Source organism: Arachis hypogaea, chromosome 10, assembly GCF_003086295.3.
Source record: "Arachis hypogaea cultivar Tifrunner chromosome 10, arahy.Tifrunner.gnm2.J5K5, whole genome shotgun sequence".
NCBI lineage: Eukaryota > Viridiplantae > Streptophyta > Magnoliopsida > Fabales > Fabaceae > Arachis > Arachis hypogaea.
In genome coordinates, this window is record NC_092045.1 from 74,431,664 (window position 1) to 74,503,752 (window position 72,089).

A 72,089-nucleotide genomic window follows, 5' to 3' on the forward strand; every position below is an offset into this window, starting at 1 on the left:
TTAGGTTTCTCACTATAGCAGAAGATGAAGCTCTAAGCAGTCCACTCCCCTTCACGATCCTACTCAAGGTGCCACAGACAAGGCAGATCTTCTGGATCAGAAAGTGCTACTTCTCTGACTCTAGCCTTAACGCCATAGAGACCTCACACACCTATAGTCAACGGGATTATATGTCACATATTCAGAGTTTCTCAAATGCTCTATTGGAATCCGCAATACAATCTCTAGCTTTAGTTCAATGCTATCCGGGTTAGGAATTGCACGGAACCTATGTAGAACAAGGGTGATTGTCACGGGTCACTCTCAATTCATAAGATGAAGAACGAGGTGGCATAAGAGAATAGAATCAGACATATTGAATAAAAACAGTAATATTATTGATTTATGAAACTCAGCAGAGCTCCTAACCTTAACCTTAGGAGGTTAGTGACTCATACTGTACAGAAAAGTAGTAATGTTTGAATAGGGGAGGAAGAAGATGAGGTAGATCCCCCCAAACAAGGGTGATCTTCTCCTATATATACTAATCTGCTAACTAAGGATTACAGAAATAAGATAAACTAGTCTTGTAGTGCGAAATCTACTTCTAGGGCCAACTTGGTGAGTGTTTAGGCTGAGCTTGAGTGTTTTCCACGAGCTAGTACCCCTTAGTGGGGTTGAACGCTGGCTTGGGACCCCCTAAAGGGCATTGGATGCTAGCTACCACCTTATGGGCGTTGGACACCAGGACTGGGGCTGGTGGCTGGCGTTGAACGCCAGTTTTGGGCCTTCATTTCCAAAGCAAAGTATAGACTATTATATATTTTTGGAAAGCCCTGGATTTTAGTGTTCCATAGCCGTTGAGAGCGTGGAGGTCAGATCCTGATAGCATCTACAGTCCTTTCTCTGCTTCTGAATCAGACTTTTGCTCAAGCTCCTAAATTTCAGCCAGAAAATACCTAAAATTACCATAAGACACACAAACTCAAAGTAGAATAAAAAATGTGAATTTTGCACTAAAACCTATGAAAATTTAATAAAATTTAAACAAAACATAGTGAAAACTATATGAAAATAATACCAAAAAGTGTATAAAATATTCGCTCATCAGTATGCACTTTTGGATTCAGCCTGATTTTTAATTGATTTGGTTTTGAAACCTATTAAAGAGGGTTGTGGAATGGTTTGGTTGGGACCAGAAAGGGTGGCAAAGTCCAAGTTTTAGGGTAGCTGTTGCCAAAATTCCTATAAAATTCGAGGTTTTATTGAAATGTTATTTGGAAAATTATGAGTTTAAGACTTTTACTAATTTACTTGAATTATCAAGAAAGTGATGAACCATATTTTGAAATAAATTATTGAAATAAAAATTATACTTTAGTCTTATTTTCTTGAGAAAAATATTATATCTCTTTTGGAAGAAGTCAGAGAATTGGTTTTAAAAGTAAACTTGAAGGTAGTATTGATTTGAATGGGCTAGCTTTGTTCTAAGTGATTCGGCTTTGAAAATTGTTTAGGACTTCTGATTTATGTGATTTGATTTTGATTCAAATTAAGAGAACAATGATTTTTAAGGATCTTTAATGAATTTAAGAAATTAAAATTTGGTAGATTCTCCCTCAAAATCTTGAGACTTTGTGATGGTAATTAATTAATAATTCCTAATTTAAAGTGATTAAGCGGATGGTTTAAGAATGAAATGATTTTGAGGTTGGTTTGGGAAAATTAGATGGTGTGAAAAAGAATGCTATAAAGGGAAAGGACTTTTGGTTTCAAGGTAAAGTGATTTGAGGAGAAAGTGATATATGGCATAAATGGCATAAATGAATGTACGTTTGAGATACCTGGGTAGTAGCAAGGATGGCGGTTCGTCCTGGTTGCTCCAGGTCAATGTTTGAGATACCTGGGTAGTAGCAAGGATGGTGGTTCATCCCGCTTGCTTTAGGTTAGTGATTGTGACGCCTGGATAGTAGCAATGGTTGTGGTTCGTCCCACTTGCTCCAAGTTGAGCTTTTAAACACCCGCCTGGGTAGTAGTGAAAGAGGGTTATCGTCGGTTAGGAATTTCACACAAATAATTTCATTGCAAGTATAGTTTACAACCAACAAATAACCTTCAATCAAAGTTTTAATATGGTTTCCACAAGTACAAACCCCAATAAAAATAAATCGAAGTATTTAAATCTCGGGTTGTCTCACAAGGAATTACAATGAAGTGATCAATTATTGGCGATGAAGGAACAAAGGGGTTTGATTTGGTGATTGGCAAGAAAAGTAAATAACAAGAAAGTAAATAACAATTAACTAATAAAGGAAAGGAAAAGAACTCTTTGCTAAGGCATGGAAATTGAAATCACCATCCTCGTCTAACAACCATATATTGACAATTATGAGGGACCAACCCATTAAGTCTACTTCTATACTTGAAGTAAGTCAAATAGGCTTGACCAACATCAACCATAAGTCCCAAGCTAGCTACTAATTGACTTAGTAGTAGGCTAGTGTTAATGGGTATCAAATTGACCACTAAGAGTTCTCAAATCACCAATTCAATGAGACCCAATGACTCAAGCTCACCCAATTTCCTTAGCCTAGGCCAAGAGTAGAGAAAACTACTCTAATACTAGTGAAAATATTTTATCAAACACCTAAAGTGCAATAAAAGTAAACATCATAAATTGTAAGAATTAATAAAAACTATAACTAACCCAAGCAAGAAATCAACAATAGCAACTAAAGCAAACATCAAAAGACATGAAAACATGGAATTGCATTAAAAGAGGAATGAAATTAACAAGAGTGTTCATAAACTAAAATTGGCAACATAAAAGAATTAACAAGAAAAACTAAGAGGATTAAGACAATAGAACAAGAAATAGTGAAGGAAACTAAATCAAAACAACAATGAAAACCTAAATCTAAGAAAATTTGACCAAAACTACCCTAAATTCTAGAGAGAAGGGAGAGCTCCCTTCTCTCTCTAGAATTCTAACCTAAAACATGATGAAAACTATACTATGACTACTTCCATCCCCCCCATTCCCTTCCAATTCCTGGGTTCAAAAGTATTAGAATTGAGTTGGATTTGGGCCTCCTTGAACTCAGAAATCACCCCAGCATGTTGCCTTTAATGAGGTCACGTGCCGCTTGTCACGCGTACGCATGGGTCACGCGTATGCGTCACTGGTAACTTTCCTTATCACGTGTAGGCGTGGGCCACGTACACGCGTCGCTGGCAGATTACCAAAATCTCATTTCTTCATGAATTCTCCATTTTTGTATGCTTTTTCTTCATTTCTTCTACCCAATCTTTGCCTTCTAAACCTGAAATCACTTACAAATATACCAAGGCATCAAATGAAATTAAAGTGAATTAAATTTAGCAATTTTAAAGCCTAAAAAGCATGTTTTCACACTTAAGCACCAGTTAGGAGAAATTCACAAAACCATGCTATTTCATTGAATAAATGTGGGATAAGTTGATAAAATCCTCTAAATTCAACACAAGATAAACTACAAAATTGGGATTTATCAAGTTGCCACAGTAGTAGTTATTCCACTGGCTTTGGGTTAAGCGGGTAGTAGTAAGGGGGTTGTAGCACAAACCTACTTGCTCCTCAAGGGTGTTTCAGTCCATGGTTAGCTACCAGGACGTTTTGGGTTGGCTATATAACCGATAGATGACATCATCAGCCATAGGACAGGCATTCATCATACGCATCTATGTGACATTGTTTGGGTATGCATATTGTAATTGGTTTGCATATGTGATTATTTATGTTTAATTGCTAATTGCTCTACTTGATGTAACTATTTGATTATGTTTGAACCTTCTTACTTGTGCTTATGACTGAAAATTGGTTGGATTGTGGTGAATTGGTTGTTGATTGAGTTGCTTGGGCCTAGGGCCGTGGTTGATTATGAGATGGGCCGAAGGCCGTGTGGTTTGTGTTTTTGGTTTAGAAAAGTATGAAAAGCTAAACCAGTTCAGCATAGACTTAATAAACCTATATTTGGAACAGCTTGGTCATTCACACTGTTTAGGAAAATTTTTTAAAAGGGTTTAGGATTTTTGAAGAATTAACAACTTCCTCTTTTAAAAAGAATTTTGGATTTTGAATATTAAATCTTTGGTTTTGAAAATATACATAAGGCGGCTATTAATCACGGTACATCAGAAACAACTTTATTTTCACGTATCCTGTTATAATATTTCTCTAATCCCATAGTGAGAACTAGTGAGGACGATGTTCTCACTCTCCTACAGGTCTTTTCTTTTTCAGGTCATGGACAATGAAGTTTGGAAGAGCTTATTACTTTTCTGTTTATCCTATATTTTGTATTATTTTAGTATTTATGTTTTTCTCGCTTTTAATTTTACAAGTTTTTATAAGAGGGATAGGATTTTGATTATGTAATGCTTGAAAATTAATAATATATATATATGTATGTATGTATGTATTCTTTGTAAGTATTGTAAGTTGTGTTGTATGTATGGATGTATGTTATCTATCAAAAAATATTTTGGGGCGGTAATACGGTTTAAAGTTTTAACAGGCTTATATTTTAGTATTAAATATATTAAGGATCGTCGTAATACTCGAGCTATTAGTATGGCGCAGTTGGAAGCATGACACTTTGATAGTTAGGATGTTACATAGTTTACCTTTTTAAAACATTAACTAATTAAATAAATCTCTTTTTGTTATTTAAAATTAGATAAGTTAAAATCATAATCCATTTTCACAAATCGAAATCATAAGATATATTTCTCATTTAAACCAAATGTCCAAAACTCTTTAAATTTTTACAAAAATTTCAGGAGAACCTTCCCTAAAAACCGGAGATTTTCACCCTTCACGGGTTCCCTCTATTCAACCTCAACCCAACAAAATCACTATTTCAAATTATCATTTCCAAGTCCATCATTAAAAAACAATCAGTACCAATTTTAATAAAAGTTCAAAATTATCATATTCAACAACAAAATCAGCCACAACTTCAATCTAACAGAAATCATTTAAATCAAAAACCATTCATTTGCATTAATTCACTAAACTCATCAGTTATTCAAGCCGAAAATATTTTTTATTTTTAAACAATCTCCTACCTTGATAGTCGAAACCCAGTTAACGCATCAAGAGTCCCTTTTTAGTCTTAACTTGCGGCAACACCTGGTTGATTTCCAGGCTATTCTCAATAGCGACAATCAAGGTTCACAACAACGACTTATCTGACATAAATTGGGATTAACGCAGAATGGATATTAAACAAAATTTGAACATAATTGTTAATAGAGTATTACGGTAAACAAGAATAGAACCAAATAGTCTCACCACGAGAAACAAAACAGCAGCGACCTCTAAACCGATTAGGCGGCAACTCCAGTAGCAGTCAGAAGCTCCAGTGGTTCAGCAGTAACCTTAATTTAGACATGCAATCATCAAAACTCAACCCTACGGTACCAACAGCTCAGAATCTCTAACAACTTATAACAGAATACTAATTTTAAATGTTCTAGAAACAAAAATACTTACCAAGAAGATAGAGGCTTTAGCGGCAATTTCTGACAACCACAGCTGTGGCGGTGCAACTTCCAACAACAGTGGCAGCGATGGCGAAGCACAAATGGCAACGACACTCCTCTTCTCCCCTCAGGTCGTGCGTTTCTCTCTTTTTCTTCGCTGTCAGTGGCGTCAACGGATCCGGCGGTGATGGAGGCACGAACGGCGAGGGCAACAGGCTTCCTCTTAGCGATAGAGGCAGGTTCAATGGTGATGTGGCTCCAACGGTAGCGACAGCATGGATGGATCCTCGATAGCCTTGGTTGCTTTGCGCGAAGCTGTCGGTGACAGGAGGCGCAAACAGTGGCGATGGAGGCACAGTGGCGCTCCTTCCTCGTACAGCTCTTCCTCTCGCTCAACATCTCCCCCTCCTAATGGCGACACGACGGCGAGGTGGCAGTGATGCCCGCTGGCCGTCCTCCCTCTTCTCTTCTCCTTCTTTTCCCGATTCTCTCTCTTTCCCTCTTTCCCCTTCACGTTTTTTTCTTTCTTCCCTGTGTGTGTGTATATATTTGGGAAGGGGATGGCGATGGAGTAAAAAGGTTAGGATTAGGGTTAGGTTTTGGAATATTTAGGTTAATTAGGGTTTGATAATTTTAATAAAATTGGGACATAGAGTATTAATTTAAAATCTAATTTAATCCCTTAAAATTATTTTAAAAATATTATTTATTGTATCAATTTACTATTTGACTTTCAATTAGGTACACTAATTTAATATATAAGATAATATAATTAATTTTTTTCACTCATAAAATTTAAAGTATTAAATTCTAAAATCTTAATTATTTAAATTAAATCATATAAAATTTTTATTCTTTTATAACTACTAAGTTTTATAATTTAAATATAGAAAATTATTCAATAATTATAAGATTAAATAAAATTTTTAATTTAATTATTAAAATTTGATTTAATTATTTTTAATAAAATAATTTTTAAAAATAAAATTTTAATAAATAATTAAATTAAAATTAACTTACAATAAGATTTTTTTGAAAATTCTAGATGTTATAGCTAGGCCTTTTAGGAAGAGGACATGGTAGATGGCGACAACATATTAACTTTAACCACTTTCTTCAATAGTTTTCACTTCGAATAGGTTTTCAGAATCATCATTTTCACTTCACTTGGCCAATTCTTGCCTAAAAATTTAGTATTTTGAAAATAAAATAAATATGTGAAAATAATATTTTCTTTTATGAGAGATGTCTAAATATCACTTCTTTTCTTTTATTAATATACAAAAATCTTATGTGTACATAAAAAATAACTATCATATATTTGTGTATAAATATATATATTATTTAATTTATTTTTAATATATATTTATATTTCAATAAGTATTATATTTTATTTATTTTTAATATTTTACCACATAATATAAAATATTTTAACTTGTTATAAAATATTTAATTTAAATTTTTTATATATTTCATTATTATTAATGTAATATATTTATTTATTATTAGCGTAATAAATAATAATTTTTATGTATTTTTAATATTTTGCTGCAAAATATAAAATATGTCTAAATGTTTTGTAATATTTCATTTATATTAATTAATATATTTTATTTATTATCAAGATAATGAATTTTATTTATTTTTAACATTTTATCAACAATGATAAAATATATAAAATTTTAAACAAAATATTTTTGTAACAAGTTAAAATATTTTATATTATTATTTTAATTAACAAAATATACTTGTCACTATATTATATATAATTATTATTATTATTGAGGAATATTTCGATAAAATCAACTAAAATGTACCTTATTTTTATTTTATAAAAAAATGTATATTTTATAAATAAAAAATCACTTAAACATCTCATAAAAAATAGTGTCATTTTCTTAATAAATATATACAAATATATCAACTATAATATCATTATATTATTCTATAACAAGTAAAATTTTAACGTCAAAAATGCTAATACGTGGTGTATTCTGGTATATATAAATTAGTAATTATAATTAATGATTATAATTAATATATATTAAATTAATTTAGTATTAATTAAAATTTTATTTTTTTATTTTAAAACGAACCAATCTTATCATTATTATTAAATAAATGCATAATTATCATTAACATTATTTTACGTAATCATAATACTATTCATAATTATTATTATTCCTATTATATCACTATTTGCATGAATACATTATTAAAAGGAAATTATTATATATTAATTAGATTACTCATTAATATACATAATTAAAAAGGAAATTATTATATATTAATTAGATTACTCATTATTAAAAGGAAATTATTATATATTAATTAGATAACTCATTAATATACATAATTATTTTATTATACACTTTTAAAATAATAATTAATTAATCTAATTTTTTAATTAAGAATAATTAATTTGCATACAAGTTCATTGTCTTTAGTAGTGATTTATGAAGATTATCGTGATTAACGAAGATTACTGTGACTTATGAAAATTATATGTACGATGATATTAATAATAAGAAAAAAATTATTAAATAATTGTAGGCTCAAAAATAATCATACATATATATGAAAATAATCATAATTAAAAAAATAATTAATATATGAGACTTAAATATATTTCTCTATAATTAATATATATATATATATATACATAAATAAAAAAATAATTTAGAATTATCTAAATAAAATAAATATATTCTTAAAATATAAAAACTATTAATTAAACAATTAATCATTATATTATTTTATAATAGATAGCATTTTGGCGTTAAAAATACTGACGTGGTATATTCTGGTGTCAGTATGTATATATTTTTTAGATTATTTTAGAAAATTATCTTTTTTATAATTATATGAAAATCAACATTTAGTATATAATTATATTAATTACCAATTATTAATATTTTTAATTATTATAATTATATTAATTATCAATTATTTTAATTGTCAATAATTATAATATAATTTTTAATCAAACATAATTAATTATAAATATGATATTAACATTAATAGTTTTGTTAATATTCTCTATCATGCATGTGTGTATTCTATTAGAGCATCTCTAATGAAGTGTTTTTAGAGTATCACTTTTGATACTTTTAAGAAGTGAATTGATTTAGAATTGAAATCTGCATTGGAGTTGATTGATGAAATGAAACCGTACAACTAGAAAATGGATTAATACAAACAGATTTAGTCTTTATTACAGACGAATTTTTGGTTACCGACAGATTTTGTCCCTTTATAAAGTCTCATTGAAAATTATTTACCGACGGATTTTTTTCCGTCAGAAAAATACTGACAAATTTTCACTAGTTACCGACGGATTTTTCGTCAGTAAATTCTCCCATCCATTTTCCTGAAACATCAAATTTTCCGACGAATTTTCCGTCGGTAATTACAGACAGATTTTTTGACGAATTTTCTGTCTGTGATTACAGACGAATTTTCCGTCGGTAATTGGCAATAGATTTTTCGACAGATTTTCCGTCTGTAATTTGAACCTTGAAAAATTATCCCACATTTTGAATACAGACAGAAAATCCGTTTGTAAATCTGTCAGTAAGGTAAAATAGAATTTTTTTTAAATTTTTTCGTTGCAAAATAAATACTTTAGATTTGTTTTCTAAATTTACTCCATCAAACACACTGTAAATTAAAACAAAAAAAGCCAAAAATCACATAGATAAACATAATATTTATATGATACTTATAAAATTGGATGTTATTTTTCTACACTATTATCCAATATCTCACTGTCTCAATAAAAAGATACCCCAAAAAAATAAGATAACCATCCCAATATTACATGGATCTCTTTCATTAACTGATGTCACAAATTACACTTAGCACCTAAAGATGGAATAATCTAAAATATTAATGGATAACCAAGTTGCATTGGCAGCATCAAACTCCACATTGAAAGTTGATCTTGGCATCTTCTGACTGAAATAGAATTAAAACCCGAATTGAAATTGGAATGAATTGGAATGCTTGAATTCATTCATATCAAAGTTAAGATGTCTATTCAAATAGTCATTTTCGAAACTGGGACTTACCAAGACTTTTGATTGTCTCTTTTTCCATTGAGAACTAGTTTGTAAAAAGTGCATGCTTGTTATGTTAGACGAGGAAAGAACTTAATAAAAATATCAGCTTATTATTCCATGTGCATATTAAAGTAACCATACAAGGAAAATTTTGTGTTTCCATGTGCATATTAAAAAAGATGGATGTGTATAACTTGCCACAGCTCACTTACTTTTATGAAAATTGAGTAGAAGATAGTGATAAGAACAATGTGAAAAATATCAAAAGAAACACCTTAAAGTCGTTATTGCAGGCACAGGAAACAAACCTGAATTATTTTTCTGAAATTCCTCGGGACATCCTGGTCCTCAAATGGATATGCTCCAACCAACATGACATAAAGAGTCACTCCACATGACCACACATCAGCCAACTAAAACAACGTTTAGAAGAGAAAACATTGTAGGAATCACAATCATATCCATGGAATTTTAAACTAGGGATGGTCAAAGAGAAAAGAAATAATACTAGGGATGAGTGAATAAGTTACAGAACAAATTCCACCCTCTCAGCCCCTCCATATAAAATATAAGAGCTTAAAGATGGAAATGTGAAGATTCAATCCAATGAGAGGAACCCTAGAGAACTAATTCAATGTGGAGCAAATATATTTACCTTGACATCATACTCTCGCCTAGAAAGAACCTCCGGTGCTATATAAGCTGGTGTTCTAACAGTTGATTTGGGTTGCGAATGCAGCAAAGATGACTATATAATGAAAAATGAACACTCAAAAACTATAATAATAACAATAATAGTAAAATACTTAGTATTATACAAAATCTTTAAGCTTGATGATATAGTTCCAATACCTTGGAATAACCGAAGTCATAAATTTTTAAGCGAGGTGCTGGACTTCCATCTAAAAGGGTATTTTCTAGCTTCAAATCTCTGTGGCATATTTGCAGCAAAGTGAAAAAGAAAATTAAAATCTTTAGCCCTCGCTTTCCAATACGCTAATTTCTAAATAAGGAAAATGCTGCAAGCTCGTGATTTTTGAAATTCCATATTATGACAGAAATGGACACCAGAGATCAGCTGCTGAAAGAAATATCTAACCTAAAACAATCACCAGGAAGAAAGTTAGACATGACAACAAGAATAAGGCAGTAAAATAAAACAGAAAATCATAAGACATAGGGTAACCTCGTCTTCACTGAACCTGCCAGCACTTTTATTTATTCTAAACAAATAGTACTTGTATTTATTCTCTATGCCACCTTGGAACATTAGTATGAATGCGACTTACCAAAAAAACATAACAGGGAGATGGATCCATAGTTCCATACCAAGTATTTTCAGACTAAAGCGCTTATATATAGGACTGGAGTGATCAACCTTGAAGCCCATCTCCTCAAACATTCAAGGGAATCTGCAGGGGGAAAAAGATAACGTCATATAAGATCGAGAAATGTCAATATTTCAATGGTTCCACTTTCAGAAAATAAGCCCGAATTAGAGAAGACACTCATATTTATATAGACATATTCCAATAATAAACAACATACATAGAAAGGTCTATTATATATGTACATTCCAATAATAGTGGCCCTCTCATTTGTATGCATCATGCTATGATAAGAAACACTACTCCAGACCCCACAATTCCCTGCACCAATAATAAATCAATTAATTAAAAAAAAAAGCTAAGTTAAGAGTAATAATACAATATAATGTATGAAGTATCAATATAATTGAGGTTTAAATTCTTGTACTTTCTAATAAGATTAATTTATTGGTTCGTAATTGTAAAAATTGTTGAGACCTTAGATATAATTAACAATTTAACACTGGAGTACAATTTCAAAATTGGAAGATTAGATTCCTATTATCTGAAATTTAGAATTGGAAGATTAGATTCTTATTATCTAAATTGGAAGACCAACTAGTTTGTTATTGATGCACCACTATTTCATGGTACATCTTGTGCTTAATTTCGGTGAATTTTATCCGCTTTTTCCATATTTATTCAATGAAATAGCATGATTTCATGATTTTCTCCTAATTTGTGCTTAAGTGTAAAAATATGCTTTTTAGGTCCTTAATTGGTTGATTTTAATTCACCTTTGATTTCATTGGATGCCTTGATGTGTTTGTTAGTGAATTCAGGTTGAAAAGGCTAAGGATGGATCAAAGGAATGAAGAGAAAAGCATGCAAAGTGGAGAAATCATGGAAAATTAAGGATTTGGAATGCACTCACCAACGCGCACGCGCAGCAGACACGCACGTGTGGATACGAAGTCGCATGGCGATGCATACACGTACATGACGTGTACATGTCGATGCTCGCACGTGACTTCATTAAAGTGAAAACGCTGGGGGCAATTTCTGCTCTTCCCAGGCCCAAATCCAACTCAGTTTCTGAGCCTATTACATGCAGAAATCAAGAGGAGTCAAGGAAAGAGGGACACAATTGAGTTTTCATCATGATTTAGTTAGTTTCTAGAGAGAGAGACTCTCTCTTCTCTCTAGAATTAGGTTAGATGTAGATTAGGATTTCTTAGATCTAGGTTTAATTCATGCTTTGATTTACTTTTCCTCTCTAATTTCTTGTTCTTCTACCTTTGCTTCTCTAGTTTAATGTTTTACTTCTTGTAATTGTTTACTTTGTTGTTGATGCACTCTTGTTCCTCCTATTTTCCTTTTAATGCAATTTATGTTTGATTTCCTTTATTGTTGATTTGAGTTGTTGTTGTTGTTAATTCCTTGCAATTAGTAGTTGTAGATTTACATTTCTTGCAATCTTGTTTTACTTTCCTTCTGTGCCTTACAAGTGTTTGATAAAATACTTGAAAGAATGTTAGAGTAGATTTTTCTCCTCTTGCCTTGGGTTGAGTAAGTGGAGACTCTTGAGTTATCAAACTCTTTTGTTGATTAAGTTGCTATGACTTGAAAGCCACTAAAGCTAGTCTTTCACTATGATTTGACTAGGACTTGTGGACTCAAGTTGATTATTTTCACTTGACTTTCCTTCATAGTTAGAGGTTAACTAAGTGGAGCAATGGATAATTCTTGTTCACATTGGATGATGATAATAAGGATAGGACTTCTAGTTCCCATTCCTTGCCAAGAGCTTTCTTAGTTGCTAGTTTATTTCTTTTGCAATTTACATTTCTTGTTCCTTATTTCAAAACCCCAAAAATATACTTCTCATAACCAATAACAAGAACACTACCCTGTAATTCCTTGAGAGACGACCCGAGGTTTAAATACTTCGATTTATTTTTTTATTAGGGTTTGTTACTTGTGACAACCAAATTTTTCATTGAGGAATTGTTTGTTGGTTTAGAACTATACTTGCAACGAGAATTCATTTGTGAAATTCTTTACCGACACACAATTTCCGCTTGTAACACCCTACCATACAGAGTCTTATGCTTAAGTCATAATTCAGAGATGAAAAGGTATTACGGCCTCTAAAAATTAAAATTTAGTACGTATATTAGTATGAAAGATGATTATAACTAGGAGCCTTTGATGAAAAAGGGGTAAACAAAAATCGTAACTCGAAGCGCAACACTCCGATCGAAAACGTAACAAATAAAGGATAAACTAACACGAGATTATATATATACAAAAGAGTGTCAAAAACAGGAATATCAAAACTCAAAATCTGGTTGCGAAGATAACCGGTTTGAGCATAGCAATATATACATGTAAATAAAATGAGAAACCCCAAAGGAAACCCAAAAGGACATAAATACAGAAAACCTATTCTCCAAAAACCTCCTATAAGAGGAGTCATCACAGTTTGTATTATTTAGTCGAGATAAAAGTATCTAAACAAAATATATAAAACCAAAACAGAGTCCTGAGAACAAAGGATCTTCGCAAATCCAGAAGCCTCCGGCATGGTTCAGCGGGAAGCCTCACGTCCTGCATCTGAAAATCACAAAATCTACATGGGTGAGAACCGGAGGTTCTCAGTATGATAACAGTGCCCACATATCTAACATGTAATGTCCTGGGAAAGCCAAAGGCAATCCTAGAACTTCCACCAGATAAATTCAAAGCTTATAAACAGACTAAACCATAAATGGCAACTAACTAAAGATTCTTCAGTCTATTTATTACTTCCCTTTCCAAATCCTTCAGACCTCCCAACCACCAACAGGAGTATAATATGGCGAACACAGTTATGTCAAACAAGAGATATACAAATAGGAGACAGATAAGGCATTTAGACAATTAGCAAGTAATATACAATCAATTAGGAAATTCCAAACAATTCACATAATATGCATATGATGAATGCCTATTCCTAATGGCTGATGATATCATTTGTCGGTTATATAGCCAACCCGAAAAGTCTTGGTAGCTAACCATTGGACTGTCCCTCTGTCGTGCATCCCCAACTCGAGTTATTCTCGATTATCATCATGATCACAATCATAATCCATATCCAACATCCTTACTGGTGTATTTCATGGGGGTGAGCTCATCCGGAACTTTCACAGTGTCCGGCCATACTTACGACATAGGGTCAGCAGAGTATCAGGTCTCTATCTGGAGCACGTGGTGACTAGCCACTGCTATCATCCAGGGAAACTCGTGTCTGAGATAGTGAAAGTGCAACATTCACATTTCATTCAATAGCATATATGCATTTATACTCAGCCATGATCAATAATGGCTCCGCCATAACTCAGCAATAACTCAGCCATCCGACTCATAGTTCAATCCAAAACCAGCTATTTCATCAACATATACAGCCCTTCGGCTCATGGCACATAACGCACTTCCACCGCGATCCTTCGCATCTCATATAATCATCTTTGATCATTATTGATCATAATTTTTCCCTAGCTTCATTTATAAGTTACCACATTCCCTAACTCATTTCTCATTGCTAGGCATATCATAATGATTTAAGACATAAGGGGTGAGATTAGAGGCTTAGAAGTATGAAATTTGGTTTTTAAAACTCAAAAATCAACTTTGGGATGAAAATAGGGCCACGCATATGCGTCCTCCACGCGCACGCGTGGATGGCCACAAAGTTCATCAACGCGTATGCATTGCCCATGCGCACGCGTGGATGAAAAAACAGCTATATGACGCGTACGCGTCAGCCACGCGTACGGTGGGTGCGTTTGTGCCCCACGCACAAAATTGGCACAATTCTGGCATAACTCTCAGAAAAATGGCTGGGCATTTGGTGCATCGCATCAACGCGCAGGCGTGGGCCATGCACACGTGTGGATGGTGCATTTCTGAAAAACAACGCGTACGTTTCAGGCACGCTTACGCGTGGGGGGTATTCTGCTAAAAAATTTTCTAAGTTAAAAGCTGCAGAATTCACAGATTAAACCCCCAATCTTCCAACGGACATAACTTCCTCATTTTAAATCATTTTTCACCCGTTCTTTAGAAGGCATGAACATCCCGGATCCAAATTTCATTTTTAAACAAGTTTGGCACAAAATGGGGATTCGGAGTCTAAGTTATGCCCCGTCAAAGTATGCCTAAAAACTATATTTTTATACAAAACCACAAGGTGCCATTTTCAAAACAAATCAATTTCATCCCTTTTTAAAATCAACCAAAACATACCAATTTCAACCCTTTTTGAAATCAATCAAAATATACCAAAAATCAACATCAATCCTCCTCAACTCATACATTATCTTTTTCCTCAAAATCACAACCACCATTCCATTATTTTAACTCATCTCAAATCAATGGCTAAATTGCAAACATATTAACATGTCATACATCCTTCCTCATCCCAATTTCCAACAATACCATTTCCAATTAGTCATCATTTCACATAATCAATATCATACTCACCATCAACATGGTTTCACCCATAATTCAACCTCAACCATTCATCAAACATATATCACAACATGCATTTTTCTCATATATCACACCCATAAGGCATCAATATTCTCAATCACATATATGACTACATCATATATCTCAACCATTCAACAACATCAACAATTCAATGCCTATCTTAGGGCCTCTAGCCTAAGTTTTCACACCACATTACATTTTAGATACAGGAAACCGAGACTATACGTTAGCCGATTTCCCAAGCTCAATCGGAGCACTTCTAAATCACTTGTCCACAAGCTTTCAAGGTCTCAACACCTCCAAGAACATATTTTTATCACCAAAGCTCTCTTCTAAGCTTTCCACACTACAACATTTTTTAACTATTGCAACATATACTGCAAATAACACTAAAAAAGTGTTATCTAAACTAACTAAAGACAACACTTAATATTTGTTACATAAAAATAAAGCTGTTGCAACTTTCTTTTAACAACACCCCATAAATGTTCCTTTTTAATCAATTAAAGTACAAGTAAAAAGTGTTACTTTTGTAAATTAAACAGGCAACATTTGTGATATTTATATATTACCCTTTATAAGTGTTGTTTTTAAATTTTTAATAAACTTCTCATTATAACTGTTGCCAAAAATAAATTAAAATTTTTCTTCAAAAATTTTGACCTTCTCTCCAAATATTTTAACAAAAAAGTACTTTTTCCTTCTTTTAACTTAGCACAAAACACATCTTTGTAGTTTATATGTTATTTACTGATTCAAATCTAGAGTTCAAAACAAAATTCCAAGCCCTATTTTCGATTAGAAACCCTAACCCCAACCATTTCAAAATTTTATTGATGCGTGATTTTTCTTTGTTTGTTCGATTTCCTCATAGTTGCTTGTGAAGTTGTGTTCCTCTCTGCTCGTGTCGCCGTCGCGCTTGTCGCTGTTCGCGCGCCGTCGTGCTCGTCGCTACTCGCATCGGCGCATTGCCGTCGTGCTTGTTCGCTGCTCGCATCGTCGTCGTGTTCGTTGCTGCTCTGCATTTCCTCATCGTTGCTTCTGAAGTTGTGTTACTCGCTGCTCACGTTGCCTTCGTGCTCGTCTCTGCTCACGCGCCGTCGTGCTTGTTGCTGCTCGTGCGCCTTCGTGCTCATCGCTCTGCATTTTGAACTTCTGAATTTTGCTCTGCTCGATTCCAATTTGCTCGCCTTCTTCTACTTGCGACGTTTTTCTTAGCCCCTGGCTAGGTGCTGATATGCTTTGCTCCCCCGTGGTGCTCGTGCTCTTTCCATCACAGATAGTCTCCTTGCTTTACTCAGCTTTGTTATGGCTGAAGTTGATGAGAAATTCTAGTAATGATAATTTTTCTTCATTGATGAGAAATGATTGTTTAATTAATTATGATCCTATTAAATCACTGTAATGTTTTATTGTTATTGTGTATTTGCCTGCTTGTGCTTTAATCACTAAATGATGTCAATTTTAGGGCTTGGAATTTAATTATTGTTGGTGGAATCTCAATTTAGGGAACTTAACATTAGATTCACAGTTGTTGTAGGTGTTGGAGTTGGCTGAGAATGCTTCCGGTTCAATCAATTTGCTGCCAGGTTTTTCCCAATGCTTCCAATTATCTTCACTTTTTCTTTTTCGTACATGTCTCTGTCTCTTGTATTTTGAGTCTCTGTCTTTGCTGTCTCTAAGTATTTTGGTTATTTTAAAGAAAACTCATGTTATTTCAATGGATTCAATACATGCTTGTGGAGTTGACATTTGACTTACTTGCATTGCTATTTAATCGAAGTTTTACTTGGAAAATGTTTTTATACTCTGTTGTGGATTTATTTATATACAGAGTCATGATAATTGCTTGGCTGATTTATCTGGAGCATTGCATTGTGATGCTGTTATGAATTTCAAGTTCTCTAGAACTAAGTGTTATCCAGCAGCTGCTGCAAAAAACCGTCACCTATGTGAGGTTGCTTTCATTTTTTATTATTTTTTATATTTATTTGTCGTTTTGGCCTAGTTCTACCTAATTTATATCCATATTTTGTCCAGAGTCTTGCTGACAGTTGCTTTCCCATAAGCCAGGGGCCATCAGCAAGCCGTCTTCATGGTATACTTGTGTTTTTTAAATTTTAGTTCCCCTAGTTTACTCTTGTTATACCATTTTGGTGTTTATTGTAACCCATTTCCCCAAAAATAAATTTGAGATGTGTTTCTTATAGTGCTCTTTTGGTTTGATGGCAGAATTGTTTATACACCAGTTTTGTGATGCTTACACCTGCTCAGGGAAACAGAAGCCTTTCTCTAGAGGAGGCAAGGTATGGCCCAATTCAAAATGTTAATGTATAATAAGCTTATCATTTGTTAAAAACTTGTCATTGCTGACTTTTAGCAATAAAGGGATATCTATAAAATTCATCGGGTAGATGATCTACATTGGGCTATGGGTCATGTCATTAAAAAAATTCCATGCAAAAGGTTTAGGCATTCTCTTTTTTTTTTCCCGTTTTCAGTTCATCATGCAACAATTTCTGAAGATTTTATATAGCCAATTTATCATCACAGTGATCAGTGAACACATATCATATAGGACATGCCTGCTGTTTATTAAACTTGGTATTTTTCTCTGCAGGAGCAAAGTAGTTTCTTCCGCCTGGCTGCTGGAGCATTGATCTTGGTGCTACTTCCTGTGTTCTATCTTTTTCTTTATCTTGTTCAAAGGTACCTTTACATTTCTATATCTTTATCTTGTTAATCAAGGTTTTGCACCGTTAGTTCCTAACATTATTGGGGGAAGTTGCAGTGATATGAAGGGTCGAACTCAGGAGCTTCGTCGCATCTCAAAAGCAGGATGGAAAGGCAAGCCGTCATGAGTCATGAATGGTAAATGTTTATATTCCTTATAAAGATAGCTTATCGAGTTATCGCAAGACAGAATGGGCTGTATACTAATAAAATTCAATATCATAATGAATTGTACACTTTAACTTCCCGCTTGTAGTGTCTTTCATGGACAATTCTACAATTCCTAAAGACAAGAAACTGGAGATCTACACTGCAAAATAAAAAAAGAGTAACTAGTAAGTGTCCAACAGAGAAGAGTTGAATCTAATAAGAAAGCTGAGGTTGGTTGTGTGTTATGAAGTTAGAGGGTACTGAGATTTTGAAGTGCAACTATGCAGCAAGAAACATCCCCAGAGGTGTGGTCCTGTTACCCTTCACTCTTGTTGTGATAGTGCTCCTCTTTCCTCTCCTCAGAACCTTGAATATATCAGCTTCTAAGATATTTGCCACAAGCTTTGAATCTAAAGAAGAAACAAGAAGGACTAGTTGCAATGTTTTCTCTGGGAACTAGACTCCTTATCTGAAGGGACCGTACTACAGCAATGAGACATGCCCTTTCATATTTGACAAGCAGAATTGCCTTCTACATGGAAGACCTGACAGGGAGTTTCTTCAATGGAGATGGAAACTTAATGAGTGTCAGCTTCCTCTCTTTGATGCTACTCAGTTCTTGAAGATGGTCAAAGGGAAGTCAATGGCCTTTGTTGGGGACAGTTCTGTAAGTAATTAATTTTACTCTTTAATTTTGAGCTTAATCAACAAACCAGTCTATTATACCTCGATTCTTCCCCCAGTTCCGTCTTGTTTTGTTTCGGTTCTTGAAGTGTATGAAGGGGGATACACTGACCAAGAAACATTAATTTTAACTTTTATATATGTTGCTAACTAGCTTGAATCTAGTACAGTAGTTCTCACATACTTGATTACAGCTGATGAAAGACTCCAGAAGTCTCGGGCAATTATCCTGCGACATGAACTTAATATTAACTAGTAATTAACCTATGAAATTCCTAGACATGAACATAAAAGCGAAAGTTTTTATGTGACAAATTTTGCAATGACTTAATGCTTCTAATTAAGTTTTTTTGTGAAAATAATGTGTGACACTGGGCCTGCCATCATAGTTAATAACACATCACAGTTGTAATTTTCCAGAGGTTAGGACTAGCCATGTCCTTGGCTGACTTTCAATTTTAATTTTATGAATTATTGGCATTACTGTTGGACTGTTATCTTTTAAGGAAATTTAAAATTGTTTTCTTATTCTCATTTAGATTGAATCTAGTGCCTAATGCTGACTGTTATTTGTTAGATATCTCATGGTTTTAATCATAAATTGGTTGATGCCTTGACTAGTTTCCTTGTAAAAAGTTACTAACGAGAATGCTTGAACATATTAAAAGTTCATCCAACGGAAATGCAGTTATATACATGGGATTAAATTTGCTTTCATGAGAAGACCCAGACCCATTCAATTTATCCATTCATTCACACTCATGATATTTATATGTTGTTAGGAACATTAGAATGAGTTTTTTAGACCTATTTATTGCTTTTATATCTATGTATTTAATATTATAAAAAAAATTCTATTATTATAATTTTTCAGTTTTAATGATAAGTTGCTTATTTTTTGTTGTGTATTATTTGCAGATTTAGCATATGGGACAAGTCAAGCATGGATATAAAATATGCAAGTAGATTGATATCTTTTTGATAAATATTAATTACTATTTTGTTATGACAATTATTGTTAGACAAGAATTTTATTATTTTGTTGAGAATTATTGATGAACATGTATTTAAAATACTAATTGAACTTTTAAATATCTATTTTAATTAGAATTTTATTATTAGTTATTTTGTCTCTTTTATAATTTTTTTCTATTGTGCACAAATTTATTTATTAATTAAAATAATTACACATGTATGAACAAAAAATTTTATTATAAATTTTAATTTTTTGTATTTTTATTACAAAAGTAATTTTTATTTTTATTAAAAAGGTAACCTTTTTATTAGTTGCATATTTTGAATATTAGACAACACTTGTATGGTTGAATATATAAAAGAAAAAGCAACACTTGTATAGGTTGCATATCCAAAAGAAAAAGCAACGTTTGTATGGGTTGCATATTCAAAAGAAAAGACAATGCTTTAAAAGGTCGCATATTCAAAACTAATAGGCTAACACTTTAAAGTATTGCAAATTCAAACTTATAAGCAACACATAAAAGGGTTGAATTTTATTGCAAATAGGCAACATTTTTTAGTAGTGGTCAAAATATGAGAAAAGACAATATTGTAAAAGTGTTGTCTCAAACACCATCTTTGAAGTGTTGTTGTTTTTCAACCAAAGGTAACACTTTTCAAGTGTTGCTCTCAAAAGCGTTGCTTTTGAAACAAAAAAGTGTTGCCTTGATCTAAGGCAACGGCTGCATATGCAACGCCGCCCAAAAACGTTGCCTTAGGTCCAAAAGTGTTGCCATAGATCAAAAGCAACATTTTGTCAGCCTTTAGACAACACTTTTTAAATGTTGCCTCAACTTGAAAATGTTGTAGTGCCAAAACCTCAATCAAGGTTCAACATTCACATACACACTACCTAAGCCACAATTATCATACCCAAACACCACAACTCAAAACCCAAGTATCATAAAATAACAAATTACACTAGGGTTGAGAATCTTACCACACCCAAGGTTCAAGGAGACAAGATTAATCTTTTCCTTCAAGAGAGTTAGGTCATATAACATCAAAGAGTTCAAAATCTCAACACATTTCTCCATGAAACTCAAAATTTAGGGATGATAAACTGAAATGGATTCGTGAATTACCTCAAGAATAAAGTAGTGGGTTTTGTAGAGCTCTTCGCGGTGAATGCGTAGCCACAAATAGTGCGGTAATTGGAGCTCTAGATCAAAAGTTATGGTGGTTTGAAGATCAACCAAGGGAGAGAACTTGAGAGAGTGTTCTTCCCCCCTCCATTCCCATTTTCAACGTGTGTTTGTGTGTTGTGAGGAGAGAGAATACTGAAAATTATGGTTTTTGTTTAGTTAGGTTGGGCCAAGGGCCCAATATGGGTCCGGTTGGTCCGGTTTGGCCCGTTTGCTCTAATCTTTGTCCGATTTCTAAAAAATTGGTATCGAAATTCTCGTCTCAATCTTATCTATCATATTAAGCCATAAAAATCACATTTTTAGCTTTTGAGAGCAAATTCTCATTTATGGGTTAATTACCATTACTTAATCGGGTTTTACACCGCTCATCAGTTATAAGATACATTACTACAAGATTCAAGATATATTACTACAACATAGAAGGACAAAAACCAATTAGCAAACAAAGAAAAAAGGAAGTAATCAAAGGAGAAAAAAGATTTCATATGAGAAAAGAAAAAGATAAATGACTTGCATGTCCATAACACTTCTAAGATTAGTAAATTCTGCTAGAATAAATCATCAGTGTGAACCAGAGAGATTTACATTTTACATAAGTAGATACATTAAATTTTTCATACTTACAATGTATCGAAATTACCAATCCGTGATAGCTGATTGGAATAGTCCCTTGAAGATTGTTGGAAGAAAGGTTTCTAATGGATAGTGATCACAATTTCATGAAACAAGGACTAATTAAGCAAAATTCAAATGTAATATTTAACAAGTTAATAAACTTCAGTTGAATCTTACATAATAGAATTGTAAATAGGTTCTAGCTATCACTTACAAATAAGTCATACTCTCCAAGCTCTTTAGCACCTTGGGAAATGTTCCAGTCAACTTGTTTTTTGTTTTAGTCAAAAGAGATTTAAGATAATCTTTGATAAATGATAATTTTTTACACTCTTCTTTTATAGTGTAAAAGAAATCTTTTTTATATTCCCATTTCTTGTCAATAACTCTTAACACAAAAAATAGAAAATATACAAGAGAGGAGTGCAACGTATTACATTTCTCCATTTCTTTTATCAATTATACAGTATTATAGTAACTAATGAAATGGCTTATCGATCCACATAGAAGTGGCAACTAATGCTCATAGAAGTTAGAATACAATGTTATAGTAACTAATGAAATGAAATACATGCTTACATGCTTATAGTCAAGAGTTTGTTTTCATATTTCAATATTTTCTAATTCTAGAATTTTGTGAAAGATAAATTAATAACAAAATATAAATTTTTATTATTTTCACCGATTTTACTTTATCTTCATAAACTAATGAAAATGAATACGCAAGGCACTAAGGCAACAAGGCCCGTTAATAAACAGGGTCGTAACTGGTAAGTGTATGTGACTATGTGCATAGAAAAAAAGAAAGGAAGTTGTATGTGACAATATGATGTATCTGAAGCTAACCTCCACAGAAAGATCTAGTTCAGTCAAGGCCTCCTGTACCCTTCTACAAAAGGGCATGCCTCTGTTGACAAACAATGTTTTAGCTTTCAAGATTTAATATTGGACAAGTACAAACTTTAATGATAAATTCACAACAATCACGAGGGTTTGGATGAGAACTAGTACAGTAAATATTAACATTGAGTGAGAGTGTGAGACCAAGAGCAGGGCTTAGCAATAATATAATGTTCTCAAAAGAAATAAATCAATATCTTGTAGAACGTTGTGCAGTATAAGTAAATGAAATTATTAGCAATAGCATGTGAGGATTGCTAGAAAACATGTAGCTAAAGTGAAAAAAGCATATCAAATTCAAAAAGCTACAGATTAACAAGAAGATTTAAGGGTAGAACCTATGCACAATTACTCAAGAGGGGGGGTGAATTGAGTAATGCAACAACAATTTATCTTTTTGCGAAAATTAAGAACAATATATAAAAATGTTATTGTACTAGTATTTTTCCAAGAGCTTAACTCAATTGCTAAGCATTTATAAGGAGCTTTTACTTTCCAATAGACACTAACTCAAATAAATTGATCAAGATTTTCACCAATCGGACTTAAGCCACTCCTTAAGTACTTACGAAGCTACTTTTCGATCACAATTTATTTGTTCAAAAGTAAAAAGGCAATATTATTAAAGAGATAAGTTTGGAGAGAGGCAAACGCTGTTTAGAGTGGTTCGGCACAATCTTTGTCCTACGTCCACTTTCTTTCTCAATCGCAATTGAGAAGTTCCACTATTGCCAAGCTTCAAGGTGCTCGCGCAAAACCTTTTACAATCCGAGTCCTTAGTTTCTAACACCTCACGGTATATGATCACCACTCGTATACTAACCCACTCCACTTAGAGATACCTTCTCTAAGATTTGCCTTGAGTACTCAGTATACCTTTTGGTATCCTCACCGACTATAGTGTTTATAACACTTGACTCAACCTTGGAGATCACACTCCAACTTACAAGGTGTACAAGAAAAACAATTCTCAAAGAATTGTTGAGATGAAAATGAGTGCTCTCTAGAAGAGTGTGTGATTACAAGTCTAGCACTATTGAACCAAAATGATATATTCTCTCAACAAGTGTATTATATCACTTAAAAATGTGTAGAAGAAAGAAATATGAACGAGATAGCTTTCTAAAATCAAAAAAACCTTTGAAATAAGGCTTCAATCCATCCATTTATAGATTTCCCAAACCTTAGAAACGTTGGGGAATTAATGGGATGGAGCATTTATGTCAAAACTAGCCGTTTTTTATGTTTTTGAATTATTTGCATCGATGCATAACACTTTGCATCGATGCAAATATGCCTTTGATGCTGAAATTTGAATTTGCAGCTAGGTTGCATCGATGCAAGCATCTTTGCATCGATGCAACAAGTCGTTGCATGCTTTGCATCGATGCAATATAAGTGTGCATCGATGCAAGCCTCAAAGAATGGTTTAAAAACACCTTAAAATGCTTAGGATTGATCTCAAACTTGTTGGAGTCAATTCCTATGCTTTTGTACCTTTGAAAACAAGTTTTTTTAAAACCTTTTGGCTAGCATTGAATCATCAAAACATTTTGTGAGTGTGTGTTTGAGAGATTTAACATTTGGTTCTTAACAAGAAGTTACCTAAGTCCTAAGACTCTATACATGTCTTCAAAAGTTGTGGACTTGAGTTTCTTGTTGTTGTTGTGTTTGCTTTCAACTCTTCATGTTTGTTCATTTAAGATATTTGTTGATTTGTCCTTTCATGTGGTTTGTTGGTTTGTCATTCATCAAAACCTACGAATACAAACTTTGCATACAAGCAATCATGATTTACAATTTCCCCCTTTTTGATAATGACAAACCAATTTTGAGGATATATAAATGATTTTGAAAGCAACTGTAATGCACTTTCCTTTATAGAAAACTTTTGCAAGAGTTCCCCCTAAGTATGTCCATTTGTTCCTTTAAGAGGGTGCTTATCAAAAAAAAATTTTGGTATCAAAGTTTTTGCTTTAGCGGAAGTCTTTTTGAAATCATTGTTTTGCAAACTTTTTCTTTCCTTTTCAAATCCTCAAACTTTTCTCCCTTTTCAAATCTTCAAATATTTCAAATCTTTAAATATCCTCAACCTTTTCTTCCCCCTTTTGACATTATCAAAAAGAAGAGATTTTGATTTCCTTTCTTTTTATATATGATAAACATGCATAATTCCCCCTAAAGAAGTGAAATATATCAAAGCATGCATATTAACTTAAAATAGGAGTACCAAGCCTATTTTGAGTCATTTACTGAAAAAGCATACAAGCAATAATCATTAAACAGATATTAAAGTATTTAAACCATAAGAGAAAACCTTAGCTTACTAGGAGTTAGTTTAACAGTTCATATGATCAATTAAACATAAAGCGAAAAAAAATGACTTGATGAAGAGGGGATAATCAATCTTGGTCTTCATTATCATCACTATTCTCTTCATATGGTAGGTGGATGCCGAAATGCTCATATAAGTCATCAAGACGACGATCCAAGCGACCAGTGCGATGATCTACACGAGACACACGACGATTAAGTGCTTCAAGTTGCCTACCATGATCAACTTCAATCCTTTGGATGTTTTGGTTGATGGATTGTAATTCTCTCATTACATCAACCAAGGAGGGTGGTTCTTGAGCTTGAGGTGCTTGTGGAGGAGCTTGCTCTTGAGGATCTTGCTCATCAACATTTTTTCTTCCCATTTTATTGAGAAGGTGAGTGTTGATACAAGATTGGGGTGGTACTTCCTTTGCAATCTCATTTGATACATCAATACCAACATAATCGAAGACTTTAGACCATAGGCAAAGGAAACCTAATCCACCATTCATGTCCTTCATCTTGAGCCTAATCATATGTTGTAATATAAAGTATGGCCAATTAATCTTAATCCCATTTACCATAGCCCACATGATAATCAAATCTTCATCAGTTACATTTGCATGCCCGGATATTCTTGGTTGCAATACATAGGTGACTAGATATAGCAAAGTTCTATGTTCCGCACTCATGGAATTGCAACTAATTTTGGAGTGAGCTCCTTGTACAAGGTTGAACAGATGCATGGCATTTTCCTTAGAATAACCCCATTCATCAATTGGGGTTTTACCACCTTGAAATAAGTCACCTTGATTTGGCAACTCCCAAATGGTGGCTAATTCATCTCCATCTAGCCTATAATCCTTTCTTCCTAACTTGAAGAGCAATGTGAAACTTGATTCATCTCCCTCAACAATCTCAATCATGAGTGTACTATAGGCTATGGCAACTAAATCCGGATAATATCTACTCTTAATTTGAACAAAATCCATGAGACCTTGATGAACTAGAATAGCCTTAAGATTATCAAAATGATGAATGGTAAGAAGGGTCGGATCCAAATACCTCGGAGGAATTTCCTTTCTTCCGGCGAGTTTTTCCTCATAGAATTGAAGATCTTCATTAGAAGCAAAGTACCTTGCCAAAGGATGATTACTTGGAGGTGGAACCACACTTGAAGAACCTTTTGACTTCTTCATGGTTCTCTTGATTCTAGGCATTGTTGATGATGTTGTTTTATGGGTTTTGTAGAGGAGAAAGTGGGGACTTCAAATATGTAGTTTGTTTGTAGTGGGTATCAAGATTTTGTGAGTTGTATGAAGGTATGTGTGAGTTTGTTGTGGAGGTTATGGAGGTTTGAATGTGGGGATATGAGTTGTGAGGTTGAAGATGATGAAAAATGGGGGTTTAGGTTTTCAAAAAATGCCAAAATCATGTGTCTTTGTGTAATTTGGGCGAGTTTGCATCGATGCAATAGGCTTTGCATCGATGCACATAGCACGTCGTGTGCTTTGCATCGATGCAAAGGGCTTTGCATCGATGCACATAGTGCGTCGTGTACTTTGCATCGATGCACATCTTGGTTGCATCGATGCAACATGCATCATTTGCCCAAAAACTCCAAGATTTCATCCTTTGGAGGTTCTTTCTTCAACCCATTGAGTTCCATCATGTATATACTGACTCTAACCCATTATAAACTTCAATTTATTGATCCTCCAGTGTTTATAGTCTTCAAATTCTTCAACCTACCTCAAGATTGATTACTCATTCATCAACTCATAAACCTGCAAAACAAAGGCCAATTGGATATCTCCAATGCTTAAGTTAGTAATAGATAAAAAAAATAGCGACATGAATACAATGAATTTTAAGCAAATCATATTAGATTAGAATCCAAGATTCCAAGTTCATTTCGGATGTTAAAAAAACTTTCTTTACATAAAGGTTTAGTGAAGATGTCTGCTAGTTGTTTACTAGTTTCAACAAATTCAATAACCACATCACCCTTTTCAACATGGTCTCTTATGAAGTGATGTCTAATCTCAATATGCTTGGTTCTTGAATGTTGAACCGGATTCTTTGTTAAATTTATTGCACTAGTATTATCACATTTGATAGGAATGTGGTCAAGCATGAGTCCATAATCCATAAGTTGTTGTTTCATCCATAAAATTTGGGCGCAACAACTACCGGCGGCTACATACTCGGCTTCGGCGGTAGACAAGGCTACACTTACTTGTTTCTTACTATACCATGAAACAAGAGAGTTTCCTAGTAAGTGACAAGTGCCGCTAGTGCTTTTCCTATCCAATTTGCAACCGGCAAAATCGGAATCGGAATAGCCAATCAAATCACAGGTGGATCCTTTCGGATACCACAATCCAACATTCAATGTTCCTATGAGATACTTCATGATCCTTTTTACCGCACTTAAGTGAGATTCCTTAGGATTAGCTTGGTATCTCGCACACATGCATACACTAAACATGATATCTGGTCTACTTGCCGTTAGATAAAGCAATGATCCTATCATGCCTCTATACCTCTTTACATCTATGCTTTTACCTTGTTCATCTTTGTCAAGGTAGCAAGTAGTACTCATTGGTGTGTCCATTGCCTTAGCATTGTCCATTCCAAATCTTTTGAGCAATTCCTTGCAATATTTGGTTTGACTAACGAAAGTTCCTTCTTTTCCTTGTCTGATTTGAAGACCAAGGAAGAAGTTGAGTTCGCCCATCATGGACATTTCAAATTCACTTTGCATGAGGTTTGAGAAAAACTTGCAAAGTGATTCGTTAGTTGAACCAAATATTATGTCATCGACGTAAACTTGTATCAAAAGAATATTTTTGTTTTCAATCAAGATAAATAAAGTTGTATCAACCTTCCCTCTTCTAAAACCCTTTTCTATTAAAAACTTGCTCAAACGTTCATACCAAGCTCTTGGAGCTTGTTTAAGACCATAAAGAGCTTTCTTAAGTTTAAAAACATGATTAGGATTTTCATAATCCTCAAAACCGGGAGGTTGTTCAACATATACTTCTTCTTTAATGAAACCGTTAAGAAAGGCACTCTTAACATCCATTTGATAAAGTTTGAAGTTATAAGAGGATGCAAAAGCAAGTAACATCCTAATAGCTTCTAATCTAGCTACGGGAGCATAAGTTTCGTCATAATCAATGCATTCTTCTTGATTATAACCTTTAGCTACTAATCTAGCTTTGTTTCTAACAATTGTACCATTTTCATCGAGTTTATTTCTAAAAACCCATTTTGTTCCTACAATTGTTTGATTACTTGGTCTAGGCACCAATTCCCAAACGTCATTTCGTTTGAATTGGTTAAGCTCCTCTTGCATTGCCATAGCCCAATGGTCATCATCAATTGCGGACTCGATGGTAGATGGTTCAATTTGAGAAACAAAAGCACTATATGCAAATAAATTTCTAAAAGTGGATCGAGTTGTTACCCCTTTCGAAACACTACCAATGACGTTGTCTAGAGGATGATTCTTTGAAGTATGCCAATCCTTTGGAAGTGCATTTATTTGTGCTTGTGATGGTTCAATTTCTTCAACTTGAGCACTATCCTTTGTTGAGCTTGTAGAGGCTTCATTTAAATCCTTTTCTTTGTCTTCACCATTCAAATTTAGTGAACCAAGGTTTTCTACATTTTTGTCAAAATCTTTTCTAGCACAACAATGGTTAGTTTCATCAAAAGCAACATGAATACTTTCTTCTATAGTCATGATGCGTTTATTATATACTCTAAAAGCTTTGCTAGTTAGAGAGTAGCCTAAGAAGATTCCTTCATCAGCCTTAGCATCAAATTTGCCTAAATTATCTTTTCCATTATTTAGAATAAAGCATTTACAACCAAAGACGTGAAGGTGGGAAATATTTGGCTTTCTTCCTTTGTACAATTCGTACGGTGTTTTCTTGAGAATAGGTCGAATGATAATCCTATTCATAACATAACACGCGGTACTAACCGCATCCGCCCAAAAGTACTTAGGAATATTAGCCTCATTTAGCATAGTTCTCGCCATTTCTTCTAAATGACGATTTTTCCTTTCAACCACACCATTTTGTTGTGGTGTTCTAGGAGAGGAAAAATTATGCTCAATGCCATTTTCTTCACAAAAAGTTTCAAAGAGGTTGTTTTCAAACTCTCCACCATGATCACTTCTAATAGATGATATATGCAAATTCTTTTCATTTTGAATAACTTTGGCTAATCTTTTGAATGCTCGAAATGCATCACTCTTGTTTGTTAGGAACAAGGTCCATGTAAATCGAGAGTAATCATCAACAATAACTAAAGCATAGTAATTGCCACCAAAGCTCATAGTTCTAGAAGGACCAAATAAATCCATGTGCAAAAGTTGTAATGGCCTTGTTGTTGAAACAATGTTTTTGGATTTAAAAGAGGCCTTTACTTGTTTTCCCTTTTGACATGCGTCGCAAAGGACGTCTTTTTCAAAACGTAGCTTTGGTAAGCCAATTACTAACTCTTTAGAGACCAACTTGTTGAGATGGTCCATGTTAGCATGAGCTACTCTACGATGCCATAGCCAAGTTTCATCATTTTTACTAACAAGGCATTTCACATCATTTGAGGAAACTTCATTTAGATTAATCATGTATACATTGTCAACACGGTGCCCAATTAGCACAATTTCATTTGTGTCTTGCCTTTTTATCAAACAACATTTTGAATCAAAGGTGACTAAGTTTCCTTTGTCACACAGTTGGCTAACACTAATGAGATTATTATTTGAGACCTTTGACAAGTATAACATTGTCTATGGAAGAGGAAGGATTTTTACCAACTTTTCCAACGCCGATTACTTTGCCAGTGTTGTTGTCTCCATAGATCACGTTTCCTCCATTTGTAGGTTCTATTGCGGTGAACTTTGATTCATCGCCGGTCATGTGTTTGGAGCATCCACTATCAACATACCAATTTGTATCCTTAGCTCCAACACGTACCTACAAAAAAAAATTAAAATTGGGATTTAGGTACCCAAGTGAATTTGGGTCCTTGATGGTTAGCATGAGCGTAATGCCCATATGGTGCCCATCTCATATCTTGACTACGAAAGTTTATATGTTTAATTCTAGTAAAGCATACGGGTGCTATATGACCTACTTTATTACAATAATGACATATTACATTTGGATTATGCATCCTATGCATGTTTCTAAATGGTTGCCTAGGTTGTTCCCTAAATGCAACATCTTTTGATCTATATGCATTGTGATTATAATTTCTAAAAGAAGCATGTTGAGGAGGATGTTTAAAGACTTCATTCCTTTTAGGCATGCTTACCTTTTGGGCTTGCGGTTGCCTAATAGGGGTTTTAACATTTTTAAATTTTCCTTTATCAAAACCCAAACCTTCCTTATTATGAACATGCTTTTGGTCTTTCAACATTTTATCTAAGTTCTTTGAAGATTCATTGAACTTAGCTAAAGTGTTCTTAAGATTTGTAATTTCGTTTTCATGCATTTTACAAGATTTGTATGGATCACTACTTGTGCTACACTTATCTTTTCCAAGATTGATATTCTCGTTTTTCAACATCTCATTTTGTTTTAAAAGTTCCATATTCTTTTTCTTTAGGAGAGAATAATCTTGGGTAAGTTTTGTGTACACCTCAAGTAAGGCATCATATTCATCTTGTAAATTAAAAGAAGTGGGGTTGTCATTACTAACCTTTTCTTCGCTTGCCATTAAGCAAAGATTTGCAACCTCGTTGTCATCGGAGTCGGATTCATCCTCGTTCTCCCATGATATGTACGCTTTCTCCTTCTTCTTAAATTTCTTGTTTTTGTCCTCCTTTTGAAGTTTTGGACAATTGGGTTTGATGTGTCCCACTTCACCACACTCATAGCATTTTGGTACCTTTGTTTTGCTCTTGAAGTTTTTCTTCATTGCAAACTTATTGAATCTTTTCAACAAGAGTGCAAATTCTTCATCTCCTTCTTCTTCATTATCATCACTTTCTTCTTGCAGTGATGTTGTTTTAAGGGCGAGACTCTTCTTCTTGCTTTCTTCACCTTTTTGTCTATTTAGCATAGTCATTTCATAGGTGAGAAGATTTCCTCGCAGTTGATCAAAAGTAAGTTGATCATAGAGCCTTCCTTCCACAATGGCGTTCACTTTGGAGTTCCATTTTGGTGTAAGGCTTGTAAGCACCTTGGTCACAATTAGTTTATCATTGTATTTTTGTACCAAGCATGCTTAGATTGTTGAAGATCTTGGAGAGTCTTTCAAGGGCTTCTTCAATGCTCTCTTCATCTTTCATTTTGAAATTTTCCCATTCATGAACCAACATGAATACCTTTGATTCTTTAATGTGGTCGGTTCCTTCGTAAGTGATTTGGAGTTTATCCCAAATCTCTTTAGCGGTTTCACATGTAGAGATCTTCATATAATCATGCTCGTTAAGTGCACAATGAATGAAGTTGATGGCTTTATCATTCATTGCCACTTTCTTCCAATCATCGTCACTATATTCATCTTCTCCTTTCGGTACTTGCTTTAAGACGGAGACTCCTTCTTCTTTGGCGCTTGTTGTCTTTGTTGGAATATGATTTCCATTCTCAATAACTTTCCAAATCCTCACATCTTGAGAACGGATCCAAATTCTCATCTTATTTTTCCAATAAGAGTAATTTGTTCCGCTAAAAAGAGGAGGTCTAGCGGTTGAGTTACCTTCGCTAGTGTTGTTGTTGTTAAAGCCTGTGCTTGCCATGATCTTTTCCCTTAAACGGTTAAGTCTTTCAAAGGGTTAAGCTCTGATGCCACTTGTAGAACCTATGCACAATTACTCAAGAGGGGGGGTGAATTGAGTAATGCAACAACAATTTATCTTTTTGCGAAAATTAAAAACAATATATAAAAATGTTATTGTACTAGTATTTTTCCAAGAGCTTAACTCAATTGCTAAGCATTTATAAGGAGCTTTTACTTTCCAATAGACACTAACTCAAATAAATTGATCAAGATTTTCACCAATCGGACTTAAGCCACTCCTTAAGTACTTACGAAGCTACTTTTCGATCACAATTTATTTGTTCAAAAGTAAAAAGGCAATATTATTAAAGAGATAAGTTTGGAGAGAGGCAAACGCTGTTTAGAGTGGTTCGGCACAATCTTTGTCCTACGTCCACTTTCTTTCTCAATCGCAATTGAGAAGTTCCACTATTGCCAAGCTTCAAGGTGCTCGCGCAAAACCTTTTACAATCCGAGTCCTTAGTTTCTAACACCTCACGGTATATGATCACCACTCGTATACTAACCCACTCCACTTAGAGATACCTTCTCTAAGATTTGCCTTGAGTACTCAGTATACCTTTTGGTATCCTCACCGACTATAGTGTTTATAACACTTGACTCAACCTTGGAGATCACACTCCAACTTACAAGGTGTACAAGAAAAACAATTCTCAAAAAATTGTTGAGATGAAAATGAGTGCTCTCTAGAAGAGTGTGTGATTACAAGTCTAGCACTATTGAACTAAAATGATATATTCTCTCAACAAGTGTATTATATCACTTAAAAATGTGTAGAAGAAAGAAATATGAACGAGATAGCTTTCTAAAATCAAAAAAACCTTTGAAATAAGGCTTCAATCCATCCATTTATAGATTTCCCAAACCTTAGAAACGTTGGGGAATTAATGGGATGGAGCATTTATGTCAAAACTAGCCGTTTTTTATGTTTTTGAATTATTTGCATCGATGCATAACACTTTGCATCGATGCAAATATGCCTTTGATGCTGAAATTTGAATTTGCAGCTAGGTTGCATCGATGCAAGCATCTTTGCATCGATGCAACAAGTCGTTGCATGCTTTGCATCGATGCAATATAAGTGTGCATCGATGCAAGCCTCAAAGAATGGTTTAAAAACACCTTAAAATGCTTAGGATTGATCTCAAACTTGTTGGAGTCAATTCCTATGCTTTTGTACCTTTGAAAACAAGTTTTTTTAAAACCTTTTGGCTAGCATTGAATCATCAAAACATTTTGTGAGTGTGTGTTTGAGAGATTTAACATTTGGTTCTTAACAAGAAGTTACCTAAGTCCTAAGACTCTATACATGTCTTCAAAAGTTGTGGACTTGAGTTTCTTGTTGTTGTTGTGTTTGCTTTCAACTCTTCATGTTTGTTCATTTAAGATATTTGTTGATTTGTCCTTTCATGTGGTTTGTTAGTTTGTCATTCATCAAAACCTACGAATACAAACTTTGCATACAAGCAATCATGATTTACAGATTGTTGAGTGAAGTGTGAAGTTTGGATTTTGTTCCCCATGAAAATCTTGAGAGGGTAGCCAAGGAAGATGTTGCCACCCGCCATTCGACATATGAATTAAATTTTGGACGTAAAAATGAAATAGGGAGGAAGAAGTGGGATTGTTGACCTCGAAAGTGAAATTACATTGTTTAGAAGGATCTCCTCCTTGTGAATGTGTAAGAGACAGCAACAACATTACAACATGTCATTGAATGAACAAAGCACAAGGATAAGGGTAAGATAGGGATAATATTAATTCATTTTTGTTCTTAACGTTTCTGTATCATCTATGTTGGGAGTTGGAACAGTAACCAAATTACAACTAAACTCGATATGCAAAATTTTCACAGCTAATCCAACATATGTTCACCTCCACAAAGAAAATCATGAATGCAGACTCGAATAGAAGGTCGATCATTAAATTACAGTGTAACTATTAAGATGAGTTAAGTGACTAACCCAAACTAATACTGATAAAATATTATAAACAATTATAACTCAGATTCAAATAAGTCATAGTCCTCAATCAAAAGTTTGAATTAGAAACAAAAAAAGAAACTGAAAAAGCACATAGATCACAATAAGCAATGAGAAAGCACAGCGATTACGATAAGCAAACAAAATCATATGAATTTTGAGTTGAAGCCTAGGAAAAATATAATACTACCATTACAAAGATCACCTTGAATTTAGATTGCTTGAGAATAGGAGCATCGCCAGTGGCTCTCCGATGAACAACCACTGCCACAAAACCAAAACCCTAGTTCACGCACCCTATCGGTTCGAACAGAGGAAAAGAGAAAAGTGGAACCACGGTTAACGGTGGAATCAATTTTGGATGCCATGGAGCTAGGGCTTTGATGAGCGGATATTTTATACGCTTTTTGGGGGTAATTTCATGTAGATTTTAGTATGTTTTAATTAGTTTTTAGTGGAATGTTATTAGTTTTTAGGCAAAAATCATATTTCTGGACTTTACTATGAGTTTGTGTGTTTTTCTGTGATTTCAGGAATTTTCTGGCTGAAATTGAGGGAGCTGAGCAAAAATCTGAGTTAGGCTGAAAAAAAAGGACTGCTGATGCTGTTGGATCCTGACCTCCCTACACTCGGAATGGAATTTTTGGAGCTACAGGAGTCCAATTGGCACGCTCTCAACGGCGTTGGAAGGTAGACATCCAGGGCTTTCCATCAATATATAATAGTCCATACTTTGCGCGAAGATAGACGACGTAACTTGGCGTTGAACGCCAAGTTCATGCTGCTGTCTGGAGTTAAACGCCAGAAAAACGTCATGATCCGGAGTTGAATGCCCAAAACACGTCATAACCTGGAGTTTAACGCCAAGAAAGGCCTCTACTCGTGGATAGCTTTGATCTCAGCCCCAGCACACACCAAGTGGGCCCCAGAAGTGGATTTCTGCACCAATTATCTTAGTTTACTCATTTTTTGTAAACCTAGGTTACTAGTTTACTATTTAAACAACTTTTAGAGACCTATCTTGTACCTCATGACATTTTCAGATCTGAATTTTATACACTTTGACGGCATGAGTCTCTAAACTCCATTGTTGGGGGTGAGGAGCTCTGCAGCGTCTCGATGAATTAATGCAATTGTTTCTATTTCACTCAAACGTGTGTATGGTCCGATCTAAGATGTTTATTCGCGCTTAACTGTGAAAGAGGTGATGATCCGTGACACTCATCACCTCCCTCAATCTATGAACGTGTGTCTGACAAACACCTCCGTTCTACATCAGACTGAATGAACTTCTCTTAGATTCCCCAACAGAATCTTCGTGGTATAAGCCGGGTTGATGGCGGCATTCATGAGAATCCGGAAAGTCTAAACCTTGTCTGTGGTATTCCGAGTAGGATTCTGGGATTGAATGACTGTGACGAGCTTCAAACTCCTGAAGGCTGGGCGTTAGTGACAGACGCAAAAGAATCAATGGGTTCTATTCCAACCTGATTGAGAACCGACAGATGATTAGCCGTGCTGTGACAGAGCATAGGAACGTTTTCACTGAGAGGATGGGAAGTAGCCACTGACAATGGTGACGCCCTACATGCAGCTTGCCGTAGACGTGCTTTACAAACAATTGAGTTAAATATTACATTGCAGGAATTCAGAGGACAAAGCATCTCCAAAACTCCAACATATTTCTCATTACTGCATAACAAGTAACGCTATTATTCTCTCTTATTTTTCTTACGATTTTAAATACTTTGACTTCTTAAAATTAAATCCAAATAACCTTATTGACCTCCTGACTAAGATTAATAAAATAAACATTGATTGTTTCAAACCAATAATCTCCGTGGGATCGACCCTTACTCACGTAAGGTATTACTTGGACGACCCAGTGCACTTGCTGGTTAGTTGTGCGAATCACAAATTCGTGCACCAAGTTTTTGGCGCCGTTGCCGGGGATTATTGAGTTTGAACAATTGAAGGCATATTTTATTTCTTAGATCAGGAATAATTTATTTTTGTTGTTACAGAGTCATTAAATTTTGATAGGATAGTCTCTTTTCAAAAAAAAAATTCTTTTCAAAAATATTATTTTTTTTAATTAGTTGTTAATTTTTCGTGAGTTTAGTGTCTTATTTTAAGTTTGGTGTTAATTGCATATTTTATATTTTCTTTAAAATTTTCGTGTTAGTGTTCTTGGTTCTTCCTTGATCTTCAAGTTGTTCTTGTCCATTTTTCTTGATTGATCTTTAGTTTTTCTTGTTTTGTGTCTTTTCTTGTTTCTCTTGTGCTTTTTCAAACAGTAACTTTCAAAATTTTTACTTATATCCATTTTTAGAATTAACTCTGAAGTTGCTGCCCATTTTGCTGGAGCTTTAGTAGTTGTTCTTGATAATTGGGTATACCCTTTGGAACCTTTTTCAAAAATAATTTTTCTTGGATTAAATCTTGTACCAAACTTTAAGTTTGGTGTTTTCTTGTTAATCTTTTTATAATTTTCAAAAATTTTATTAAAGTTTTCTAAAAATTTTAAGTTTGGTGTTCTTTCTTTTGTTCTTGGTGTTCTTGTGAAGCTTCAAAGTGTTCTTGAGTTTTTCTTGTGTCTTGATCTTAAAATTTTTAAGTTTGGTGTTCCTTGGTGTTTTCCCTCCAAAAATTTTCGAAAATAAGGAGCATTAGATCTAAAAATTTTAAGTCTTGTGCCTTTTGTGTGTTTTTCTCTTTCATCATAAAATTCAAAAAAAAAAATCTTTTCTAACTAATTTTAAAACTACATTTTCGAAATTTTTTTATATAAATTTCAGATTTCAATTTCAAAATTTTTTCGAAAAAAATTTTCATAGAATATTTTCAAATTTTTCTTATATATTCCATTTTTATTTATTCCACTATTATAAAATAAATAATAGCAACATACATATCATCTCTTTTATTCCATTATGGAATTAAATGGGAATGATCAGTCCAGGAGGACTCTGGGGTCATATGCTAACCCCACTACTGCTTCATATGGGGGTAGTATCTGTATACCCTCCATTGGAGTTAGTAGCTTTGAGTTGAATCCTCAGCTCATTATCATGGTGCAGCAAAACTGCCAGTATTCTGGTCTTCCACATGAAGAACCTACAGAGTTTCTGGCACAATTTTTACAATTTGCTGACACAGTACATGATAAAGAAGTGGATCAGGATGTCTACAGATTATTACTGTTTCCATTTGCTGTAAAAGATCAAGCTAAGAGGTGGCTAAATAACCAGCCTAAGAACAGCATAAAAACATGGAAACAGCTGTCAGAAAAATTCCTGAATCACTATTTCCCTCCAAAACGGATGACACAGCTAAGGCTAAGCATCCAAGGCTTCAAACAAGGAGATAATGAATCCCTTTATGATGCCTGGGAGAGATACAGAGAGATGCTAAGAAAATGCCCCTCTGAAATGTTTTCAGAGTGGGTGCAATTGGACATCTTCTACTATGGGCTTACAGAAAAAGCTCAGATTTCTCTAGACCACTCAGCTGGTGGATCTATACATATGAGAAAAACAATTGAAGAAGCTCAAGAGCTTATTGATACAGTTGCCAGAAATCAACACCTGTACCTAAGCAGTGAATCTTCCATGAAAGAAGAAGCTAAAACAGTAACTGCGGAACTCAGTCCGGTGGATCAGGCTAATGAAATTAATCAGCAATTAGACTTTCTAACTCAGCAGCTAGCCGAATTCAAGGAAATATTACAGGAAACAAGAATGGCTAACAGGAATATGGAAGTGCAATTAAAGCAGACAGAAAAGCAACTGTCAAAACAAATAGCGGAAGAATGCCAAGCAGTCCAATTAAGAAGTGGGAAAACATTAAATACCTCACTTCAAAGCAGCAGGAAGCCAAGAAATGAACAGATGTCTACTCAAAATCCCTCTGAGGACAATCAGAGCCCAGAGAGGAATGATGCTGGCGCTGAACGCCCAGACCATGCTCATTCCTGGCGTTCAACGCCAGAAACAAGCATGAATCCGGCGTTGAACGCCCAAAGGGAACATGGTTCTGGCGTTCAAACGCCAGTAACAAATAAGAAAGTGGCGTCTAACGCCACTCCAGCTTCCACCCCTGGCATTCAAATGCCAGTGAGTGATCAGTCACATACAAGTGCTGATAACAACCCTTCTAAAAAGGCTTCCCAACCCACTTCTGTAGGTAATAAACCTGCAGCAACTAAGGTTGAGGAATACAAAGCCAAAATGCCTTATCCTCAAAAACTCCGCCAAGCCGAACAGGATGAGCAATTTGCCCGCTTTGCAGACTATCTCAGGACTCTTGAAATAAAGATTCCGTTTGCAGAAGCACTTGAGCAAATACCATCTTATGCTAAGTTTATGAAAGAGATCTTAAGTCATAAGAAGGATTGGAGGGAAACTGATAAAGTTTACCTCACTGAAGAATGCAGTGCAGTCATTCTGAAAAGCTTACCTGAAAAGCTTAAAGATCCTGGAAGCTTTATGATACCATGCACATTAGAAGGTACTTGTACCAAGCAAGCTTTATGTGATCTTGGGGCAAGTATCAATCTAATACCTGCATCTACTATCAGAAAGCTTAGTTTGACTGAAGAAATCAAACCAACCAGGATATGTCTTCAACTTGCTGATGGCTCCATTAAATACCCATCAGGAGTGATTGAAGACATGATTGTCAAGGTCGGGCCATTCGCCTTTCCTACTGACTTTGTGGTGCTGGAAATGGAGGAGCACAAGAGTGCAACTCTCGTTCTAGGAAGACCTTTCCTAGCCACTGGCCGAACCCTCATTGATGTCCAAAAAGGGGAAGTAACCTTGAGAGTCAATGAGGAGGAGTTTAAGTTGAATGTTGTCAAAGCCATGCAACATCCAGACACCCCAAATGACTGCATGAGTGTTGATATTATTGACTCTCTGGTAAGAGAGGTCAATATGGCTGAGAGTCTCGAATCAGAGCTAGAGGACATCTTTAAAGATGTTCAGCCTGATTTGGAGGAATCAGAGAAGATAATAGAACCTCTGAAAATCCCTCCAGAAGAGGAGAAACCTCCAAAACCCGAACTCAAACCATTACCACCATCCCTGAAATATGCATTTCTGGGAGAAGGTGATACCTTTCCTGTAATTATAAGCTCTACCTTAGAGCCACAGGAAGAGGAAGCACTAATTCAAGTGCTAAGGACGCACAAGACAGCTCTTGGGTGGTCCATTAGTGATCTTAAGGGCATTAGCCCAGCCAGATGCATGCACAAAATCCTGCTGGAGGATGACGCCAAGCCAGTGGTTCAACCACAAAGGCGGCTAAATCCAGCTATGAAAGAAGTGGTGCAGAAAGAGGTCACTAAATTACTAGAGGCTGGGATTATTTATCCTATTTCTGACAGCCCCTGGGTGAGCCCTGTCCAAGTTGTCCCTAAGAAAGGAGGCATGACAGTGGTTCATAATGAAAAAAATGAACTGGTTCCTACAAGGACAGTTACAGGGTGGCGTATGTGCATTGATTATAGAAGGCTCAATACAGCCACCAGAAAGGATCATTTTCCTTTACCATTCATAGACCAGATGCTAGAAAGACTAGCAGGTCATGAATACTACTGCTTCCTGGATGGATATTCAGGTTATAATCAAATTGCAGTAGATCCCCAAGATCAAGAGAAAACGGCATTCACATGTCCATCTGGAGTATTTGCTTACAGAAGGATGCCATTTGGCCTGTGCAATGCACCTGCAACCTTTCAAAGGTGCATGCTCTCAATTTTCTCTGATATGGTGGAAAAATTCCTGGAAGTCTTCATGGATGACTTCTCAGTATTTGGAGACTCATTCAGCTCCTGCCTTAACCATTTAGCACTTGTTCTGAAAAGATGCCAAGAGACTAACCTGGTTTTAAACTGGGAAAAATGTCACTTTATGGTGACTGAAGGAATTGTCCTTGGGCACAAAATTTCGAACAAGGGAATAGAGGTGGATCAAGCTAAGGTAGAAGTAATTGAAAAATTACCACCACCTGCCAATGTTAAGGCAATCAGAAGCTTTTTGGGGCATGTAGGATTCTATAGGAGGTTTATAAAGGATTTTTCAAAAATCGCCAAACCTCTGAGCAACCTGCTAGCTGCTGACACGCCATTTATCTTTGATAAAGAGTGTCTACAGGCATTTGAGACTCTAAAGGCTAAATTGGTTACAGCACCAATCATCTCTGCACCAGACTGGACATTACCATTTGAATTGATGTGTGATGCCAGTGACCATGCCATTGGTGCAGTGCTTGGACAAAGGCATGACAAGCTTCTGCACGTCATTTATTATGCTAGCCGTGTTCTAAATGATGCACAGAAGAATTACACAACCACAGAAAAAGAGCTACTTGCAGTGGTTTACGCCATTGATAAATTCAGATCCTATTTAGTAGGATCAAAAGTGATTGTGTACACTGATCATGCTGCTCTTAAATATCTACTCACAAAGCAGGATTCAAAACCCAGACTCATAAGATGGGTATTGCTTCTGCAAGAGTTTGATATAGAAATAAGAGACCGAAAAGGGACAGAGAATCAAGTAGCAGATCACCTGTCCCGAATAGAACCAGTGGAAGGGGCGTCCCTCCCTCTCACTGAGATCTCTGAAACTTTTCCAGATGAGCAACTCTTTTCCATCCAGGAAGTTCCATGGTTTGCAGACATTGCAAACTACAAGGCAGTGAGATTCATACCCAAAGAGTACAGTAGGCTGCAATCAAAGAAATTGATCACAGACGCAAAGTACTATCTTTGGGATGAACCATATCTCTTCAAGAGATGTGCAGACGGAGTAATCCGTAGATGTGTGCCTAAAGAAGAAGCGCAGAAAATTCTATGGCATTGCCATGGATCACAGTATGGAGGACATTTTGGAAGTGAGCGAACAGCCACAAGAGTCCTCCAATGTGGCTTCTACTGGCCTACTCTCTATAAAGATTCCCGAGCTTTTGTACTTAATTGTGACAGTTGCCAAAGATCTGGCAATCTGCCTCACAGTTATGCCATGCCTCAACAAGGAATCTTGGAGATTGAGTTGTTTGATGTATGGGGTATTGATTTCATGGGACCTTTCCCACCATCATACTCAAACACTTATATTCTGGTGGCAGTGGATTATGTATCCAAATGGGTGGAGGCTATTGCAACACCCACTAATGACACTAAAATAGTGTTAAAATTCCTCCAGAAACACATCTTCAGCAGATTTGGTATCCCTAGAGTATTAATCAGTGATGGGGGCACTCATTTCTGCAATAAACAGCTTTACTCTGCTCTGGTACGTTATGGAGTTAGCCACAGGGTAGCTACTCCATATCACCCACAAACTAATGGGCAAGCTGAAGTCTCAAATAGAGAACTCAAAAGAATCCTGGAACGGACTGTAATTAACCGTAGAAAGGATTGGGCAAGAAGCTTGGATGATGCTCTGTGGGCATACAGAACAGCATTTAAGACCCCTATAGGGACCTCTCCATACCAGCTTGTGTATGGAAAGGCATGTCACTTGCCAGTGGAACTGGAACACAAGGCCTACTGGGCAACCAGATTCCTAAACCTTGATGCCAAATTAGCTGGAGAAAAACGTTTACTCCAGTTAAATGAGCTAGAGGAATTTAGACTCAATGCTTTCGAGAATGCAAAAATATACAAGGAGAAAGCAAAATGATGGCATGATAAGAAATTGTCATCCAGAGTCTTTGAGCCGGGGCAGAAAGTTCTGCTATTCAATTCTAGGCTCAAATTATTCCCTGGGAAATTAAAATCCCGGTGGAGAGGTCCATATGTAATTACAAGTGTATCACCATATGGATACGTAGAACTTCAGGATAATGACTCTAACAAAAAGTTCATTGTTAATGGACAAAGAGTTAAACATTATCTTGAAGGTAATTTTGAGCAAGAATGCTCAAAACTGAGACTTAATTGAAGCTCAGTAACAGTCCAGCTAATGACATAAAAGAAGCGCTTGCTGGGAGGCAACCCAGCCAAATCACAAAATTTAATTTTATTTGCTTTTCTATTTGATCAAGTTTTACAGGTAGATGCTAGAGTATCTTCAAAAGGTGAAATAGCAATTGATTGAAGTCACAGAGTTACAGGGAAAATTGGAAGCTCACTGGCGTGAAAAAGCCAGTAAGAAATGTTTTGGGCGTTGAACGCCCAAAAGAAGCACCCACTGGGCGTTCAACGCCAGTAAGGGTATCCATCTGGGCGTTAAACGCCAGAAAGGAGCATCCTCTGGGCGTTGAACGCCAGAAGGAAGCACCTTCTGGGCGTTTAACGCCAGATTGTTCGCATCCTGGACGTTCAGAAAAACGCCCAGTGACAAAGGACTTCCTGGCGTTCAACGCCAGAAAGATGTATCAGCTGGGCGTTGAACGCCCAGGAGAAGCAGCATTTGGGCGTTAAACGCCCAAAACATGCACCAGTTGGGCGTTTAACGCCAGGATGGTGGGGAGGAGGTAAAATTCGCTTTTCTTTATAATTTTTCTAAATTTTTATGTTTCAATTCATGATTTCTTGCATAAACATGTTTCAAAATGTCATCCTTCAATTCCAAAATTTTTAATCCTAATTTCTAAAAACACTAATTTCTAAAATCCCTTTTTCAAAAATATCAAATATATCTTAATTCATAAACCCAAATCTTTTTCCAATCCAAGTCTTTTTCAAATCTTTTTCAACTCATCATATCTTTTGGATTTCGAAATTGCCTCTCCCTCTATTCCTCTCCTGTCATTTCTTTTGCTTGAGGACAAGCAAACCTCTAAGTTTGGTGTGAGTTGCCATGATCACTGAGCTAAAACTCATCAAGATCATGGCACCTAAGGGAACAAGAAGAACAAGGATGTGAACTTAAGGGAGCTGAAGCGTCAGAAATTAATTCTTGAAGGCACCCTACAGACTAGAGGAACATCCACTTCCCAAAATACAGGTTGTTAAGTTCTAATTCTAGCTTTAACTCTGTGATAGTATTATTATAGGATTTTACCTTAGAAGTTATATAGGAGTAGTAGTAATTAGCATATCTATTTTGGTTTTATTTCCAATTAAGTTATAATTTATTTTTCCCATCATCATCAAACATGAATAAAATAGTAGATTTGTAGAATAAAGAGGCAATAATCTTTTTTCGAGTTCTTAATAAGAAAAATTCTAATTATTTAGATGTGGTGGCAATACTTTTTGTCTTCTGAATGAATGTCTGAATAGTGCATATTTTTGATATTGAATTTTATGAATGTTAAAATTGTTGGCTCCTGAAAGAATGCTGAACAAGAGAAATGTTATTGATGATCTGAAAAATCATGAAATTGATTCTTGAAGCAAGAAAAAGCAGTGAAAAACAAGCTTGTGAAAAAAAAATTACAAGGAATCATTGGATAAAGAAAAAAAAAAGAAAAAGCCAATAGCCCTTAAAACCAAAAGGCAAGGGTAAAAAGGATCCAAGGCTTTGAGCATCAATGGATAGGAGGGCCCAAGGAAATAAATCCAGGCCTAAGCGGCTAACTCAAAGCTGTCCCTAACCATGTGCTTGTGGCATGCAGGTCCAAGTGAAAAGCTTGAGACTGAGTGGTTAAAGTCGTGATCTAAAGCAAAAGAGTGTGCTTAAGAACTCTGGACACCTCTAACTGGGGACTCTAGCAAAGCTGAGTCACAATCTGAAAAGGTTCACCCAGTTATGTGTCTGTGGCATTTGTGTATCCGGTGGTAATACTGGAAAACAAAGTGCTTAGGGCCACGGCCAAGACTCATAAAAGTAGCTGTGTTTAAGAATCAACATACTTAACTAAATCAATAATACTATCTGACTTCTGAGTTCCTATGGATGCCAATCATTCTGAATTTCAAAGGATAAAGTGAGATGCCAAAACTGTTTGGAAGCAAAAAGCTACTAGCCCCGCTCATCTAATTAGAATCTGAGCTTCACTTAAAACTCTGAGATATTATTGCTTCTTGATTTCTTTTTATCCTCTTTTATTCATCTAGTTGCTTGAGGACAAGCAACAGTTTAAGTTTGGTGTTGTGATGAGTGGATATTTTATACGCTTTTTGGGGGTAATTTCATGTAGATTTTAGTATGTTTTAATTAGTTTTTAGTGGAATGTTATTAGTTTTTAGGCAAAAATCATATTTCTGGACTTTACTATGAGTTTGTGTGTTTTTCTGTGATTTCAGGAATTTTCTGGCTGAAATTGAGGGAGCTGAGCAAAAATCTGAGTTAGGCTGAAAAAAAAGGACTGCTGATGCTGTTGGATCCTGACCTCCCTGCACTCGGAATGGAATTTTTGGAGCTACAGGAGTCCAATTGGTGCGCTCTCAACGGCGTTTGGAAAGTAGACATCCAGGGCTTTCCAGCAATATATAATAGTCCATACTTTGCGCGAAGATAGACGACGTAACTTGGCGTTGAACGCCAAGTTCATGCTGCTGTCTGGAGTTAAACGCCAGAAAAACGTCATGATCCGGAGTTGAATGCCCAAAACACGTCATAACCTGGAGTTTAACGCCAAGAAAGGCCTCTACTCGTGGATAGCTTTGATCTCAGCCCCAGCACACACCAAGTGGGCCCCAGAAGTGGATTTCTGCACCAATTATCTTAGTTTACTCATTTTTTGTAAACCTAGGTTACTAGTTTACTATTTAAACAACTTTTAGAGACTTATCTTGTACCTCATGACATTTTCAGATCTGAATTTTATACACTTTGATGGCATGAGTCTCTAAACTCCATTGTTGGGGGTGAGGAGCTCTGTAGCGTCTCGATGAATTAATGCAATTGTTTCTATTTCACTCAAACGTGTGTATGGTCCGATCTAAGATGTTTATTCGCGCTTAACTGTGAAAGAGGTGATGATTCGTGACACTCATCACCTCCCTCAATCTATGAACGTGTGTCTGACAAACACCTCCGTTCTACATCAGACTGAATGAACTTCTCTTAGATTCCCCAACAGAATCTTCGTGGTATAAGCCGGGTTGATGGCGGCATTCATGAGAATCCGGAAAGTCTAAACCTTGTCTGTGGTATTCCGAGTAGGATTCTGGGATTGAATGACTGTGACGAGCTTCAAACTCCTGAAGGCTGGGCGTTAGTGACAGACGCAAAAGAATCAATGGGTTCTATTCCAACCTGATTGAGAACTGACAGATGATTAGCCGTGCTGTGACAGAGCATAGGAACGTTTTCACTGAGAGGATGGGAAGTAGCCACTGACAATGGTGACGCCCTACATGCAGCTTGCCGTAGACGTGCTTTACAAACAATTGAGTTAAATATTACATTGCAGGAATTTAGAGGACAAAGCGTCTCCAAAACTCCAACATATTTCTCATTACTGCATAACAAGTAACGCTATTATTCTCTCTTATTTTTCTTACGATTTTAAATACTTTGACTTCTTAAAATTAAATCCAAATAACCTTATTGACCTCCTGACTAAGATTAATAAAATAAACATTGATTGTTTCAAACCAATAATCTCCGTGGGATCGACCCTTACTCACGTAAGGTATTACTTGGACGACCCAGTGCACTTGCTGGTTAGTTGTGCGAATCACAAATTCGTGCACCAGGCTTGCGCGAAGGTATGTGAGCCAGAACTGAGGGGAATAAAAGGAGAGAGAGAGGCATGGCGGTGGTGGAGCTTGAGCTTGCTTTGTTCTGCAAACGAGAAAGATACAAAGCTTGCTTTGTTTAAAAAAGAGGAGAAGAAGGAGAAGGTAGCTTTGGCGGTTAGGGTGGGATAAAATCCATCAGAAATATCCATCAGAAATAACTAATTTTCTAGTAGTGCCGGTATCACCTTAGCGATACGGTATTATCTTAATGAAAAACTAATAAAATTTTGTCACTCGTATAATTATGTTAATATAATAATTATAAAATATAAAATTCTAATTGAATTGAAACTATGTATTAGAGGGACAGATTTTAATTTCAATTTTAAATCACTATTTATGACAAATAGTTAGTTAAATTTCAATTTGGCCCGATACTCAGAATGACCCCCATAATTTCTTTAGCCCCAATTAGAACCCTCAAATTTTCAATCGTGGCTCCACCTTGTCCCTACGATCATCTCTGTCACTGAAATGCTGATCTGGCGTAATTGCATGACATGGTGGACACTACTTAAACAACGTCGCATTGGTTTCACCCCCAAACCTTTTGGAAACCACGTAGTGTAAGGGTTTTCTTGATGTTTTACAACTTATGATCGTTGTCGTCAAAAGAAAGAGAGTTTTAACTCACAAAAAACTGAAACGACGTGGTTTTCAAAGGGTTTGGGCATGAAATCAATGCGTTGTCATTTAAGTAGTGTCCGCCATGTCATGCAATTGCGTCAGATTAGCATTTCGGTGACGGAGATGATCGCAGGAGCAAGTTAGAGCCATGATTGCAAATTTGGGGTTTCTAATTTAGGCCAACAAAATTGTGAGGCTCATTTTGAGTATCGGACTAAACTTCAGGGGTCAAATTGAGATTTAACTCGACAAAAAATCCCACAAATATCCAAAATAAAATTAAAATTGAAACTAGCGTTGGAGATGCTCTTAATATCAAATTGATATTGATATCAATAATTAATTCCTATAATTAATTTTATGGTACTAAAAGGTATATATAGTGTTTCTTTTGCTATTCATGAGTCTAGATTTAAGAAACAAATTATTTTATTTAAATTATTAATTTTTTTTTGTTACTTCTTAGAATAAGAATATATTCTTTGTTTAATTTTTATCAAAATTGGTCATTTTAAGGTACAAGTTATAATTTTTTATGATATTTTTTTATGTTACCATTCTATTATTCTTTTGATAATTTGATGATTGTTCTTACTCAAACTTACTCTTTTCGTTTAACGTTTCAACGCGATTGTCCTTCATCACAATTATTTACAATGCACCACATCTATCAAATACCACCTCGAATTGTATTTATAGATTCAAGTTTTAATTACATGAATGTAATAAAAGTTTAACAAAGGGGCATTGAACTCTATTCTATTTAAGGATGAATGGATCTACTTATATATTATGACCAATCTAATAGAATGCGGGTTAACTTAGGTTTTATAGGAAAATCGGAGCTTAATTTTTTATTAAGAACGGCTTCCAATAATCCCTCCATACATTTTACGACTACAAGAAAATATTTAAAGTAGAGCATATAATGAGATTGAGTTTCTTCAATTTAGGTTCAAATTTCAAAGAATTGTGTTAGGATTGGAGATGCAACTTCAAATATTGGTACAGTGTTTAAATTTTCTTCTTTTAAACTTTCGTAATAAAAATAATTTTATAATATATTGTGATTTTTTTTCAGAATCACCAGTCTTTTAGTACGTCAATATAATGTTATTGATGAGAATAGATGTCAATTTAATTTCTTGCTGTGGCTATTCTATATCTTGTCATAGTACATAGATATAGTAGATGATAAAGCTTATTTAACATGAGGATGGTCTGAATTTATACAGATTCTAAATGTTCAAATTGATAACATTATTTCAGTTGGTTGTCGTTACAAGAATGGCTCAAAGCTATATGTGTCTAAGGTCTAAAATAGTTTAAATATTATTTAAATAGTTTGTTCTTATATTAACATTTAATTAGATTAGTTTTAGAGAAATTTAAATTGTTACCTCAATTTATATATTATGACTATTATTTTGGATTTTTTGTTTAAATAAATAAAAAATGCATTAATTATCGAAGTAAATAATTTTAAAAATATTTACCATTCTGCATTCCCCATTCATATCTCGTTTACACTGTAAACGAGATGACATTCCATGTATCTCATTTAAACTGTAAACGAGATACAATGAGGTGTGTCCCACAAGCTAAAAAGGATGTGTAATCCTTGGTATTTTTCACAAACTTTTCGTATTATATTTCTCACAAATACAAGGCATGGCCAGTAATAATCATTACATAGTTGTGCTTGTATATCCCAATTGTCGCATGTTTAACGGCGACAACGGGGTCATATTTGAGTGCAAGGATCCAATATTGCTTTGCACTTAACGTGTGAATACGTTATTGAATTTGAAGAGTTTGATATTGAGCAAGCTCGGAGGTACAGTGGCGAGAGAAATCGGAAGGGTGGCATATAAGTTACTGGCCCCCATGGGTAATGGAGTCTTTTCGATTTCGACTATTCCAACATCAAGGGGACGAGCATGTGCGAGTGATGTTCAATATACATGGGAGAATCATGGTGGAGCAAGTAATGGAGCTGTCTACAGTGGTGGGGCACAGTGGCGGTGGTCTTTCTGTACACTCGACCTATGTGCAGGACGACCGACCTCTCATACCACCGCCCATTCATGTCACCGTTCTAGTGGATGAGGCGGAGGAGCGTGAGGAGGAGTCGAATGAGGATTATGCGGTGGATAGTGGTGATAGTGAATCGTCCGATGGTGAGGATGAGAATGAGTGTGTTCCGGAGACACCCATTTCAACTGCCCCCCCGCCATGTCCTGCCTCCCCCTCTTCTGATACCGATGCTTTCGGCAGTTCCGTCTCACTATCACAGCCTGGATTTGGATGCTATGCATGAGATGACTCCATTTCTTGACACGGGTGAAGAGAATTGCAACCTAGATAGCAGTGTAGAGTTTCAGCTCAGACACAAGTTTAAAAGCCGAGAGGCAGTGCTTCAAGGTGTGAAGAACTACAGTATTCGGAGGAGTACAGAGTATCGAGTGATAGAATCAAACCGGTTAAAGTGCCATGTGCAGTGCCGTTAAGCTGATAATAGGTGTCAATGGAGCCTCCGTGTGGCTCTTCGACAGAACCTCGGATACTGGTAATATTAAGTTTATGTGTGCCTTTTAATACTTCATTTTGATATACTTAGTAGGTGTACAAAGTGCCTAAAGGAATCCTGTATTGTTGTGTTTAGGGAGGTTCGGAAGGTTGGTGGAGTGCATAGTTGTCTAGCACCCACCATGTCGCAAAACCATCGTCAGCTAGACAGCAGTCTAATATGCTGGGTCATCTTGCCGTTGATTCAATCCAACCACTCTGTCAGCATTCTTGTTTTGCAAGGTGCGGTCCAAGCGAGCTATCACTTCAAACCGTCCTACAAAAAGGTGTGAATTGCCAAGCAGAAGGCAATTGCACAAATCTATAGGGATTAGGAAGAATCGTACAATAAGGTTCCAAGTTGCTTCAGGCACTGCAGAGCTGTTTTCCTGGTACCCTTTGTGACCTCCGCGTCAAACCATTATATGATGGGCACCTCCTTGTACGTGATTGTAGTATGTTTGACAAGGTATTTTGGTCTTTTCCATCATGTGTAGAAGCCTTCAAGCATTGCAAGCCCTTTGTCTCCTTAGATGGTACTCATCTGTATGGCTAGTATGGTGGTGTGTTGCTTATTGCGGTGGCGCAAGATGGGAATAGCAACATCCTGCCTATTGCCTTTTCCATTGTGGAGTCCGAGAGCACCGAGTCATGGTCGTTCTTCCTAACTAATTTGAGACACCACGTGACCCCACAAGACGGCCTGCCAGTTATCTCCGACAGATCTCAGGCTATCAAGGCGGCGCTTAGCACCGATGACAGCGGTTTGTCTCCCCCTAGAGCCTACCATGCTTACTGCATAAGACACATGGCTGCGAACTTCATGACACGATTCAAGTCAGCCGAGGGCAAGAGGTACCTCATTAATGCTGCTTATAGTCCAAGCAAGGCTAGTTACGAGTGGTACATGGATGCGTTGAGAGGAGTCTCGCCTACCATGGTTGACTGGGCTAGTCATTTTAGGAAGGATATTTGGCTACAACATTGCGATGGCGGGCGTCGATTTGGCCACATAACGACAAATCTATCCTAGTGCATCAATGCAGTGTTGAAGGGCACTCGGTACTTACCAATATCTGCCATTGTTCGCATCACGTACGAGAGACTACAGAAGTTATTCGTCATGAAGGGTAAAGAGGCGCAGTCACTGCTCGCTGCTGGACGCTGATTCTCACAGAGACTATTGGCCGCCATTGAGAAGAACAGAGAAAAGATAGTGAAGATGCGTGTCACCCACTGTGACAGGCGGGCATCGGTGTTTGTCTTGAGCCTTTTGAGGGATGGGGGCGGTTCCTTCCGTGTTGGGCTATCAAATGGCACATGTGACTGCGGGTTATTCTAGTCACTCCACCATCCTTGTCGTTACGCATTAGCTGCGTGTGCCGCTACTAGCATTGAGTGGGTCCCATATGTGCATCCTGTGTACAGACAGGAAGCTGTTTTCAAGGTGTACGAGATGGAGTTTCCCTTATCTCAGATGGGTCGATGTGGGCGGAGTGGCATGGGACTAGGCTGTGTCCTAACCCAACAATGCGTCAGCAAGCATATGGAAGGCCCATTTCCACCAGATTCCAGAATGACATTGACGAGACCGAGCGGCATAAGAAGCGGTATGGCCTGTGTAGGCAATACGGTCATACTAGAAGGGGATGTCCTAATCAGCCCACGAGTGATGTATAGTCTTGCTAGTGTCGTATCTTTACCGAAGTTGTCATGTGTTGGTCTTTTTTTATGTAGTGTGTTAGCGAATGTTGTAGTGTCAATGAAATGTTTAATGAGAAATAATCAGTTTAAGAGATAATGGTTTTTTTTATTTTTTTTCTTAAAAGGAACAGTAAGCATAAACTTAAATGCAAAGTAGAGAGAAAACGAATCTAAATAACAATACACACAAACAAAGTACTACTAATTTTTAATCCAAGTTAAATCCGAATGTACATACCATACACCTAAATTAATGTTAGCTACATACATAATCAAAAACCAACTACAATACAGAGAATACTATAATCACTATCTCTGGTGTGGATTCTGGTAGTGACGCTTGTGCCCAGTGCCACATGGGGGAGGCTGAGCCTGTTGCTGAGGTCAGGCCGGTCATGGATTTAGGCCCATGGCTGCCGGCTCCTGCTGCATATGAGAACGATACATCTGCATCCCTCTGAGTGATGAATTGGTGGCAAACTGGTGTGGCTGAAGCTGAGTATGTGGGTGAGGAGCTACGGGTGGGGTCAGCTGAAGCTGGGACTAGGTCAGGTATCTTCCTTAGTCGTTGGAGGGGGGAGTCATGTACTAGCTACCTGGCCGAAGGACCGTCCCATACGACCCACCAGATGAGGGTGATATATTAGGCATCCAAGACAAGATCATGGCAGGAGCTGATGGCTGATGGTCCTCCGCGATGCCAACCTCTCTGCCCGTGCAAAATCTCTTGGCTAACCTATCCATGACGGGTTCCTGCACCGTGTGTAGGAAAGAGTCGTCCAGCAAAATCTCATCAAGGAAGACATCATCCTCATGCTGGGTCCCGGATGGACCTCCCTCATGCCAATCGGGTCGTGATGTATCCCACGCTGGCTGAGATGGATGCTTGCTGGATCTAGATGAATGCCACACTCCATGCCACAAGGGAGGGGGAGGAGGTGTATGAGTCGGTGTTATAAGTGGAAAGACTCCGTGAAATGGTGCATCTCCACCGTCCTCGTGATAGTCGAACTCCGCCTCCTCCTCCGAGTCTGCCTCTCCCCTAGCCCGTCGAGGCCTGACCTTCTCCCTCCGGACGGGCTCACATGGGCGACGCTCTCTCTGGCCCCGCTTCCTCTGTGCTGGTCGGCGAGTGTCCTCTCTGACCTCCCTCGCACGTCTCTTCCGATCTAGCATGCCCCTCGGAAGGGTCAGATCGTCCCGCGGCTGACTGGCAGTGGGCTGGACATCAGGAGGCAACTCCACCAACCTGGGATCCTCCAAAACCTCCTACCCAGATAGATGCCTCACACGGCAAGCCCCACGCCACCAGTCGTAGTACTCACCGATCGGCCTAGTGTTGCCTGTGTAGTGCACTGTAATCCTGCGACTAGGCTCAAACCTCTGCCTCCAACCATCGTACCACTGCTGCAGTCGCTCCGGCCACCAAACATCCTCACCGTGACCAGTGGTGGTCAGATACCTGAAGTTAAACACATTAAATAAATAAAATAGTTTCAATATCAGAACAACAAACAACAACCAACGTATAACTTTGAATAATCTAACCAACTTCATACCTGTCAAGATTCACTGGAATCCCCGCACAGGCTGCTCCCCATTGAATTGCCGTTTCACCCGATCTACGTGGTGAAACCGGACAATGTTGAAGCATACTATAGGAACGGTCGACAACCGAGTACCCCACTCTACCTCCTCACAGAACCAAAGTGGGCACAGGTCCTGTAGTGCAGGGTCGTCGTACACTCTCCATGCAAACTAAATAAAAAATGTTTAACAAAATAACAAGCTTTAAACCATAGCAAGTAGAAGGAAATATCACGCAATATTTAATTTCATGACTTACCTCATCAAAGCGTAACCGATCGATGGATACCCTATACTGCAAGACCCTGGTCTGGTGCTAGTCCCTACTCTGCTGCTACAAGCCAACCAATCTGAAAGTAACAAAGACATATACAACTCCTTAAGTTACAAACAATGCGGATTAACAGCAAAGCTTAACATGAAACAAAAAAGAAATATTTGGATACCTGGCAGCTAGCGAGTACTGGTAGACTCTTCTACCTGGTAGACACCACTGGGAAAATCTCTGGTAAATCCAACTCATCAGCAGCAGAGTGTAATCGGCAATATCCGTGACTCCCCGCTGTGCCGCTAAATGGAGTGACTGGTAAGTCCAAGCCAGCACAGCAGAGCCCGATGATAGCGCCCTGCTCTCCTTGAAGTCCCGCAGAAGTGGTAGCCACCATACGTGCACCAGGTTGTTGGACTTGTCTGTCAACAGATACCCTCCGATCAGTAACATAATGTAGCATCGCGCATACTATCGGAGGGTCTCAGGATCGTCGGTGGGGGGCATCTATCGTACACGATCATGCAACCAGACCAACTTCAGCGTGAACGACTCCTTCTTCTGCTCCGCCTGCTGTGCCGCCACCGGTGGCCTGGCACCAATTAGCTGCTCCACCATCACCCACGTCTCAGTGCCGTACCACCGACCGAAGTCACGAAGGCACCCTTCAATGGGGTTCCCGTGTGCACGCAGGCCGAGGTGGTACGCCACGTCCTGCAGGGTGATAGTGACCTCACCCCACGGAAGATGAAACGTGTGCGTCTCCGGACGCCATCGCTCCACGAGTACCGAAATCAGGAAATTGTCAAATGTTAAGTCCCTGAGCGGCACCGTGTCACCGAATCCGGCCTCAACCAGATACAGGACGATGGCGTCGGGTGGAGGAAGCGTATGGCTGACTCGCCGGGGCAATAAAAGGCGAGGCCTCTGCGAAATGAAAAAGAAATTTTTAATCGATACATACATAATAATACATTTTCCTACTCTATTAAGGAACAAAGTACTACGCCTACTTAGTAACATACTACCATTTGTCTACTCTAAATCTGTCTCTAACTTTCTTATGTCGGTAAGCAAATTCTAATTAAGTAATACCAATCTTAGACAAGCAAATATTGTTCTAAATTTATCATACAATCTTAACCCTAAAGCATCTTACTCAATGTTTGTCACTACGAGACTACCCTAGCAATGTCTACATACTTAAATTAACTGAACATAACACAACTAACCTCAAAGTTGGCCGCCCCAGCGTAATGTGAAGTCTCGTTTAGTCTGTTGATGTCACCATCGTTGTCCGCCTGGCATGCCATCACCGTCTCGGAATCAGATATGGAAGGAAAAGGTTAAAAGAGGGGAGAAAGAGTTTGACTAGGTCAAAGTAAGGTCCAGCAAATGTGTGTAAACGACTTATACTTATAAGTGTCTATCTCGTTTACAGTGTAAACGAGATAAGGTCTATCTTGTTTATACAGTAAACGAGATAGACACGACGCGGCTGACGTGTCATATCTCATTTATACTGTAAACGAGATACATCTCGTTTACACTGTAAACGAGATATGACTGGGAAACGCAAAACGGTAAATATTTTTAAAATTATTTATTTCGGTAATTAATGTATTTTTTATTTAATTGAATAATAAATTCTACATAGTTATATTGTTTTTAAATTTTTTAAAACGATTTTTTTGTTTTTAAATTGTTTTTTATTTTTATTGACTCCAGTATAAATAAAAAAATAAAATAGTTAAGTAAAAAAAAAATCTGCTAATAATAAATAATACTTTTAGATTATTACTCAAACAAAAATTAAATTCTGTACTATTAGTTATACTAAAAAATTTTATTGATGTTGTATAAATAGTTAAATGTTGGATTAAAATTTATCAAAAACGGTAAGGTCAAAAATTTTAATTGTCCAATGCGATATATTTAGTTAGTTAAAATTTTATTAACGTATAATTAATAAGATCATTGGTTAAAATTTAGTTATCGAATAAAATATATTTAGATATAAAAAAAATAATTGTGAGTATAAAAAAAACTAAGTTAATAACTATAATTAATGACTATAATTAATATATATCAAATTTATGTAGCTTTAATTAAAATTTTATATTTTTATTTTAAAGCAGATTATCCTTATCATTATTACGGTTAAATAATGACTGCACAATTATAGTTGACAATATTTTACGTAATTATAATATTTTTCATAACAATTATTATTATTTCTATTATACTACTATTTGTATGAACACATTATTAAAAAGAAATTATTGTATATGATTATTCACTAATTATACATAATTAAAATTATTTATTTTATTATACAAAGTGATAATTAATTAGTCTAATTTTTTTATTAGACACAATCAATTAGAATATAAATTATCGTGATTTATGTAAATTACAAATTTACGCGCATGATAATATTAATAATAAAGATATTATTGAATGATATTGGCTAAAAAATAATCATATATAAAGAAATAAACATAATGAGAAAATATATAATGATATGTAACTTAAATATTTTTACGTACAATTAATCATTTAATATATATGTATACATAAGGAAGAAAATATTAATAATTATTTAAACAAAATAAATATATCCAGAGAATCTACTTTATGTACACTAAAAAAATTATTAACCTATAGTGAATAAAATTATTGAGGTAAAATTTTGTTGTTCAATAATATATATTTAGATATATAAAAAAATAATCATAAATATAAAAAAATAATTTAATAACTATAATTAATGACTATAATTAATATATATTAAATTAATATAGTATTAATTAATTTTTTTATTTTAAAACAAATCAATTCTATTATTATTATTATTATTATTATTATTATTATTATTATTATTATTATTATTATTATTATTATTATTATTATTATTATTATTATTATTATTATTATTATTATTATTATTATTATTTAAATGAATGCGCAATTGTAATTAACATTATTTTACATAATCATATACTATCTATAATTATTATTATTCCTATCATACCATTATTTACATGAATGCATTATTAAAAAGAAATTATTATATATGAATTAGATTATTCATGAATATGCATAATTAAAATTATTTATTTTATTATACACTTTAAAATAATAATTAATTAATCTAATTTTTTAATTAGAAATAATTAATTAGCATATAAGTTTATTGTTTTTAGTAGTGATTTATATATAAAGATTATCGTGATTAACGAAGATTACCATGACTTATGAAAATTACATGTATAATGATATTAATAATTAAAAAAGTATTGAATGATTATCTTGGGTATATTATTATGAGAAAATGACAAAATTTTATATTTGTGTAGTGGTTTTAAGGCACGATTAGATCGCTTTTTTTAGAGAGATATTTGTCCCAACACTTAGTTGCTATAGAGTTGATGATAATATTCTTCCAAGATACAATGAAACCTAAGAATTTCTTAATTAGCAATAATAAGAAATTCTTAACTCTCTTGAACAAAGAAAACTCTCAATAGTTAAAATCACATGTACACTTAGTATTTGTTATTATCCTTTTGTTGCACTCAACATTGAATAGTGGGTAATTCATATATATACATGCTGCATGTATTAGAATCAAAAGTCACCTAACTTATGAATAGATGTAACCTTTGGTTATTGAATAGTTACATAATAAAAAGATGTGACTTTTGATTATTTCTTGAATAGGTACAAAGTACCGTTAACATACATTAACAAGCATTCATAATATATATGTAGGTACACAACCGTTAGAGAAAGAATTGAACCGTAAACGGTAATTATTTAACCGTTTATTTTTAATATTAATATATTAATTTATAAATACTCTTTAATCCCCCACTATTTACAAAATTTAAATATTATATAAGTATATACATAAAGAATGTGTCACCAAGATTAAACATTCTTTTAGTGTAAATTTTAAAGTTCTAACGAAGTAATAGGTGTCTAATCGATTAAACCTATACTCCATATGCTAGTACCAAAAATCACACACATTACTTATACCCTCAAAGTTCAAGAGTTTAAAATTTTAAACACTTATATGGCCCTGTGCTCATCCTGGTTTCATGAATATTTACGAGAATAAAACCTCTAAAATTCTTGATTAGAGCGGCACCACTCTTATATTCATATAGATGGAATCTTTTGATAGATAATATTATCCAATTGCTAAATAACTTGTTATTACCCATTAAACCTTGAAACTAGTGGTCTACTAGAATAAGGTTGGATTCCCATCACTTAGCAATAATAGGTTTTAATCCCATTTTAGCAGTAGTTTCTTTGATTTTATCCCTTGACAAACCTTTAGTCAAAGGGTTTGCCAAATTTCCTTGAGATCTTACATAAGTGATGGTAATTACACCATCATCTATTAGTTGCCTCACAAATTTATGTCTCAAACTTATATGTCTAGACTTTCCATTATAAACCTTATTATATGCTCGAGACATGGTTGATTCACTATCACAGAAGATTGAAATGGCTGTCGTCTGCTGTGGCCACAGCTTTATATCATATAACAAATTTCTTAACCATTCCGCTTCTTTACCTGCGGCTGATAAAGCTACAAACTTAGTCTCCATAGTAGAATGTGTAATACTTGTTTATTTCTTTGAGGCCTAATTTATTGCTCCACCACCTATGGTGAAAATCCATCCTGAAGTGGATTTGTTGTCACTAAGATTTGTAATCCAACTTGCGTCGGAATAACCATCTAAAACTGTGGGATAATCACTATAATGTAATCCCAAGTTTATGGTTTTCTTGAGATAACCAAGAACTCTTGTTATAGCTTTCCAATGTTGATTGCTACGCTTTCTTGTAAACCTTGATAATTTGCACACAGCAAATGCTATATCAGGTCTAGTACAATGCATTGCATACATTAAACTTCCTATAGCACTAGCATATTCTAATTGTGCTATAGGTCTTCCCATGTTTCCTTCTAATTTAAGATTAGGATCATACGGCGTATTAGATTCTTTAATTGTGAGATGATCAAACTTTTCCAATACCTTTTTGATATAATGAGATTGACTTAAAGTAAAGCCAACTTCATTCTTATGCACCTTTATGCCTAATATTGTATCAACTTCATTTAAATTCTTCATCTTGAATTTAGAAGTTAGATACTCCTTCGTTATACGAATTCCTTCTAAATTTGTTCCGATGATTAATATATCATCAATATATAAACAAATGATTACTCCATAATCTTTAGTAAATTTTGAGTAAATACATTTATCCACACTATTATGTGAGAAGCCATTTGATAACACCACTGAATCAAACTTCTCATGCCATTGTTTAGGCGCTTGTTTTAGCCCATACAAAGACTTAATTAATTTGCAAACTTTCTTTTCATTTCTGGGTAGCACATAGCCTTCCGGTTGCTCCATATAAATTTCTTCATTAAGATCTCCATTTAGAAAAGCCGTTTTAACATCCATTTGACGTATATAAAGCTTATGAATAGATGCTAATGCTATAAGAGCCCTAATAGAAGTCATTCTTGCCACAGGTGCGCAGGTATCAAAATAGTCTAGACCTTTTTGTTGTCTAAACCCCTTGGCCACTAACCTTGTTTTAAATGTTTGTAATGAACCATCAGTATTATACTTTCTTCTAAATACCCACTTACATCCTATAGGCTTTGATCCTGGAGGCAAATCAACCAAGACCCAAGTATTATTAGATAATATTGAGTCCATTTCATCATTTATTGTTTCTTTCCAGAAAGCAGAATCCCTTGAAGCCATAGCCTCTTTGAACGTTTGAGGATCACCCTCTATGTTCATCACAATAGGAATCTTGTTTGTTACAGAATTCCTAGTTCCTTCTACCAAAAAAGTGATAACCTGAGAAGAAATAAAATCTGGACCCAAGTCCTTTTCTTTTCTTACTCTCAAGCTTTTCCTTGGTTCAATCAACTTTTTGTCGCTTAGACGTTTAATGTTTTGATTATTTATTTCTTGTGAAATATCAGTATCATTTTGGGGATACTCTGAATTAGAAGTTGAATCATTGATAAATTTATTTTCAATAAATTCTACTTCTCTTAATTCAACAACTACATTAGACAATAAGTCTAATATTCTATATGCTTTAGAATTTTGAGCATATCCTATAAAAGTGCCTTTTATGGCTCTTGGCCCCAATTTGGTTCTCTTTTGATCAGGAACTCGATAAAAGGCTAAACACCCTCACACTTTAAGATAATTTAAATTAGGTTTTCTTCCTTTCCAAATTTCATAAGGAGAAACCTTTCTATGTCTTGATGGTATTCTATTATGGATATGACATGATGTAAATAATGCTTCACCCCACAAATTGTAAGGCAATTTTACATTTAGTAACATAGAATTTACCATATCAACTAAGGTACGATTTTTCTTTTTCACCAAACCATTTTATTGCGGAGTATATGGAGCGGAAGATTCATGCACAATACCATATAATTCACAAAAATGATCAAATTTATTAGAAAAATATTCTCCACCTCGATCACTACGAAGAAATTTTATTTTCTTATCATGCATATTTTCTACTTCCATTTTATATTTCTTAAACATTTCAAAAGCTTCATCTTTATTTCTAAGCAAATACACATAAGTAAATCTAGAACAATCATCAATAAAGGTTATGAAATATCTTTTTCCTCCTTTAGTAATATTGCCATTTAGTTCACAAATATCACTATGAATCAATTCTAATAAATGTGTATTTCTTTCAACCTCAGGAAAAGATTTCTTAGTAATTTTGGATTGTATGCAAATATCACATTTCTTATTAAAATCCTTGTTATTAAGATCAATATAGTTATTCTTTTGCATATATTCAATTGATTTGTAATTTAAGTGTGCTAATCTACTATGCCATAAATCACAAGAATCAACAACATACAAGAAAACATTCACTTTATTAATACTAAGTTTAAACATGCCTTCAGTACAATATCCTTTTCCTATGAATACATCATTCTTAAGCAAGATCACTTTATCGGATTTCATTACAACTTTGAATCCTTTCTTACACAAGAGACTAACAGAAACTAAATTTTTTCTCAAATCTAGAACATGAAGTACGTTTATTAAACTTAATTTCTTTCCAGATGTAAAATTTAATTCCACAGTTCCTTGACCACAAACTTTGGCTGAGTTGTCATTGCCCATCAAGACTTCTCTATTGTTCACTTCTTCATATGTTTTGAATTGGTTGCGATCATTGCAAACGTGAACAGTAGCCCCAGAATCTAACCACCACTCAAGTGATTTTCCTTGTATTGCTATGTTGACTTTTGTAACCATGCCAATATGCATGTTTTGTACTTTTTCTGCAACCATCGTAATTAGATCCTTCTCTTCCACTAAGTTGGTCTTTGGTGCTTCCTTTTTCAGAAGTCTACATTCTTTGATATAGTGTTCTTTCTTGTGACAATGATAACACTCTCTTTGTCTCTTCTTATCTTGCTTTGAATCTTTAGAGAACCTTTTTTTTCTTCTTATTAGTGTTGTTTTCACCAATATGATTCACTTTAGAACTTTGAGAAAGATACACAGCATCACATTTTTGAGTTTTCTCCTCTATACGTATATGCCTTAGTAATTTCTCAATTGTGAAGTCCTTGCCAAGATGTAAAAGTTTCTTCCTATAACCATTCCAAGATGAAGGCAATTTTGAAATAATTGCTCCAACTTGTAATGATTCAGGGATCACCACTTGTAGATCACGAAGTCTACTTACAAAGATTTGTAATTCATGAATTTGATCCATGACAGGCATAATATCATTCATAATAAATTCAAAATATTTCATCATAATAAACTTATCTGTTTCTTGTCGTTCAGTATTGTACTTTTCTTCCAAAGATTTCCAAACCTCCAATGGTGATTGAATTGACATGTAGAAATCATAGAGTCGGTCGGATAAAGTGTTGAGAATATGACCTCGACATGCAAAAGTATCTTCATCACGTTTCTTCTTCAATTGAACGATCTTTTCTTTCTCTTCCGGTGTGACATTTTCAGTGGCATCGGTAATTGGTGTAGTCTTTGGATCAATCACATATGCAAGATTGAGAACCGAAAGAAGGAACATCATCTTGTCCTTCCAACGGTTGAAGTTTGTTCCATTAAAGCGATCTAACTTGACAAACTCTTGATTCATGACCTTGAACGTGGTGTTTTGATCTTGTGCCATCTTCAACAAATATCTCTCTAAAATTGTTGGGTATATTATTATGAGAATATGACAAAATCTTATATTTGTGTAGTGGTTTCAACGCACGATTAGATCGCTTTCTTTAGAGAGATATTTGTCCCCACAATTAGTTGCTATAGGGTTGATGACAATACTCGCTGAGGATACAATGAAATCTAAGAATTTCTTAATTAGCAATAATAAGAAATTCTTAACTCTCTTGAATAAACAAAACTCTCAATAGTTAAAATCACATGTACACTTAGTACCTATTATTATCCTTTTGTTGCACTCAGTATTAAATAGTGGGTAATTCATATATATATATATATATATATATATATATATATATATATATGTTGCATGTATTAGAATCAAAAGTCACGTAACTTATGAATAGATGTAACCTTTGGTTATTGAATAGTTACATAATGAAAAGATGTGACTTTTGATTATTTCTTGAATAGGTACAAAGTACCGTTAACATACATTAACAAGCATTCATAATATATATGTAAGTACACAACCGTTAGAGAAAGAATTGAACCGTAAACGGTAATTATTTAACCGTTTATTTTTAATATTAATATATTAATTTGTAAATACTCTTCAGATTATAAACTCAAAAATAATCATGCATATATATGGAAATAATCATAATTAAAAAATAATTAATGGGTTTATCTATGGACATCTTAAGATTATAAAATAAAAAGGTTTTTATTAAAAATATAAAAAATTTAAGTTTACAATACATTTATTTTGTATTTATTAAATGAAAACATTCAGAATTTTTCTTTAACGGTAAGTTTATCATGTACTCTTAGGATATATGTTAGCTAAACTCATAATTAATATATAGGTTTAATTATTCTGCAGGTCTCTATAGTTTTACCGAATTTTTAATTCGGTCTCTATAATTTTTTTTTTCAATTGGGTCCCTATACGTTAATTTTTTTTCAATTAAGTCCCTGCAGTGAAAAAAATGTTTAAGATAACAGAATATTTTTGGTAAAAAAACGAATATTCCTGTCAGTTGGTTGGAGTAACTAGTTGAACAAACATTAATTTTTCCAAAATACCAAAAGCACCCCTTGCATTTTATCCTAAAGGGAAAAAAATACTAAGTTGCTCTCTGGAGATCGCGTCCACTGCTTCTCTTACGTCAGTCCGTCATCGTCATCCGTCTCTGGTGTCATCTACAACGGACGCTTGGTAGTCTGCTGTCCGTCGCCTCCTTCTTTGTGCTGGTATGCTCTGCTTTGTTCTATTCGGACATCTTATGTGCCGTTTGCCCGTCCAAGCCGTCGCCGTCCCTCGTGGTGATTCGCCTCACCTGACGTCGTTACATCGCACGGAGCCGAGTCTCGTAGCGCCTGACCTCCCATCCCCGCATTGTGCCTCTACTTGATCTCCCTATACTCGAACTGTCTGTAAACAGGTGACAAAAAAACCTCTTTTTTAAATTTTAAAACTTAGATGTTTATGCTAATTTTATTTTTTTAGAAATATGGCATTGGTTGAGTATCTATTTGTTGAATTGATTTTTGGATTATTTTGATATAATAGTTTATTTAGGGTTTATAATATGGATATTTATGTACAAGGATTTTGTTAATTGGTGAATTGACATATAAATTAATTTTGCTGATGATGAATTTGGTTTATTCTTGATTGTTGATTGTTGTTGCTGTGATGATGCTATTTTATTAAGATTCTGTTTCTCTCTTTTTAATGTAGTGATGAGAGATTCGGATTTTACCATAGACATACATCATGGTGGCAAGTTTCATAATATAGGGCATGGGCTAGAATATTTGGGGAAGGGAAGTGGAAGAACATTCTCAAAGATCCCCAATTCGTACCCTTTCTCACTTCACGCTACAAAATTCTCCTAAGTAGCCTTTTCAATTTCGCGTCTTTAGGTTTTAAATTTCACTGCAATGTGTCTGATTCCCCTTCGTGTATTTTGTATTCTAGATAAATGGTAAAATTTGAGTGTGAGAAAACTGAGCCAAAGGTTTAGGATTTTAATTTTTGTTCTTTTGTGGTAATTTAGAATAAGTGGCAAAATTTGAGCATTAGCAATGACACTCAAAGGTCCAAAAAAAAAATCTAGGGTTCCTAGAATCAAGGCTGCAGCCCTGCTGGTACTACCCTAGTTGCTGCTGGTAATGCCATTGTTATTTCTAGGGAAGATGCTATTCCTGTCACCACTATGATTCATCAACCTGATCTTTCTATTGCTGTGCCTGATTTCTCTCAAAATGACGAAGATGCCAAGAATCCTCCTGGGTATGCAAATTGATATCACTAATACTATATGGATTATTGCAATTAAATGATGTGGATTAGGATTGTAGTTGCCGTTAAAACTGTTGTATGCCTCAATAAAATAAAAAAGGTATTTTGTTACTTTTGAATTGTTCTGAGACTTGGTTGCTTTTGTTTATCTTCTCACCATGTACAATGCAATGGTTTTAGAAGCGCTGTCAGCTCTGAAAGATGCTAATGGATCTAACCTGAATGCCATTGTTAACTTCATTGAGGTAAGATTATTTATTGTTATTTTATCATAATGGTTTCAATACATCCATGGTTGATTGAAATGTTGGGTATATGAGATTATATGTTATATAGATGTTGCATGTAAAAATTGCGAATAGAAATGTGTTAAATATAGTTATGCATTTTTTATTTTTAATGATGGGTATATGGAGGTGTTTATGGAAGTGCCCGAAGAACCTCGAAGAGATGAATGGATCTCACAAAGATGATTTTACTCTGACTTCTTTTGTTTCGAAAGCAGATTACCATGCTTTGATTGAAGTTTTTGGTGAAAAGGACTATCTTGTTGGGACACCTGATGAACTCAAGTCTGGTCTTTCAGAATCTATCTCGGCTTGAAAATCGGCATTATCAATGTTATTGTTAATCTTATACTAATTCAGAGTGTGGGAGGCTGTAACACAAGAACTGATTTCTAAATTATCTGTAATCCACTAAAAACTATGTTTTCTATGGTTTCATTTTTAGATTCAAATTTTAATAACACAAATCACATAGTCTTGTGATTTTCTATGGTGTACCATGATATGATAAAGACATAAACTATATTCCATAAATCCACACAAATGTAAAATGATACATGATCATAATGAATACTTAAATGATGGAAACCAAATTTTACATATACTTATTACTATTATTTTTGTTTTATTTTATCCCTTCCTTTTTTTTGTATGTTTTTAAGATAAGGTATTTTGAAAGTAAAAAAATGATATTTTTGGTATAATTTGTATATAAATAAGCAAAGAATGATAATGACAAAATAAAAGGGACTATAGGAATATCTTTCATGTCGTAAAATTGTTGAATAGGGATTATAGGAATATCTTTCATTAAATATTTATAGTTCCACAAAATTTTCAATTTGGTCGCTATATTTTTTTCTTTCCAATTAGGTCCCTAAGGGTATACAAGTAATTTCACAATTCACTAACATTTTTTATAAACGTTAATAGGGACTAAATTGAAAAAAAACTTAATGTATAAGGACCCAATTGAAAAGAAAAAAAGTATAGGGACCAAATTGAAAATTCAGTGAAACTATAAGGACTTGCAGAATAATTAAACCTAATATATATGACTTAAAATATATTTATCTACAATTAATATATACATATACATAAATGAAAACTATTTAGAATTATCTAAAAATAAATATATTCTGAGAATATGAAAACTATTAATTAAATAAATAATCATTATATTATTCTATAACATGTAGCATTTTGGCGTCAAGAATGCTAACGCGGCACATTCTAGTGCTAGTATAGCTACAAGAGAACTGGTGATTTGCGGCGGTTTTTTTATGAATTTGTGGCGGTTTTAAACCGCCGTTGCAGGTTAGGGGATGGAGATATGATGTTGCGGCGGTTTTTACAAACTGCTGGCACAATTTGCCGCAAATCAAATAATTGATTTTGCGGCGGTTGCAGAACCGCCGCTAATTTGGTAGTGGATTTTTAAAAAAATCTGTGGCGGTTTTAAAACCGCCACAGAGTTATGTGGGTTTCTTTTATAAAAAGGTGACAGTTTTGAACTGCTGCAAGTTCATAAAAGAGCTTAAAAAGAAGTTAATTAACTACTCAAATGGTTTATACCATTTCTCTTTACTATAATATATTTTTTTACATCATATTTATTAAACTTGAGATATTAATATAAAAAACATTAAAAAACAATAGATAGATTACACCAGCCTAATCTCATCCCCTTCTCTTAATGCCTTCAAAGCTCTAGTTAACATATACTGCAAGAGCAGTTGCCACCTGCCAATTACAGAAAAAAATTTAGTTACAATAAAAGATAATCAAGCCAACACATATCTCATTAATTTTAGAAACATAAATTTAGTTACTATTTATCATTACTCTTTATAAATACTAACTCAAAATAACATCAATTTATATTTTCAAGTCTTCCTAAAATTATCTTAATTCTCTATTAAACAACAAAAGTAAGAAATTTGTAGTAAAATAACAACATACCGTTAGTTGGCCACATTTTAGTAAAGCATCAATTATTGCAGTGTAAGAAGTTCTAAAGCAAGATCCTTTGCCTCTCCAAAACCTTGTATTTTACATAGAGAAACTGAGAAAGTTGTTGCTGGAGAACCATCCCAAACCAATAGAAAAATTTAAGATAGTGTTGTAAGTATTTTTGTTCAAAATACATATTGGGAGTATGAACAAAGAGTCAATGTAAACTATGTAGAGCATAAATATCCATTGAATTAATATAATGGGAAGATACTGATATTTGTTAAAATAAATCTAGACAGTACAAACCAACTAAGCCTTTTCTAACTAGCTGAGAGAACAATATTAAATGGATCAAGCAACTTTATATTGTCCTAATAGTAAACCATGTCTATAGATAAACCATTTACCTTTAAAACTTTTTAATGATTTCCCCCATAGTTTTCCGTTGTATCCTAACTGTAAGTAACTAATTATTAGGCAACTCCATCTTATCTATCTCCTAACAAGTCTTCCCTACACATGGCCAAACTACTGTAGATGAAATTCTAAAATTTTTTTTACAACAAGAGCCAAAGAAATACAGGCCTGTCTAGCTGTCTCAATAATGGTGGCCTTGGAGCTACCCCTTAGTTCACTACTGGTGAGTTAAGAATACTCTAATTGGGAGTTACACACGTTATAAAGTTTTTGAAAGGACAAATTTTTGGTTCTATACTACAGCAAAGTAATCAAACAAATTAATAAATGAGAAATCTAACCTTGAGCAATGTTCAATATGTAATGATGTCGAAAACAGATCTTCATGAATGAATTTTTCTGAACCCTAAAAATATAAAAAGGAGAAACTTCAAAAGGTTTTATATTTATCTACCATAGGACCTGAATTTTAAGTGCTTACCTTCATTTCCCCTAAACACTGCATTGTAGTATCCATCTTTTTACTCTTGACACATGTTATAATTAGTGTATTATATGTGAGCTTGTTACGCCTTAATCCTTGTAATACTATTTCATTGAGCATATTTTAGTGCAGTGTGAGGATAGTCAGAGTTTATATACCCCTAAATTTTGAAAATAAAAAGCAATTAAGATTAAAATTCTGTTATGACTAACATTTGCAATCCCTATAATTGCTAAATAATTATCCCAACGAAACTCATGCTGGGCTCATTCTTAAAATAATTTTCTTTTTACAAATGAATGTTAATTTCTATAAGCTTGCAATGCAGTATTTAAAATTCTTTTGGCACTATATTTTTATTTAAAAAAAAATATACCTTATATAGTAAATAGAATTCTGCATGATAAAAATTAGAAAACAAGTACCACTTTTTGTTTGGTAGTATTTCATTTATTAAAACAACAATCAACAATCATGTATCTCCTGTAACCTCATCCTAATCATCCTCTTAATTTTTGAACAAGAAAATTATTTAACTGTTTTTCTTTTTAAATACTCTCAAGATATTAATGTCTTTAAATATTTATCTTGCTTAGAAATTAGAATAAATTTAGGAGAATGTTAAAGAATGTGCTCAATGATTCTCTTCCCTGAATGCACAAGATTAAAGTGGTACAGTAGATCCCCATTATACAGGGAGCTTTAATATCATCAAAAAGAAGGCATCTGGTGCGCGAAATTGACCTCCGCACAACTGAACCGGCAAGTACACTGGGTCGTCCAAGTAATACCTCAAGTGAGTGAGGATCGAATCCCACGGAGATTGTCGGATTGAGCAAGCAATGGCTACATTGTAAATCTCAGTCAAACGATTAGAAAAGATGGTTGTTTTTTAAGAAGCATAAACGAAATAATAAAGATTGAAATACCAGATTAGTGTAAAAGTAATGATGAATAATTAGTTAAGGCTTCGGAGATGCGTATTCTTTCCGGATTAACTTTTCTTACTGTATACTTCAACAACAAATGACTCATTCAATGGCAACCGTAATTGACTAACTCATGTAGCATCCTCATCAAGTTAGTCTCTTCTAAACCATAGTATTCAACTATATCTGAGCAACTCATGTAGCATCCTCATCAAGCTAACTCATGGCTTCTTGCTATAGTCGAAGGTGAAGACCTAAGCAATCCACTCCCTTTCGCGATCCTACTCAAAACGCCACAGACAAGGTCAGATCTTCCAGATCAAGGAATGATGCTTCTCATACTCTAGCCTTGACGCCACAGAAACCTCAGCAACCCACAGTCAACGGGATTATATGTCACATATCCAAAGTTGCCCAGGCATGCTCTTGGAATCTGCAGTGCATTCTCTAGCTTGTGGTTCAATGCTATCCGATCAAGACCCACACGAAACCCATGTAGAACAATGATGATTGTATGGGTGGTGTACAAAATTGTGATCTCAATGACGCTAACAAATTGGTACGCACAATTGTAATATCACTATTCTTCACAACTTCGCACAACTAACCAGCAAGTGCACTGGGTCGTCCAAGTAATAAACCTTATGCAAGTAAAGGTCGATCCCACGGAGATTGTCGGCTTGAAGAAAGCTATGGTCATCTTGTAAATCTCAGTCAGGCGGATTCAAATGGTTATAGAGTTTTGATAATTAAAAGATAAATAAAACGCAAAATAAAGATAGAGATACTTATGTAAATCATTGGTGGAAATTTTAGATAAGTGTATGGAGATGCATTGTTCCTTCTGAATCTCTGCTTTCCTACTGCCTTCATCCAATCCTTCATACTCCTTTCTATGGCAAGATGTATGTAGGGCGTCACTAAACAATAGCATGTCCTCATGCTATATCCAAGGTAAAAAGTAAGGTTAAAGTGGTGGAATGCCATGCAATGCAATCTAATCTAAATGCAACTACCTAAATGAATCATGCAATTCTAATTTATTATTCACTTGTATATAAAGCTTACATATAGTTAAATTAATTCACATTCTCAAGGAATATATATATATATATATATATATATATAGCCAAGCCTTAGATAGTGATAAAGTGCCTTTACAATTGAGATGGGAGAGAAAAACATTTTATAAACTTGCAAGACAATTAATAATTTAAGCAGAGACATATGTTAATGAGCTATTGAACCCTCACTGGATATTGTGTTACTCTCTAGTCACTCAATGTTTATTGGGTTAATCACTCTATTCTTCTTTTTATCCTTACGTTCTACAACTTTGTTCTTTATCTAACCAATCAACAATTATAGAATATAGACATACCAAAAAGCATGAGGTCTTTAATTAAGGTTGTAATGGGGTCAAGGTAAAGGTAGGGGTATATGTATAAGGCTAAGTGAGCTAATAAGTGAATCCTTAATTAGTCTAAGATCTCACCTAACATACATTCTTTCTAAGTAAAGCTTCTTTACCTATTTCCCCATATTTTTCCCACTTTTGATGTTACATGCTCATGCCTTATTTTAACTTTTATCCTATGTTCATTGTTTTCATTTTGCAATTAGGGAATTCTCTTGTATCCCCTTTATTCAAATAAAATTTTTTTAATGCACATGGTAATTTAATTACTTTAATTTCACATGAGCATGTTTTCCAAAAATTCTTAATTTGGAACATCTTTATTCTTTTCAACTTTCTACCCTGTTTTTCATCATCCATGTTCCCAATAGGTTTCCCCACACTTAAACAATACACAATTTCTATCTTAAGCTAACCAATGATTCAACTTGGGATTTTTATTTTATTTTTCTGCTTAAGGCTAGTAATGTGGTTATAAAACAAGAGGAAATTTAAAGGCTCAAGGGGGCTAATGATGAGCGGATAATTTATACGCTTTTTGGCATTGTTTTCATATAGTTTTTAGTAAGTTTAAGCTACTTTTAGGGATGTTTTCATTAGTTTTTATGTTAAATTCACATTTCTGGACTTTACTATGAGTTTGTGTGTTTTTCTGTGATTTCAGGTAAATTCTGACTGAAATTGAGGGATTTGAGCAAAACTCTGAAGAAGGCTGACAAAAGGACTGCTGATGCTGTTGGATTCTGACCTCCCTGCACTCGAAATGGATTTTCTGGAGCTACAGAACTCCAATTGGCGCGCTCTCAACGGCGTTGGAAAGTAGACATCCAGGGCTTTCCAGCAATATATAATAGTCCATACTTTATTCGAAGAATGACGACGTAACTTGGCGTTAAACGCCAAGTACACGCTGCTGTCTGGAGTTAAACGCCAGAAAAACGTCATGATCCGGAGTTAAACGCCCAAAACACGTCATAACTCAAAGTTTAACGCCAAGAAATGCCTTAGCTCGTGGAATGATCAAGCTCAGCCCAAGCATACACCAAGTGGGCCCCGGAAGTGGATTTATACATCAATTACTTACTCATGTAAACCCTAGTAGCTAGTCTAGTATATATAGGACATTTATCTATTGTATTAGACATCTTTGATCTCATCTTTGATCTCAGTTTTGTTTTATTCTTCATCTTAGGGGATCATTGATCACGTTAGGGAGGCTGGCCATTCGGCCATGCCTGAACTCTTTGCTTATGTATTTTCAACGGTGGAGTTTCTGCACACCATAGATTAAGGGTGTGGAGCTCTGCTGTACCTCAAGTATTAATGAAATTCTATCTTCTTTTATTCAAATCTCTCTTATTCTTATTCCAAGATATTCATTCGTACCCAAGAACATGATGAATGTTATGAGTCAGATTACCCTCATTATCATTCTCACTTATGAATGCGCGTGATTGACAACCATGTCCGTTCTACATGCAACAGAGCTTGAATGTGTATCTCTTAGATTCCCCAACAGAATCTTCGTGGTATAAGCTAGATAGATGGCGGCATTTATGAGGGTCCGGAAAGTCTCACCTTGTCTGTGGTATTCCGAGTAGGATCCTGGGAATCCGGAAAGTCCAACCTTGTCTGTGGTGTTCCGAGTAGGATTCCGGTAATGAATGACCGTGACGTGCTTCAAACTTTAACCTGCTGGGCGTTAGTGACAGACGCAAAAGAGGGATTCTATTCCAGTAGGAGCGGGAACCAACCGGTGATTAGCCGTACTGTGACAGAGTGCGTTAGCATAGTTTTCACTGCGAGGATGGGATGTAGCCATCAGCCATGGGTGATGCCTCCAGACTGGTTAGCTGTGCGAGTGACAGCCGCACAGGATATTTCCCCGTGAGGAATGAAAGTAGCCACAGTTGATGGTGAACCCCTATACAAAGCTTGCCATGGAAAGGAGTAAGAAGGACTGAGTAGAAGGAGTAGGAGAACAGGCGTCCAAGAGCTCTACAGCATCTCCATCCGCTTATCTGAAATTCCCACCAATAAATCTGCATAAGTGTTCTATCCCTTTTATTATTTCTTCTTTTTATTATTAATTATTCGAAAACCCATAAACCATTTTTTAATCTGCCTAACTGAGATTTGTAAGGTGACCATAGCTTGCTTCATACCAACAATCTCTGTGGATTCGACCCTTACTCACGTAAGGTTTATTACTTGGACGACCCAGTACACTTGCTGGTTAGTTGAACGGAGTTGTGTCCACTAGTGCCAATTTCTAAAATCCAATTACAAGAAAATAGGAATCACAATTTCGTCCACCAAGTTTTTGGCGCCGTTGCCGGGGATTGTTCGAGTATGGACAACTGACGATTCATCTTGTTGCTCAGATTAGGTAATTTTCTTTTCAAAAATCTTTTTCAAAAATTTTTCTTTTACTTTTCGTTTTTCCAAAAATGTTTTTCGAAAAAATTAATAAAAATAAAAAAAAAATTAGAAAATCATAAAAATCAAAAATATTTTGTGTTTCTTGTTTTAGTATTGTGTTGATTTTTAAGTTTGGTGTCAATTGCATGCTTTTAAAATTTTTCTTGCATTTTTTTTCGAAAATCCCATGCATTCATAGTGTTCTTCATGATCTTCAAGTTGTTCTTGACAAGTCTTCTTGTTTGATCTTGATGAATTCTTGTTTAGTGTTGTTTGTTGTTTTTCATGTGCATTTTTGCATTCATATTTTCCATGCATTAAAAATTTCTAAGTTTGGTGTCTTGCATGTTTTATTTGCATCAAAAATTTTTCAAAATTATGTTCTTGATGTTCATCATGATCTTCAAAGTGTTCTTGGTGTTCATCTTGACATTCATAGCATTCTTGCATGCATCTTGTGTCTTGATCCAAAATTTTCATGTTTTGGGTCATTTTTGTGTTTTTCTTTAAAAATTCAAAAAATCAAAAATATCTTTTCCTTATTTCCCTCCAAAATTTCGAAATTTTGGGTTGACTTGGTCAAAAAATTTTAAAAATTAGTTGTTTCTTACAAGTCAAGTCAAAATTTCAATTTTAAAAATCTTATCTTTTCAAAATCTTTTTCAAAAATCATATCTTTTTCAATTTTTTTTCATTTTCAAAAATTTCAAAATTATTTTTCAAAATATTTTCAAAAATCTTTTTCTTATCTTTATATCAAATTTTCGAAAATTAGCTAACAATTAATGTGATTGGTTCAAAAATTTGAAGTTTGTTACTTTCTTGTTAAGAAAGGTTCAATCTTTAAGTTCTAGAATCTTATCTTGTAGTTTCTTGTTAGTTAAGTAATTTTAAAAATTAAATCTTTTTCAAAATATCTTTTTCTTAAAACTTTTATTTTATCTTTTATCTTATCTTTTTCAAAAATCTTATCTTTTTCAAAATTTGATTTCAAAATATCTTATCTAACTTCTTATCTTCTTATCTTTTTCAAAATTTGATTTCAAAATCTTTTTCAATCAACTAACTAACTTTTTGTTTGTTTCTTATCTTTTTCAAAACCACCTAACTACTTTTCCCTCTCTAATTTTCGAAAATTCTCCCTCTCTTTTTCAAAAATTCTTTTTGTTTTAAATTTTAATTTTAATTATATTTTGTCTTTGATTTTCGAAATCACTAACCATTTTTTCAAAATTATTTTCGAAAATTTCTTTCTCTTCTCTTATTCTATTTAATTAATTAATTACTAACACTTCTCTTCACCTCTCTTCATCCACAAATCCGAACCTCCTTCTTCATTCTTCTACCTCTTTCTTCTTCTACTAACATAAGGGAATCTCTATACTGTGACATAGAGGATTCCTTTTTCTTTTCTTGTTTTCTTCTCTTTCTTATGAGCAGGAACAAGGATAAAGGCACTCTTGTTGAAGCTGATCCA

At 34.9% G+C, this 72,089-nt stretch overlaps 3 protein-coding genes across 7 annotated transcripts; 1 reads left to right on the forward strand and 2 right to left on the reverse strand.

Moving 5' to 3' along the window:
* Positions 1-9,203: 9,203 nt before the first annotated feature.
* LOC112717633 (serine/threonine-protein kinase SRK2A-like) lies at positions 9,204-10,773 on the reverse strand. The gene is made up of 6 exons (XM_072204023.1): positions 10,753-10,773; positions 10,612-10,665; positions 10,419-10,511; positions 10,222-10,314; positions 9,576-9,979; positions 9,204-9,462 (listed from the first exon to the last, which is right to left on the reverse strand). Exons 2-5 carry the CDS (start codon positions 10,612-10,614, stop codon positions 9,851-9,853), a joined length of 318 nt encoding a protein of 105 aa, XP_072060124.1. The 5' UTR covers positions 10,615-10,665; positions 10,753-10,773; the 3' UTR covers positions 9,204-9,462; positions 9,576-9,850.
* Positions 10,774-16,139: 5,366 nt separating this feature from the next.
* LOC112715682 (uncharacterized) lies at positions 16,140-20,098 on the forward strand. 5 transcript variants are annotated; one of them, XM_072204909.1, is made up of 10 exons: positions 16,141-16,740; positions 16,938-16,995; positions 17,241-17,363; positions 17,447-17,504; positions 17,639-17,712; positions 18,027-18,115; positions 18,198-18,277; positions 18,396-18,474; positions 18,577-18,956; positions 19,892-20,098. In XM_072204909.1, exons 1-7 carry the CDS (start codon positions 16,715-16,717, stop codon positions 18,265-18,267), a joined length of 498 nt encoding a protein of 165 aa, XP_072061010.1. In that variant the 5' UTR covers positions 16,141-16,714; the 3' UTR covers positions 18,268-18,277; positions 18,396-18,474; positions 18,577-18,956; positions 19,892-20,098. The 5 variants fall into 5 exon arrangements, with proteins under 5 accessions (XP_025623262.1, XP_072061010.1, XP_025623263.1 ...); XM_025767477.3 differs by having other exon boundaries at positions 16,140-16,740; positions 18,396-18,956; XM_025767478.3 differs by lacking the exon at positions 18,396-18,474.
* Positions 18,569-31,168, reverse strand: LOC140175667 (uncharacterized). The gene is made up of 3 exons (XM_072204200.1): positions 30,691-31,168; positions 29,756-29,963; positions 18,569-18,699 (listed from the first exon to the last, which is right to left on the reverse strand). Exons 1-3 carry the CDS (start codon positions 31,057-31,059, stop codon positions 18,569-18,571), a joined length of 708 nt encoding a protein of 235 aa, XP_072060301.1. The 5' UTR covers positions 31,060-31,168.
* Between the last annotated feature and the right edge of the window lie 40,921 nt (positions 31,169-72,089).

Excerpts from the sequence above, each read along its gene's own strand:
- LOC112717633 (XM_072204023.1), bottom strand. Across the intron at positions 10,315-10,418 it reads ATGACTTCGGTTATTCCAAG|TCATCTTTGCTGCATTCGCA; the intron begins GTATTGGAACTA and ends TTCATTATATAG. Across the intron at positions 9,980-10,221 it reads GGCGAGAGTATGATGTCAAG|TTGGCTGATGTGTGGTCATG; the intron begins GTAAATATATTT and ends ACGTTGTTTTAG.
- LOC112715682 (XM_025767477.3), top strand. The coding sequence starts at position 16,715 with ATGGCTGAAGTTGATGAGAAATTCTA. Across the intron at positions 17,364-17,446 it reads AAAACCGTCACCTATGTGAG|AGTCTTGCTGACAGTTGCTT; the intron begins GTTGCTTTCATT and ends TATTTTGTCCAG. Across the intron at positions 17,505-17,638 it reads ATCAGCAAGCCGTCTTCATG|AATTGTTTATACACCAGTTT; the intron begins GTATACTTGTGT and ends GTTTGATGGCAG.
- LOC140175667 (XM_072204200.1), bottom strand. The coding sequence starts at position 31,059 with ATGACTATGCTAAATAGACAAAAAGGTGAAGAAAGCAAGAAGAAGAGT. Across the intron at positions 29,964-30,690 it reads TAATGGCAAGCGAAGAAAAG|GTACGTGTTGGAGCTAAGGA; the intron begins GTTAGTAATGAC and ends TTTTTTTTGTAG. Across the intron at positions 18,700-29,755 it reads CAATGTTATACTTGTCAAAG|ATTCAAAGCTTGTGGCAAAT; the intron begins GTCTCAAATAAT and ends TTTCTTCTTTAG.